This window comes from Giraffa tippelskirchi, chromosome 11, assembly GCF_054371585.1.
Source record: "Giraffa tippelskirchi isolate mGirTip1 chromosome 11, T2T-mGirTip1v1.2.pri, whole genome shotgun sequence".
Classification (NCBI taxonomy): Eukaryota; Metazoa; Chordata; class Mammalia; order Artiodactyla; family Giraffidae; genus Giraffa; species Giraffa tippelskirchi.
In genome coordinates this window covers 96669636-96741724 of record NC_137285.1, presented here as the reverse complement: position 1 = coordinate 96741724, position 72089 = coordinate 96669636, and the positions used below count along the sequence as shown (strand labels likewise).

Sequence of the window (72089 nt, the reverse complement as noted above, 5' to 3'; positions counted from 1 at the left end):
TGAGCAATCAAACTTGGGTCACTTCAGTGACTTGCCCAAGCACTCCTGTAAGAAACCCAGAGTGAAAACAAGATGTTGCACCAGGCTTGAGCCTCGTGTTGAAAACTTCATCCAGATCCCCCTGGATCCTCTGGAAGAAGCTCTGGGCCAGTGGTCCAATTTGCAACCTTGAGTCCTTCCTTTGGCATCTTAATCACTGTGCTTTTCCAAATGAAATGCCTCTTCTCTGGTAATACTGACTGGATGTTTGCATAGTGTATCTTTGAGAACAATCTCAGGCCCAAACCCTGTCATTTTATGAGAAGTTGGTTAATTATAAGGCACCACCGGCCTGCAGCATGGAGCAGATAGGGTAGCCTGACTATTTTCAGGGGTTGTAAAAATTCTCTGGATGGCTATTGCCAAAAAAAATTTCTAAAATGAACTGCAAGGTGGTTCTAACAGAGACATTTTTGGGGAGGGGAAGTCCAGCTTTATGGAGTCACTAAGAATAGTGCAGGTTGACCTGGGGTTTTGATTCTGATCAATTCAGTCTGAAATCAGCTTTATTCTCAAAAACCTGGTCGATCAGGCTGCAGCCCTGAAGTCCCAGTCATGTGAACTCAAGGCACTTTTGGTGAGAGGGTGGAGGTAGTTCTGGTAGATTTAGGCTTCTTTTCTGAGTTTCAATAAGTGGAATGACCCCTTAGGTGGCAGACCCATGGATCAAACATAAATTTTATTTTCCTCCAGCAAACAAACAATTCACAATGACTGGAGGAGATGCTGTGCTTTTTGTGGATGCAGCCTTAGCACTGTTTTCTCCACCTGGGCCCTACCACGGTCAGCAGCAGCACACGGCAGCCGAGCGGGGAGCTGGGAGGAAGAGGAGCCACAGGATGGACTGCACTTAGCAGGAGGTGACTCTGAGACCTCTGCTGGATCTGAACTCGCTCAGCTCCCAGCTTGGAGAGCAAGGGGCAGACAATCCCCACTCCGCATGAGGAGGTGAGGTTGGTAAAAGAGGCAGCTAATTGTTGTGTGAGTTAGGCTGAGAGCGGGAGGCACAGTGGTTTGATTGGCAGGTTTCGAGACAGGAACTTGGGAGCTGGCTGACCTCTTAGCCTCAGGCCTCTGGCCCCTAGGTGGGTACCGTTCTCCCCCCCACACACTTCATAGAATGTAAGTGAAGGGAACCAGAGGACCAGGAGTACTCCTCAAAGTGTTCCTTGAAGCAAAGGTAGCCCAGTTTTGCCCTTCCCAGTCCCTCAAGCTGCCGAACCCATCAGTCTCTCTTTGAGTGTCTACCTCTCCTTCCTGGCTTAGGCGGTGGGTTGTCCCTTTTCCAAGAGGAGTCAGGAGGCATCCCACAGGGGATGTTCTAATATCCTCGCTCTTGTCTCTTTTTTAATGGGCACTTGAGGTGTGCTTGGAATAGGGTCCTTGCCTTCTCTTCCTCTCCTCCCCTCACTCTCATCGGTTGCTCTCTTTCTCCTCTTCCTTTAACCTCTGTCCCTTTTCCTCTTTATTCTCTTTCCCCAGCTCTTTCTCCTTCCTTGTTTTGATGTGTTGATTTTGCTTCCTACCCCTGAGAATCTTGCCTCCTTAACAGAACTAGGGGCTCCCTGAGGCCAAGGACCACGACTTGAACTTGCATCCCATCCAGCATATGGAGAGACCCTCTCGAACCATTTGTCAGCGTGGTTCTCAGTGAGGCTGTGTTCTTCCCGGCCTGTGACTCCACTTCAGAGGACTTCCTTCCCTCTCCAAGCCCTCCTGGACTGCTTTCCTGGGCTGTGGCTCCTGTTGGGCAGCTTCAGTAGCTGACGGGGGCTTGTCTCTGCCTTGGATGGCCTGTCCTGTCCTCAGCCCCGTCTCCATCGCCAGCTGCTTGTCTCCACTGCACAGACCCCTTTCAGCAGCTGAGGAGGTCTTGGACAGCGACTGGGCAAGGCTGAAGTTCCCCATTCTCTGCCATTTCTTTATCCCTCTGCTGACAACAAGAATTCTCAGTGACTGGAAACACTAAAAAAGATCTGACCCAGCCTGTCTGAAAAAATAACGCAAACAAAATAAAAACTGAATTTGTTGAACTCTACTTGTAAGATATTGTAGACAAACATATATCATTATCCAACTTTAAGAGTGAGATCTTGGCTTCTCATGGCTGGAGACTGATGGAGACTGAGACCAAAATGCAGAAGATGTGTTACAGTGGCAGTCAGGAAGTCTCCATGGATGGTTTAATTGAAACCCTAAGGTAAATAGCTCATTGCAAGGCATCTGGTTAGCTGTTTCATGTGCATTTTCACTGAGTCCTCCAGCAATCCTAGGAGGCAAATGAGTGTTAATTTTTTTGCCCATTTTATACACAAACTACTGACGTTTAGAAAAAGTTAAGCAGTTTAGCCAAAGTAATGTGTCTAGAGATTTAAATCTGGGGTGACTCGGGTTGGTGCTTACGTTCATAGCCACTATATCGTACTACCTCCAAAAGCAAGTACAGTTTCAAGTTTGGAAAGCTTTCAGGAATCAGGCCCTGGTGTGAGGCAATCCAATCCATAATGAGCTCTCAGATTAATAAATCATGACGTTTGCCTCTGTATGTGTTTATATGTTTGGGTCTATTAGACTAGCCCTAAAAAGTATACTGTTTTTACTTTTAGACACTATTACTACGGTTTGTGTAGCTGCCACAGATGAATAAACATCTCAGTCCCTTGCTACTCAGAGTGTGGTTGAAAGACCAGAATTGCCAGCCTCAGCTGGGAGCCTGCTAGAAATGCAGGGTCTCAGACCCCATGCCAGACCTACCCAAGCACAATCTCCACTCTAAGGAGAGCCCCCAGGGACCCATGTGCACATGGGGTGAGCTGGGCTCCCAGCTTTGCCCTATGGTGGGTTACCTACACAGTTGAAGGCAGAGCTAATTGATTTATGGTTCAGTCCACCCAGTTTTCGAAAGGAACACAACATTTTATTATTTAAAAAATATTTAACCACTTCTGATGAAACTGATAACCCTGACTAGCTCATAAAAACTAACCATTTAAAAACATTTCTGTTAAACAGTGAAGTTTACCTGAATCCAAATACCTGGGCATACCTCAAGTACCTCGTTCACTGAACATCACCTGCTCTCATTCTAACAACGTCTGAGTCACTCCACAGGATGAAGTCCTTGAAAGTGGCTCAACGAAACATTTAGTGACCTGTGCCCACTATTAGAGAAAAGAATAAGGATAATTACCACTCACTGAGTACTTTCTACTGGGGGTCAACAGTGCGTTATTTGTAATCCTATTATTTTTTAGGGATGGCATGGGACATCAACTTTTGCATCTCTTCTGGTTTATTTTGTAGAAGAGAATTTCATATAATATTGTGAGGTTTTTATTGACAGGGACTATCTTAGTCATCTTTCTACCTGCAGAGGGCCTGGTACAGCATTTTATATAGAGTAGTTGCACAGTAAGCATTTTTTAAAACAAAGGACAGTCCAGCAACTCCAAGCTCCTCCTAAGGATGTTTCTTAAGGAGGCCTTTTGATTTTTCTTTAAGACATTAAAAATAATAGTTCCGTGGCATCACTTGAAACAGAGCTCTACTGGAGCGGTTTCCTCGCAGAGACCATGACGATAGCTGATCAAATTCTCTTTGTTCCCTTTCTGGTCTGCATCAAGTTTTAACCACAGGTTTTCAATTCAGCCTTTTATTTTTGTCAGTCAGGGATGCCTTCATTCTGCTGATGCTGTTGTCCATGGATGATGAGTGGGTCAGTGGTATGAACCTCAGGAGAACTCTGTTCTAGAACTCTGTTTTAGGGTCTTTCCTAGGGCGAGGGGGTCATAGACTATGGGCTTAGACAGATTTAGGTTTGAATTATGTTCCTCTAACTTACTGACCTGGTATCTGACTCAATCTTTCTGAACTTTAGTTTTCTCATCTATAAAATGGGATACTAATACTTAACTTATTGGCTGGTTTGGGGGACCAAATGAGATGGTGGCAGGTAGGTGGCCTAGCAGGCACAAAATAACTGGGGAGCTCCATCTGCGTAGTGACCAGCTGAAATCAGCTAGGCCATGGTTTTCTCCTAAAGAGCAGAGAGAACAGAAAAACCAGATAGTTAGCGAGGTCTTTCCCAAAGGAATGGGTATGACTCTTCTCAGACCCTGGCAGCAGCAACAAAGCTCTCACAATCCCCATTCTCTCCAAGAGAATGGATGGCCTCTTATCTCAGAGTCTTAGAGAATTTGGAAAGATCTTGGATGACCAGAGGGTCATGCAATGTGACCCGACTTTCTGAGCCATTTTTTTTTTTTAAATTGAAGTATAATTGACCTATTAGGCTGTTAGTCCCAGGTGCACAAATAGTGATTCTATATTTCTGTACATTACACGATGATCACCACAGGAAGTCTAGTCACCATACAAAGTTATTGCAATGTTATTTACTATATTTCTCACATTGTACATTGTATCCCGGTGACGGATATGAGCTCCTTGTGATCAACTAAAAAAAAAAAAAAAGCATTCCACAAGTTGTTCCCAGGACAAAACCAGTTTTGAGGAGTTTTTCTGAATGAGTAGGTTTTACTCCATTGGTTTGTGTGCTTTGGTCACTAAAGCCCAGAGAGGTTAAGGCACTTGTCCAATATCACAGAGCAAATGGGCAGTAGAACCAGGAATCAAGCCCAGGTCGGTCTGCTCCAGAGATCGTAAGTCTGGGCTGTGTGGCGTGGTGTCTGGGAAGCTGGATTCCCACTCCCCTCGTCCTGCTGCAGGAAGGGGACAGACAGATGCCAATGCTCCTCTCTTCCCTTGCACAGGTGGGAGGGAACACGGAGGCTCGAGCTCCGCATGGGCATGGCTACTCAAATCGGGAGGCTCAGCTCTGTCCTCCCCAGGTGGCCTCCTCCAGGCAATCAGCCAGCCCCCCCACACCCTGGCCCCCCTGCTTGGAACAGGGAGGGAATGGGATTGGGGGGGAGGTTGGGGGAGGGTTCCTTCTCCAGCCATTCCCATCTCATGGAGAGGAAGCCTCAGGGAAGGACAGCCAAGTCCATTGTAGCTTTGATCCTTCCTGCAAAACACTGGGAACACAGAGAAAACTTCAGCCTTTTCATTTTCTTACTCACAAAGCTCGGCAAGTGAGTGCTTAAAAACTTGTGGAGGAGAACTTTAGAGAAGCCACAGGGAGGACACCCCCCCATCCCCCCCATCTGAGTCTAGATCTGTTTGCTAAGCCCACGGCAGAGACAAGCGGCTCAGACGAGCCTGGCTCCTCAGACCCAGCTCAGACTGGCTGCAGCCGATGTGAGCTGAGCTGGAGGGAGGAGATCGGGGTCAGGAGCCCCACGGTTCTCACCTGCCACACCCTTCTGCAGGTCCTCACCCCACTGCACTGCCCTGGGCCCGGACTCCGGTGAAAGGTTAGAAGGATGTGCTTGCTGTGTCTTTCTGTTTCAGGTCCGGGGTGGCAGGCAGAGGGGTTTACTCAGGCTGGGGAGGTGGTCAGGCACCTCTCACTCGATGGGGCCACCTGCTGTGCCCTCCCCTTGCTGGGCTGTTGGAGCCGCAGTGTAGGAGCAGGCTACCGCAGAAGGAAGAAACATTCCTGTGGCTTCCTCAGGCCCAGATGCACATGAAATAGAGACCCAGAACCCCACAGAGAGTAGGTGGGTGTTCCCACTGCCTGGTTCAGTGCCTCAGTGGAGATGCAAGAAAGGTTTCCCAGACAGAGCATGGCAGGAGGTCGTCTCAACAAGTCTGATTGCGTGTCCCAGCCACCCAAAGTCTTTTTGCAACATGAAGCAAGGAGCCACGCAGAGAGAAGTTCAAAGGATATGAGTGTCCACATGATGTCAGGCCCAGATTCCTTCCTGGTTGAAATTCTCTGATAATAATAATGAGAGTGGGAGATGTTTACTGTTGGCCAGGGTCTGTGCTTTTTATGAAACTTTAAAAAGTGCTTTTCAATAACCTTAGGAGTTTTGAAGGGCTACCAAAGGCTGGATTTTCTATTTGTCCCTTAAGGGGAACTAGACAATTAGGCCCACATCCCTTCTACCTCTTGCTCCCCCACCCCTCCTGCCCCCAGTCATATCTTCCTCAGTAGCTCACCATTGACCTGTAACGGTTTTTTGTGCAATAAAGAACTTTTCTGCCAAAAGATAGTCCTGTCCTGGGACAAGTCCCTTTGCTACTCTGGACTCAGTTTCCTCGCCTGTGGAATAAGGGTTCATTGGACAAAACCACTGGTTCTCAACACTGACTCTGCGTTAGTATCTTCTGGGGGGAGTCCTGAAAACATACGAATGCTTACTTCATAGATACCCATACACCCATGACACATAAATGCACACATGTATAAAGGGTGAAAGCTGCATAAGATTTGTAGTCTAGTTAACAGCATTGTACCAATATCACCTGCCTGATTTTGCTATGGTACTGTAGTTAAAAGATGTCAGTCACCATTGAGAGAAGCTGGGTGAAGGGTGCATAAGACAAGTAGTTAGTACTATTTTTGCAACTTCTTGTACTTTTAAAATACAGAGTTGAAAAAATTCCTAATGCCCAAATTCCACCCCAGAGATTGTGATTCATTTGTCCAGCGCTTGGATGTCAGTGCTTTTTAAAACCTCCTTGGTGACTGTAATATGCAGCCACAGGGTTCAGAGCTCCTGAAATAGATGATATCTGGAATCCTTTCCAGCCCTAAAATATTATCAGCCAAATTAATCTCAACCCTTCCTCAAACTATTTAAATGTTCAACATGTAGGGGTCATTTTTGTTTTTAAGTTTATTACTCACTGCATAAAGATGTTCTTTTATTTGTCCTAAAGTTACCCCTTGTCTGAGTGACATAAGCTTTCATTTTCAAGCACTGTCGTCCTCTGGCTGGATCTCGGAACTGCTGCTTCTAATTGATGTCCTTTCCCTGGGTTTCTTGCCTCTACCATGGTTGACATTCATGGGCGGCAGTTCATTTCTTATTCACCCTAGAGCAGAAGCCCCTGATTAGATGTGGCCAGCTCCACACAGGTCTCAGCAGATAGGGGTGAATTAGGCAGGCTTCCATTTAAATTCTCTTTACTTTATTCTCTGTACTTCCATCCAAACCTCTATGGGGAACCAGACTTTCCTGAACCACTGAGGTTAATCAATAGGAATTATAACGTGGGAAACAAAATATTCAAACCTAATGCTGAATGGGACTGTGCTTGGCATTTAAAAAAAAAAAAAGCATCTCAACGTTACATCTCTCACAGGGAGTCCATTTGAGGATTTTCCCCTGTTCTAATGCTAAATCCCCTGTCCTCTGATGAACAGTCTTTTCAGAGAAAACCCCTTTTTTGCACAACTGCAGCGAAATTGTTATCTTGCCCATCTTTGGGGAAAGTGTCATCCACGTACGAATTGATCTCTTTCAGTTATCAGGGCAATCCTAGGACTTGAGTAACCCCCAGCAGAGCTCTTCTCAAAACTTGGCTTATTCAACCTTGAGTTACACAGTGTGGGAGGGATGTGGGCTTCGCTAGGACAGACCTATGTGGGCTTTGACAGGTCTAGTCCTGACAGGCTAAAGGCGAATGTCTCCTCTTTGCTCCTGATCACCTAGGTGGAAATGAACAGATGTCTCTCTCTCTCACACACACATACACATATTTTCCTGGGACCAAGTGCACGTTCTCTATCCATATTAAGCAAGAGAAACTGTTTTCTGAGCGGACACAGATTCCTGCCCTCAATGAGTTTAGAAGTTTATTATTGTGCGGACCTGTCGCCTCTCAGATTTGTTCATCTTCCAGCTCCTATAATCTTGCCCAGAGGCCTACCGGAGCGTAAGAAATGGGTTACTTTCCCTGCCTTTTAAAGCCCAGAGCCGCCTAGCCCTGAATACCCCTCACCCCTGTGTTGCTGCCCTAAAATCTAGTCATTAGGGCTTTGTGATACCCCACCCCTGACCAACTCTTGTTTCTTCTGCAGGGCATCTCTATTCTTCATCCGTATGAAGAAGGGAGGAAGTGTGAAGGTTAATTTTCTTGAGCAGCCATGCCATCATTGTGCAGGCATCACAGAGGGTTTGAGGATTTAGAAATCATTGTAAGTCCATGTTCATTTTAATCTATAATATTCATAGTTTTCATTGGTTTTGATTCTAATTTATTTTAGCCTTCATCTTTCTAGAATGAATAATCATTTAAAAAACCATTTTCTGCTGAAAAGAGACACTGCACAGCCCCTCTCCTTAGCCCTGCCAGGCTCCATCATTCCTGTTACCCTTATCTGTACCTTCCTCTCTGATGTCCACTTGCAGTCTTCCTCCAGCTGCCAAATGTCACTGCTCTGGGCCACTGATTGAGGTAATTGTTTCCAAATGTTTACTACTTTAAACTTTGTCTTATCTTATCTCTCTCAGGCATCAAGGTTTGACCCTAATAGAAATTTCCTAAGAATTTGAAAATCACTCCATGCCCATCCTCCCAGTTTTAAATTTTAAAAATCACACCCTCATTTTTTGTGTTTTTAAATTTAATCTGAATTTTTTATTAGAGGATAACTGCTTTACAATGTTGTGGTGGTCTCTGCTGTACATCAATGGAAATCAGTCATCATCATATTTACATGCCCTTCCCTCTCGAGCCTTCCCCACGATTCTGCCCCTCTAGATCATTACAGAGTACCAAGCTGGGCTCCCTGTGTTACACAGCAGTTTCCCACTAGCTATCTATTTTACACATGATAGTGTATATATGTCAATGCGACTGTCTCAATTTGTCCCACCCTCTCCTTCCCTCGCTGTGTCCACTAGTCCATTCTCTATGTCTCTCTTTTAAATTTTTGACTGGATTTTGAAGGCATGTAATCAGTCTTGCACACAATAAGCACTTAATCAATATTTTGTTTTATTAATCTCCCTAATGGTTCTGAATGGACTTCCCTGGTGGCTCAGACAGTAAAGCATCTGCCTACAATGTGGGAGACCTGGGTTCAATCTGGGTTGGGAAGATCTCCTGGAGAAGGAAATGGCAACCCACTCCAGTATTCTTGCCTGGAGGATCCCATGGACGGAAGAACCTGGTGGGCTACAGTCCATGGGGTCGCAAAGAGTTGGACATGACTGAGTGACTTCATTTTCACTTTCAGTGGTTCTGAATAACAAAATTATTCATTCATTTGAACTTATATTTGTAACCTTATTAAATGTCTCTGTGGTATGAGGAACTGGCTACAAATATTCGTGTCCAGATACACATGCAACTTTTAGGGCAAAAGATCAAATTCCAAATAGATTATTCCTCCAGGTCTAATGCATGGAATGTGTGCTGCGACTATTAGAAGTTCTGACTGTGGCATCAGATAAACAGAATTGGAGGACTCTGTCCTGATTTATAGGTTGTGTGACCATGGGCAAGTTATTTCATCTCTCAAAACAGCAATTTTATCATTGAGAAAAATGAGACCATTATAGTATCTATCTTGTGTGGTTGTTTGAAGATTAAATGAGATAGGGCCCACTGCGTTGGCCCACAGAAAGAACTCAGTCCATATACGCTATTACTATAGATTCTGAGTTCTTCTAAGTTACAAGGGCACAATCCAGACATGGAACATCAGTGTTTTTCCATTTTATTTTTAATTGGAGGATAATTGCTTTACAACACTGTATTGGTTTTTGCCATACATCCATATCAGTGATTTTTAAGTGTAGACAGAGGACCACCTATATCAGAATCAACTTAGGACTCACTGACCATCCCTTCTCACACTGAGGTGCTGTTGTTGTTCTGTCACTCAGTCCTGCCCAAACCTTTCCAACACCACGGACTGTAGCACGCCAAACTTCCCTGTCCTTCACCACCTCCTTGAGTTTGCTCAAATTTATTTCCATCAAGTCAGTGATGCCATCCAACCATCTCATCCTCTGTCATCCCCTTTTCCTCTTGCCCTCAATCTTTTTCAGCATCAGGGTCTTTTCCAAAGAGTCGGTTCTTCACATCAGGTGACCAAAGTATTGGAGCTTTAGCTTCAACATCAGTCCTTCCATTGAATATTCAGAGTTGATTTCCTTTAGGACTGACTGGTTTGATCTCCTTGCTGTCTCCAGGGATTCTCAACAGTTTTTTTCCAGCACCACAGTTTGAGAGCATCAATTCTTCAGTGCTCAGCCTTCTTTATTGTCCGACTCTCACAACTGTATGTGAGTGACTATTGGAAAAATCATAGCTTTGACCACATGGACCTTTGTTGGCAAAGTGATGTCTCTGTTTTTTAATACATTGTCTAGGTGTGTCATAGCAAGGAGCATGCATCTTTTAATTTCATGGCTGCAATCACATCCACAGTGATTTTGGAGCCCCCCAAAATAAACTCTGTCACTGTTTCCATTTTTTCCCCATCTATTTGCCATGAAGTGATGGGGACGCATGCCATGATCTTTGTTTTTTGAATGTTGAATTTCAAGCCAGCTTTTTCACTCTCTTCTTTCACCTTCATCAAGAGGCTCTTTAGTTCCTCTTTGCTTTCTGCCATAAGGGTGGTGTCATCTGTTTACCTGAGGTTATTGATATTTCTCCTGGCAATCTTGATTCCAGCTTGTGCTTCATCCAGCCCAGCATTTTACATGATGTACTCTGCATATAAGTTGAACAAACAGGGTGACAAGTTAAACAAGCCTTGACATACTCCTTTCCCAATTTTGAACCAGTCTGTTGCTCCATGTCTGGTTCTAACTGTTGCTTCTCGACCTGCATACAGGCTTTTCAGGAGACAGGTAAGGTGGTCTGGTACTTCCATTTCTGTAAGAATTTTCCACGGTTTGTTGTGATCCATACAGTCAAAAGCTTTAGCATAGTCAATGAAGCAGAAGTAGATGTTTTTCTGAAATTCTCTTGATTTTTTAATGATCCAACAGATGCTGGCAATTTGACCTCTGGTTCCTCTGCCTTTTCTAAATCTTGCCTGAACATCTAGAAGTTCTCAGTTCATATACTGCTGAAGCCTAGCTTGAAGGATTTTGAACACAATCTTGATAGCATGTGAAGTGAGTGCAACTGTATGGTAATTTGAACATTCATTGATATTGCCTTTCTTTGCGATCGGAATGAAAACTGACCTTTTCCTGGGCACCTGTATTTTACCCAGCTTCCTAGGCATATATTGATGAGAAGCGTCCTGGATTGTCTCAGAGCTGCTATGCGGCTCCTGCATCACTGTGTGAGCTGCAGTGGGGAGGAGGCTGGGTGGACTGTGTCCTTTGACTTGGTAGTGTGCCAGGTGTTCTGTTGCCCCAAATTTCTGCAAAGATCTTAAGGACCAGTTTATGGGCTTTGTGCTCTGTCGTATCTGACTCTTTGCAGCCCCATGGACTGTGTATAGCCCGCCAGGCTCCTCTGCCCATGGGATTTTCCAGGCAAGAATACTGGATTGGGGTGCCATTTCCTACTTCAGGGGATCTTCCCAACCCAGGGATTGAACCTGCATCTCTTGCATCTCCTGCATTGGCAGGCGGATTCTTATCCACTGGCACCACCTGTGAAGCCCATTTTAAAGTTAGAGTTATTCATCATAATACACAGTAGAGATATTAGCTCTTGTCTCACATTTTTTTAAATGGATCTTTTTCCACGCCAGATTTAGGGGAAAATTAAGGGGCATGTGAAGAAAGAACCAGAAACAAGGAAGCAGGAAGTGCTCTCTATTAATGCTGCAAGGTCACCAATTCAGAAGGCACAGGATAGAAGGGGGGAATGAAAAAAAGAATGGCATCCAGGAAAGAGATTTTGGTGCCAACCACTGGACATCTGTGTGTTCTTTGCTTTTGTCCCTCTGGGGCAGCTGCTGGGGGTGGGAACAAGGTGTTCAGGGGCTTTGGGCTGTGTGCACAGACATCTGTTGACAATAGACCAGTTTCAGTTTGGTTTGAAACTATTAAAATTTGATTTTTATTGGTGTCTCAGAAAGGCAGTAATTGTTCTGTTCTCCTGGCACATCTATCCCAGAGGCAGGTTGTAACTTGTCCTATTTGCCCAAGCCTTAGTAGAGTCCCCAGGGAGGGGACAGTCGGATGGTGTCAATTTGAAAGCAAATGTGTCTCCTGATCAAAAGAAACCCGCCAGGGTTTTTTATTAACTCAGAGTAAAACCTCAGGTGGAGGTTTGTCACCTTCTTCCCCTCCGTCTCCCAGCTCTTGTGCTTCGCATCTTCCTTTCCTGTGGACAGTCCGACACAGCGGGAAAGCTCTGACTATTTGTAAGCAGCTGGGAACACAGTTTTGTGTCAACAGGGAGGTTGGGGTTTAATGGAGAATGATTCCTCAGGTTCCTGAACAGTCTTTCACAAATGGCAACTCAAACTTGACACCAGTTGAGAGTAGGGAGCACCACTTGGTGTTTTTCAGACCCAAGCACAGCCACTTATTGGCTGGGTGACAGTGGGCAGGTGACTTAACTTCTCTGAACCTTAGACTTCTCATTTTGCTATCAATGTTATTGTGAAGATTAAGTGAGACGATGTGTGAGAAGATCAATAGACACGTTTGGCACATAGGAAGGGCTCAGAAAACGATAGCTGTGGCCAGTACCAATGGTACCAGTATTGCTGCCATTGCGCTGAATCTCAGGACGTGGAAAATGCCCCCAGACCTCACTGTTGAGATGAAGTCCTATGCCTTTGTGCTGTCAACAAACAGGATCCAACAGTATAGTTTAGGACAGATAGCTTTAGTAGCTCCTCTTCACCTTGAAAGACAGTTGGCCTTGTTGAAACAGATTAATCAGAGGAAGTTCAATTGTAAATAACATGGTCAATCCTATAAATCAATCTATAAATAAGTGATGCATATTTAAAGACCTAAAGCAGAAATTCAGAAATAGAAGGTAACAAAGAATTCTAACCGTTGTGGTACATCAACTGCATGGCAGCTCTTAGGAGAAAGATTAAGTATTTGCCCTCAAAGTTTACAAAACAGGATTTTGGATATGGGAAGAATTATCTACAGTTTAACTGTGCTGTAGGAAAGATGTGCTTTTGGGGCATCTTAACCTTCCATTGACCACTGATAGACATGAGAAACTAATGATTCATACACGTCTTTCTCTGATGTTGCCCCAAGACATATACCCTTGTCCAGCAGTGGAGGCTGAATGTCCTTCTTCAGCCATCACAGCTCCATGTCTACCTTCCATGCCCATGGGAGCCAAGGCACCTCACCACATTAAAATAATTTTCAATCTGTGAACAAGTGGGATTAAATACCAGAGTAATTTTTGATTTCCAGAATAAGTTGATGTCATTCAAATCAACTGGGGAATGACTAGGGGAAAATGTAAAAAATAAGCCAACTTTTACTAATACAAAATTATTTATTAGTTAAAAAATTATCATTTGTTCGTTACACAAAGGAAGTAAAACAATCGAATGTTCCCTACAACAATTTTAACTGTGAGCATATAAAGAAGGAGTGGCATTATGACTGAGCCTAAGGACTCCATCTTGATGCCTAAATTAGTGTCAGAAAACCAAAAATGGTGACATGTAAACTGCACCTGTGATATTTTGTTAGCAGGTTGTATATTTTGAGTTGTCATCTAGAGGTGGTAAAAAAGACAAAAAAAATATATGTATACATGCTATGTTCCAAATAGGCGTCATTTCTATTAACTGTAGCAGATGTCCCAGTTTGTTTCCCTCTTATAGAAATCACTGCTTGCTGCTGCGGAGGGAGCGAAGTTCACATAGTCTGTGCTGGGGTAGGAAAAGCAGTCTGAGGCTCTGAAGGCGTCCAAGCGTTCGGCCTCACAGGAGGCACAGCAGCAGATGGAGGCGGGGGAGAAGCTGTCATACTGAGTGTGCGCGGGCGGGTGGGCATAGGTGTAATCTCCCGAAGGGTGGCCGCAGTTCCTGGTGTCCAGCTGGGGGAGAGCGGTGTGACTCTCCGGGGCATATGAAGGCAGCTGAGCAGGACAGTAATTGTAGTCTAAGGAGCCAGAGAGAGTGGAGGAATCCGAAGGCGATTCTGGCGTCTAGAGAGATGAAAACCAAGGACCAAAAAGCATGATAAATTAGACAGGATTAAAAGAACTGAATAGAGCAGATTTATTAACTCAGAGTAAAAAAACATTAGGGGTGAAAAAAAAAGCACAACAAAAGCATCCGACCCAACCCAAATCTGCAGAAGTAATTTTATTTGCTGGCTGTGTGATTTCATGACACCACATTCTCTATTTACCTATTGCTTCCCCAACAATAAATTGCCCTGCTTCACTGGCTTCCTTTGTTATAAGCATACTTTACAGGATGCTTTGTTCTTGAAACCACAAAATCTCATTGTGCCTGGTCACCTGCTCATCAAATCTTGCTGTGTGCCTCGATGCAAGCGGCAGGTGGCAGCCTGGATGTTTCCCCACACCCCTGACTGTGGAGAACGAGGTAAACAACACAGGTAGAGCTGGCATCCTCACGGAGCCAGTGTCTGGGAGGCTGCAAGACTCCAAACTACTGTTACAGGCGCTCAAGTCTTGTCCTCTGCGGAGAAAGGTACTTTCTGCTCCCTCTTAAGCGGGTCTACGATTGTTACTGAGAAAGCCTAATTTGGAAGCTGGAAGAGAAGTGGATGTTTGGGGGGCCCTGTGTGTATATCCTGTAGAGTTAATTTCTTATCCCCTTAAAACTCACTTAGATACCTACATGGACTTTTGACAAACCAAAAGCAAGAAAGAATTTACATTTAAAAAAAACACTATTTTTAAGGTTTTTAAGAGTATCTAAAAGACATCTTCAACAATTGGTAACTACCAATGGAAGCCTCATTCCATTTAAACTGATAACACATTTTCAATAATTTAAGGTCCAATAAGAACAGAAAATGTAAATGTTTTCATCTATTAGGGCTTCATTTTTTACCAACCATCTCAGACCAAAATGGGCTCTTGTGCCTGTACCAGACCAATAGGACCAGTTAGGAGAGCCAATTAAGTGTCAAAATAAAACAGAAATAGCCCCTTATCAGATGACAGTTTGCCTTGTTGACACAGCCTTAATTCCATTTTCTAGAACTCAAAAATCCAAGGGCCATTTAAATCAGTGATTGCCAACGAAGAGAAGTCTGAATTTTACAGTTTAAAAACATTAAATGAATATTGCCTGGAAACCTCTTTTTATGGCCACACACCAGTGTACTTGGGCATAGCTGACTAGGGATATCATGATTACATGTGTTTCCAGAGGTTTTTGCCCTTCAATGTGTGGCTATTTCTACCTCCATTGGGTTTTACATCGCCCTTTGCTTGCTTCCTGGATGATTTCCTTGTTGATAGTGTTTGTATGATTTCTCACGAGATGATACAAACTCCTCTGCCCCATAGTAGGCAATAACAGGTTTTGTAAAACAGAGATAAATTACCAGGCTCTGGTTAAAGCAGAAAGGGGCAGCTTGGAAGCTGTCTGGGAAATAGTGTGGAGTACTTTGCATGGAACTGAGCGAAGGATCCGGGTGTGTCTCTGGCTGAAGGTAGGAATCAAATATCTGGTCCAGAAAGCCTGGGTTTTCTTCACAAGAAACACAACTGGAAAATTCTTGGGGTTGGAAATAATTGGGTGTGGAAGGAATTGGTTCAGGCTCAAAATACAGTCCTAGAAGAAAAAGGAACAGGAGAGGTTTTGGTTTAAAAACTGCACTTACATATTTGAATGGAGTTCTATTCTATATTCTGAATGTTTACTATATCTAGGGGGAAAAGGGGAAAGTTTGAGAAAAGTAAATAGGCAGGCAATTTGGATTTTTTTAAGTTGCCTTAGTTAATTCAAGCCCAGTGAAATGAATCTGATTAATAACTTGAAGATTGACTGTAAGTGTGACCTAGGCAAAAGAAAACAATGGAGATCCAATTTCTGTCCAACCGTCATAGCCAAGCTCAAACTTTCACTGTCCACTTTCTTAAGACTATAAGCACCAACACCCACCCTCTATCTGGAGTCCACATGAACCTCATCTCTCAAAAGTAAACTGTAGAGTCGCTTGAGGCTTTAAGAAAACTGATGCCATGGGAAATAATCCTCTTGATCTAGGGTTAATTGCTTTCTAAAAGTTTTCACACCTAGGAACGTATATTTTGAGGAGTATTATAAATAGCAACACAAATCTAAAAGGGAGAAACCAGGAATATAGAATACAAGCTGCTATTATTTGTTTTATATTACAAAAAGCAAAAATGTTTCCTTAGTGAACACATTATGTTACGCGTGATCAAGGAATTAACGTAAGTGCTTAAATACCAAACAAGAATAGTTCTGAAAACATGACTCCTTTTCCATTTTGGTATTAATAGGCCCCAATTCTAATTATTATCCTGAAATGCTCAAAGAAGATAGGCTTAGGAGTTTTTGAAGTCTCAATGCTCCTTTAAGGTGAAGTTAAAGTGGCACATTCAGTGGGGAGTTCCCATAGCACAGGTTTCCTTATAGATGACCTCCTTCAACTCTGAGCTGCGAGTGGCATAGGTAGGAGTGTTTATGTAATAGCGTTATTCGTGCTGGGCTGAGAAAACACAGTTGTTTGAACTGCTTTCTGGGAAGAGAGAAAAGAAGGGGAGGGAAGCCCCTGTCGGCTAGAAACTAAGTGAGACGAGCAAAGGCATTGTTCTAGGACCTCGGGATGTTCTGTTTTCCATCTAATAGTGCACTTACAAGATAACAGGTTTCAGAAAGCAATTCTGATCTTTTAATCAAGATTAGTCACTTGGAAATGAGGACCTGGAACTAATGTGAGGAACAAGCTCTTGGGACAGAGTAGATAGCAGAGATTAGACAGTTCAGAAATGAGGACAAAATGTTTCACCTGTTTCCTTGCTGGGCTTATATTTGGAGTCACCATGCCTTTTTTTCACCTTCTGATTGGTTGGATTCCAATTAAATGGCGGTGCCTATCTTAACCCCTGAATCAAGTACTAAAAGCCTTTCGAGATGGACTTTTGCAAGTGTTTTTGAGGGAATTGTAAGGCTGGCTGTACTGACCTGCAGAAGATGGTGGGACTGGGTCTGAAAGGTGGACACTGTTGCCTCCGGACTGCTGCTAAAGCAAGATGACCACAGAACAAAGTGAAATACGAGTTCTTTAAAGGGAAAGCTAAAACATTTTCACATGAACTATGTTGCCTTCTACTTTAAGGTAAGCCAGATCTTTTCTTCTAAAAAAACTTGCTGTTGTGAAATACAACCGATGTTATATCTTATTCAGATTCAAGTCTTATTTTTGCTTGGGGATTTTTTCTAATGTCTCCCACTTAAATTTTTATTAATTTTGATAAACATTAATTTAAATTATTTTTATATTACATAAATGAACAGTTCAAGAAAACTTAGTAGAGAGTCTATTAAACTATTTAATTTAAAATTAATAAGGACTAACATTTGTTTAATCCCAACTAGCTATAACTCAGTCAATCATTTTCCTCAAAATTTTCTTATACTATCTGTTGGCTTAATCCTGGATAGCTAAAAATAGTCACATGTTCTTCCTAGCTATGATATGTTATAACAAAATATTTTCTTCAAGTTGTAGTCAGTAACCTGGAGCTTATCTACAACTACATTGTAGTTAATGGTTGGGAAATATTTTACTTCTTTGGACTTTTTATGCTAGTTTCTATAAAAGTTGCTTTTTTCACTACAATAAATACCTGAATTTTACAAGTCTGTTCCTTTTAACTATTCAAAGTAAAGCAGCCTGTATCCTCTGGTTAAATTAATAACTGTACTAATCGAGTAATTTAGGACTTTTTTGTTTTAGGTTTCAGGTGGTGGCTTTAAAGTTTAAAGGGACCAGCCTTGCTCCGAGAGTCTGTGCTAGGAAGCAGAGCTCCGCACACCTGTCTCCTGTCTCTCGGGGTACACTCACAGCTGTACACTGAGCCCCTGGGAGCCTGCACAGTCAGTCGCTGCTGAAATAGGAGGTGGTGTTAATTTTGAAAACGATCCATGCTGTAATGTCATGAACCAGGAAGCTGGAATCCTTCACCAGCTCTTTATGCAAATATTTGGCTGCAGCTTGAGCTCAAGCACTTGGAAGGAGTGGGTTTTAAAAACTCAGCTTCATTGTAGAGCTCTCATTAACCCCATTCCTCCCCCGGAATGGTCCCTTTGTAGGCCTCCGGAGGTTATCTCCCTCAGGTATGTTTACAATATCCTACGTGATATTATCTCGCTAGTCATGGGTTCACTTTCTACTCTGCTCCCAAGAATACAAAGAAAGTCTTCTCTCTCTGGATTTCAAACAGCATAAAAATCCACAATCTATGATTTATAAAAACACATCATCTGTTTAAGAAAATTAATAGTAGAAAAGGGTAAATTATGTTTTTTGGTAAGTACTAATTCAAGTTTCTCTTTATCCTGTAGGTGAAAGAGTTATGTGTGTGCGTGTGCATGTATGTGTGTAGGGCTGTTTGTAAACTGATTCTGCTGAAGTAAGTTTTCGAAACTGACAAATCTGACATGGATGTGTGTCTCCTGGCACTACTGGATACCTTAACATTTGTCTCAATCTATAACTTCCATCCAGGATTGCCTTCTTAAAATTTCAAATTGTGGATACTACTCTGTCTTTATAACAAAATATGATAAATTTCTTCCTGCTTTACATATTTGATAAAAAATCAACTCTTTCCTTGGCTTAATGCTTCCCAAAGGTCTCCTTCAACCACTGAACAAACTGGAGATGATCTCTGTTAAACCAGAAGCAGGCATACGTACACTATCTCCTGCTACCTGCTAGCCACGTCTACTGACTATACCTCCTAGGCTTCCTAGAATCCCAGATTCTTCTGCTGGTTCCTAGTGAGGAATTTTACATCTGACTCTCAGAGTTAAATCATCTCTGTGTTACTCCTCCATGCCTGCGAGGACCTGGGTGGATATCATCTTCCAGAAAGCAAAGTTGGGGCCAGCTTTGCCCTGCATGTTCCTGCAAGGCACTGGTTTAGAAGTACTGCTTGATTATTTTTCAGAGAGGAATTCAGAAAAATTTAGATAAGTCAAACTGCTCTAGGGAATAGATACTGGTCAGATACACAAATGAAATGTTTCAGCCTTGCTTTCATTCCAGCAGCTAGCTAACAGGGAAACAGGGGCCAAACCAACCCAGAAGAAGACAAGAATAATACAGTAGCCATTTGCAAGTGGGGCTTCTCCAGGTTGCAGCTGGAGCAGAACTGCACAAGGTACCAAAGCCCCTTAATGAAAGACGACATTTTGTTAGGAACATCCTGATGATTTTTTGTTTTTTGCACGAGTAGTATATCCCAGTTCCTTTGTTCCTGCTTTTATTACTTTTAAAATAATCTCTGAAATAAAGGAGTTGGTAGTTAAGGCTACCAGACTCCTGCTCAGTACAGCTGGATCTGCAGGAAGATGAATTTAGGGAGCCAATAGGTGGGAAGGTTGTTTTTTTTAAAGAATAAGAAGGTCTTGGTCCCACTTTTTGCTCTACCATTAGCAACTGTAAGGCTTTGAACTTTAGCTGTAATAGAGGCATACAGATCCCTGATCCACTCACCTCTCTTGGTTATTATAAGAACTAACAGAAATAGTGAGTGTGCAAAAATGCTTTAAAAGAACCACAGGAAAGCCCTCTACAAATGGAAGAAAGTTTTATGGCATGAGCTGAAGTTCTACATATGGAGGCACTGACTTTGCATGCATGCTCACTGGCTCAGAAGTGTCCGACTCTTTGCAACCCCATGGATTGTAGCCCGCAGGCTCCTCTGTCCATGGGATTATCCAGGCAAGAATACTGGAGTGGGTTGCCATTTCCTCCTCCAGGGCATCTTCTCAATCCAGGGATTGAACCTACATCTCCTGTGTCTCTTCCATTGGCAGGTGGATTCTTTTACCACTGAGCTACCCAGGAAGCCCACCGACTTGACATCTAGCAAATATAAAATTTGTGCTGCCCATGCCATATCACAGCAACCTCTAAACTCCCACTAGAACTCTAAACTCTGAGCAAAGGGTGTGAGTGAACACTAGTGAATATCTGGCTTTTAACTTCTGATTCTAATTTTACTTTAGTTACTTTTCACAAATAATAATAATGATAGCTAACATGTATTGAGCACTTTCTAAGTGGAAAGTGGTCTCTAAGTGTTTATGTGCAATACTCATTTACTCCTCACAAAATCCCATTATCTCCAGCTTAAAGATGAGGAAACGGAGACATGAGAGACTGAGTAACTTGCTCAAGCCTTCACACAATAGAGGAACTGAGGTCTGAACCCAGTTCACTGGTTCTAGAACCTGTGTTCACCACTGCTATGGCATCTGCATCTTCCCCAAAAGGCCCGTTTTATGAAACCAGGCATTGCACACAAACAGCACTGGACCCAAAAACTGTTGTGGGACAGATGCCAATAAGCTGAAGACAGGACCAGTCTTACCACTGGCAATATGGGCCCATCCTTTGTATCTGAATTTACACCCAAACCAACCCAAAGGCAACTGTGTGATCAAGGGCTCTAAGCGATGAACTGCCCTCTCTTGGGGGAAACCACCCTAGTTTATCTGGTTCTGCTGCTGAGCATTCTTGCTAGTATCTTCTGCTTTAGGATGCACATAAAGTGGCAGGTACCCTTATGACCTCCCAGGTCTATCTCATAATCCGGAATTGCTTAAGGCTTCATCACATATAAGGAGGTGGTTCTATATTCCAAGCTATCTCCTCTGAGGCTACACAGCCCCTTTCAGCTGGGTAATTTCAGTGCTTGGGATCCAAAAGAATGAGGACAGAGGGTGGATGGGGGGGCGTTCCACGGAGAATCGCCCCATGAAGGGCTCCCTAAAAGGACATTTCTGGGAGAGATTTCCTTTGCCTATTTGAGGGCACATACACTACCTTCCTACAGAATAAGAACCTACTTACCTACTGGCTGCTTCTTTCCCTGCATTGGACCAACACGCTTGTCTATGATCAGTGAGGGCTGGACTCCCAAAAGTCCTGAGTCACATAACATGTCTGTTCTCTGTAGTGAACTGGGATGAAGGTGGGCACAGATGTTATAAAATCAGCTAAAGAAGGCCAGGTCTGGGGATGGTGATGGTCCCAGGGAGGCCTCCTACACCTTCCCAGACACAGGGCAGAAGGAAACTGAACACCATTTGGGAACAAGTGAGGGTTTATGCTTACGGTTCCCCCTGAGGCTGCCTGGTGTGCCCTCCTCTGCTGCAGTAGCTCCTTCACCGTGATCTTCACCCGGACACCTTGATACACCTTAGGTTTTTCTGGGGAAAGGCAGCTGAGTCAGTGGTCAAGTGTAAGGTCTGCAGTGTCAGGCAGGGGTGTAGGGTTTTTATAAACTAGGCATCTAATGCCAGATGTCCAGGTCTGGATAACGCGAAGAGAATGCTAAACGGCAGATGGGAAAGAAACTCAAATTTCTCAAACTTGAAAGGATGAAGAGATTACCATGGGCAGGTTTCAGGGCCCAGTGGAAACAGAACCTAGGGAAATCTGTGGGCCCACCCACCCCAGGCTGGGCACAGGTTTTTCTGCTCAGGAATGTGGAGACCAGTCTAGGGAAGCTCTCCTCCTTGGCTCAGTTAGGGAAACCGAGGGTTCTGGTCTGGAAGACAGACCTGGGGAGGGGCTGGATGCTTCAGCACTGACCTAGCCCACCCCACTCCCACTCCAGTGGAAGTTCCGAGTCCCTTCCTTTCCCACGGGACCAGTCGTGGCTTCTGGGGAGCCTCTGATCTCAGTGTGCCCCTGGTCTGGAAGCCAGCCCTGGGGCAAGTAGCGGGCGGGTGGGGTTTGGCCGACCCTGGCCCTTGGATCGGGGAGGGGCTCACTAGGCTGAGCCCAGTAAAGGGACCAGGCCTGAGAACTGCCCCCCTCCCTCCCGTCTTTTCCTCCTGCCTCCTCTCTCTGTGCCCCCTTTCTGCGCCTTCGCCTCTTTCCCGCCTCCCTCCTTAGGCCCCGCTCCTGCTAGCCCCTTTTCCCGTCTCTCCCCACCCCCTCCCTTTCTGGGGCTGGCATTTCCCGGCGGCTCCCGAAGACTCCAAGTCGAGTCCGCGCAGCGCGAGCCCTGCGGAGGCGTGCGGGGCGGCCCAGGACCGCGCGCAATCGGCAGGGAAGCCGCCCTCCAGAAGGGGCCGCCCCGGGCTGCCCGGCTCCCGGGAGAGGCCGAGAGCCCGAGGGTTCGGCGGGGAGGGCATCTGGCGCGCCGGGAGCTCCGGGCAGCCGCGGCCCCGAGTGGCGGGTCGGGGGGCGCGGAGCCGCGGTGAGTAGGTCGCGCCGGGCGAGCGTTCGCGAGCGGAGGTGGCCGCGGGAGTCCGGGCGCGACTCCGGCCCTGACCTCGACCCCGGAGTGCTTGAGCGCGGGAAAGCCGCGCGGGGAGGGGGCGGGCCGCGCGATCGGCCGGGGCGCCCGCGACCACGTCGGGCCGCCAGCGCCTCGCCTGGTCACTGCGGAGACCGCCGCAGGGCTGGTGGGAGCCCCCGGGGCCCGGTCCCGGGAGCTAGACGTCTCCCCCCGGGAAAGGAGGTCGCGCAGTTCGTCGCCCAGACCCAGGGGATCCCGCATCTGGCCCGCGGGGCCTGGGCGCCGCACCCTCGCCGCGATCCACCGTCTCCCAGAGACTTCCTCGCCGGGTCCGCGGCCCCACGGGCAGCGAGTGCGGCCCAGGGTCCGCGCAGGAACCGCCACGGCCCGGCTCTGGGCGGCCGGCGCGCGTCCCCGGCTCATCGCGAGCCTCTAGCTCCCCCCGCCGCCGCTGCTGCGCGCGCAGAGTCCGCGCCGCCGAGAAGTCCCAGGGTCACATCTGTGGCCAAGTGAGAGGGCCGGTGGTGGACCGCGGGACGGGGACCGCCGCGGCGGCCAACTGGGTCTCTGGGCCTCTGCCCTGGGGACCAGGCACCGAGTGGGAGCGGCCACAGCGTGGCTCGTGCCCTCTCCGGATCGCCGGCTCCTACTTGCATGCCTTGACTTTGTGCCTCTCTGTTCCATGCAGGAAAAGTCGTGGAAATATACCCGGATCAAAACGCCCCTCGCCCTCGTGACCCTACCCCAGAAGAAGCAGCCGAGTTACCCGACATCGTGGTCAGCAGAAGCTGAGGTGTTGGCTGGATGCTGCAGCTGCAGGGACTCAGCGTGGAGGAGGGCTCCTGTGCAAGGGGAGAAGCAGAGATGCAACATTTTTAAAGTTTCACAAAGCATCCAGCTGCACCCAGGTTCCTGGAGCAGGAGACAAACAGAATTAATGTTTTATACCTTCGGGTATAGGTTTGAGTTTTTTCCCCCTCATGCCAAGTATTTAAAACCTCTAGAAACCCATGATTTGACAATCAATGATTGCGCGATACTTTCAATTTGAATATTCAAAGGCTTAACAAAATGGACTATCTTCTGCAGAAATCCTGCACACAGGCACCCCAGGGAGAGTCCACAGAAACAGGGAGTGAGACCCCTTTGGGTCCTGACCCTTGCTTTTACTGTATTTTGAGCATTTTGCCCACCTTCCCACAGAGAGAGCAGGAATCCTCAAAGATGCTCTGTGTTTCTGCCTCAAAGGCAGCTCTGGGATCCATGAGTGACCCAGGCTGCCCTTCATGTCCACCTGAGCCAGACTGACTGGGCTGACTGGTTTCCATCTCCTCAGTCTCTGTTTTAAGGGAAAATCTCAGGTTTTGGGGAGTGAACATGGCAGCCAGTAGGTAAGGCTTGGCAAGGAGTCACTCCGGGCCCAGGTTGCAGGCTGGAGGCCTGCAGAAGCCTTCGCTCTGCACCTCATCTCCTTCTGGCCCCGCCTGGCCACGTGCCGGCTTCCCTCCCCCTTTCCCCCGCTCTGTGTCTGTGCCCCAGACACTGGGGTTTCAGTGCAGAATGCCTGCACATTAAGACCCTTTGCTCCTCCCCACGGAGCTGGGGATGCCTCTGGGGCCTCACCCTCTGGAGAGTTTCTGAGTCTGGTGGTTTTTCACTATGAAGTTCCCTTTTTTTTTTTCTCCTTTTTTTCCCTCTAGAGCCACCCCTGCCTTTTGGATACAGGCACGTGTATTGAGAAAGGATGATAAGCTTGGCTTCTGCTCACTTTAGCTGAAAGGATATGGATTTGGGTTCAGGCCTTCACACTTTGGGTGAGAGGTGGGAGGGCTTTGAGGTCAGCTGCCCCCTCGGTCCCGGGCTAATCCCTTCACAGATGACCTGAGATTGTGCTGAGCTATGTTCTCCAACCCCCTGCTGTACCTCTTCTGTGTGATTTGGAAGCTCGAGAAGATGCGAGTGGTCCAGAGAGGGAGTGGGTGCCAGGCCAGATCCTCTCCTAGCCCCCAAGGGAAGGCAGAGTGGGGTTCCCTTTCCAGGTAAGCCAAGACGTTTCCATGTTGCCAGGACAGGCAACGATTATAGGCCCCTGTTTTTTGTTCTCTGAAATGCGAACAGTGGATTTGAGCAGAAAAAATACCCAGATGCTCTGGGATGTGTTGGTTGCAGGGTGGAGCGCACAGAGGTGGAGAGAGGAGTCATCTGAGAGTGACACGACAGCAAGAGTGTGAGGGATGAGTTGCCTGACAAGTGGAGCCATGTCTCTGGGGGAGGAGATCAGGGCTGGGACCCTTGAGGAGGCACCTGGCAGTGGATTTGTCTCCAGTCCATCCGAATCTGTCGGCTCTGGAGCCTCTTTCTCCAAAGGCACTGAACCTCTGTTTTGAGTTTTCCTAATGGACCTCAGGACCAGCTTGGTGAGGAAGGGAAGGCCACTGGGAGTTTAGAGAGCCCCTGTTTCCTTTCTCCATGCCCTGTTGTGCGTGGGCACAGCCCTTCTCAGGAAACAGTGAGTCAAACAGTGTAGAATTAGGGACAGTCTCTTGTCCTCTTAGCTTATTCCATGAATTCTTTTCTCTTTTGCCCTCCTTTTTGTTTTACACTTATTATTATTATTATTATTTTTTTGGTTTGCTTTAAAAAAATCTTCTCTTGAACCTTTCTGTTTTTTTTTTTTTTTCCGGGTTTCTTTTTTCCGTCTCTCTTTTTGTCATCACTTTCCTCCATTCCTTATCTGTGTTGCTGTTTTTCTCCTGGGCTTTGTGTGTGTGTCTGTTTTCCCATGTTCTGGGGCGCTGTCTCAGTTTTTCAGGCTTAGGCTCCTTCCTAATTTCTCCTTTCATGTGGAGATGGACGGGGATGGCAGGAGGCCATAGGGGGCCCTTAGCGACATCATTGAAACTGATGCTGGTGATTGGTTGCCCTTTGGAGAAGGCAGGCGGGGCTGGGTGAGAGGTGAGCTGTGTGGAGGCCACAGGCTCTGTAGGGACAGCAGAGACCTCTCTGTCCCTTCCTCCCGAAGCCTCTGCCCAAACCAGAGCAGCAATTCTGGGGGCTTCTGCGTTGGCCCCTAGCTGAAGTGATGGATGTTCCAGTGCTGTGGCTAGCCAGCAACTTTGGAAAACTGGATTTCCTTAGGCTGGAGCCCCGATTTGAGAAACAAGCCCCCCGCCCCCTGCCCCCAGTTTGTAGCCTAACATTGAGTTTGGTTTCCACTGTTTCTATAATCGCAAAAGCCTAGCACAGCTACTTAAGAGCCAGATGCCACACCTGTAGGGGTGAGGGAGCGTTCTTTCTAACTTGCGCCTGTAAATTCTCCTTGTGGGGCCCTGTGAGTCATGTGGCCTGGAGCAGTGAGCTCGGCTCTGAGACCCCGTAGCCTTGGATGTTCCTCATAGACTTTTAGAGTTTGCCCTTCATTGAGTATTTGTTGCATGTCAGGCCCTGAATGGTAGAACCTCCCCAGATTCCAGACGAGGAAACAGGGTCAGAGGGATGAGCAACATGATCAAGATCACTGAGCAGGTGCATGGCAGGATTAGGAATCAAAGTTTCATAAATCCCTTACTCTTAACTATTATTATTATCTTCCTGATCTTTTATAGCAGATGCTTTCAAACTTTTTAGACTTCAACCCACAACTAAGAAACTTATCTTACATGTTCACATACTATAACAGTATTTATATGTTTATAGAATAAATTTTCGTGGAACAATATACACCTATGCATGTAAGATGTTCTGAAATTTTCTGTTCCATCTTTTCCATCTCATGTTATTTAGAAAAAAATCTATGTTGATTGGGAGTCACTGAGATAATTTAATGATCCACAGATGCGTTGTGACTGAAACTGTAAAATCCTGGCTGTGTGACATGCAGACCCACTTGTCAGAGCTGTGCTTGGACAGCAGAGCTGTTGTGTGTGGACAGTGTGTGTGCTGTCTGCTGTGCTGTTGGCGTGTGTGGGGAGGCTGGGGCAGTGCAGATACTGATTGGAGAGTGGTCTGTAAACACTGGGGTCGCAGGAACCCCGAGAAGAGGCTGCCTGGAGGGGAGGAGGAGCTGCTAATTAGGCTAATGACAGCTTGTGTGCCTCAGACTGGGAACTCTTCTTTCTTGCTGGGGGCATGTGCTGTGCTTAGTCATTCTGTCGTGTCCTCCTGTGTGTGACCCCATGGACTGTAGCCCTCCAGGCTCCTCTGTCCGTGGGGATTCTCCAGATGAGAATACCGGAGTGGGTTGCCATGCGCTTCCTCCAGGGGATCTTCCCAACCCAGGGATCGAACCTAGGTCTTCCGCACTGCAGGTGGATTCTTTACCATCTGAGCCACTAGGGAAGCCCAAGAATACTGGAGTGGGTAGCCTATCCCTGCTCTAGGGGAACTTATGGACCCAGGAATCGAACTGGGGTCTCCTGCATTGCAGGTGGATTCTTTACCCACTGAGCTACCCTCATGGTTACCTGCAAAGTGTCTGCCCTGAGGTCCTGATCATCCCTTTGGAGATTTTAATAAAAGACTGAAAAATAAAATGTTGTGGACTTTAACAGGTTCTCTTGCCTCAAAATGTAACACAGGGTCCTGATGTTTGGATGTTTAAAGGGATCTATGAGGGACTGGGACAGACTTGGAGTGTTTTTCAAACATCCCTGCTGGTGGTTGTCTGGCCACGGCTCCCTCTACCCTTGGGCTGAGTTGTAGGCCTGTAGATGAGTCTTGAGGAAATGGGAGCTCACTGCATGTCAGTCAGTCTGTTCCACTGCTTTAAATATAATGATCACTGGCTGAGCCAAAATCCAATGTGTTGTATTAGTTGAGCACCATCTATGTGCTTGGCCTGGTATCAAGCACCAGGACTACAAAGACAGATAGTCCTGCTTTCTGCCATCAACTGCTTGGTGAGTAATGTGGATTACCTGTTCTTCCACTTCCACATTGCTGCTCCTTCATTATGGGTCTGTCCAGTACATTCATTGGTTCATTCATTCATTCATTCAACGAGTATATAATGATGACCTGCTTTGACCAGGCCCAGAGCTAAGCCTGAAGAAGTTATCACACTTTCTTCCACTCGTACTGCAAACCTTCTCTTTTTGAGGTTCACCACCCAGAGTTTCTCTAGCTCTGCATGTATTACAGTGTTTCAGATCTCTGAGCCATTGATCTTAGAAAGTCTTAGTTGGTCCTTGATCATCTTGAAGTCCTGTGGCGCCAGCATAACGGGAATAGAATACATTTCTTTTTAAAGTTTTAAGCTGCATATTTTAACTGTAAAGTTTTGGCTGGCTTTTGTATGCAAATGACACTGCAAAGCATTATATTTTTCCCCCAAAGTAGGAGATTTTATTAAATCAGACACATTTGACACATGGATATGGAAAGATTTTCAGTATAAGAAAAAGAAGGAGTTTATTCCCTCTAAATTTGACTATGGCTCTAAATTCTCTTTATTAATGCAAAGTTCTTTTGTCATTCTCACTGAGGGACACTATTACTAAACCTTGTGGGTAATATCAAGTTCCAAAAATATGGAGGAAACAAGTACTTACTGGGACCAGTGTAACTGCTTGGTCCATATGAAAATGACCAGGAAGACTATTATATGAAGGTTATTTAAGGATTTGTGGTAAGTCAAACTCTTTCTGTAAAACATATTGAAAGTTTTTACTCTAAGAGACTGCCATGGGGAATGAGCATTTGATAGTTTATCATTTCGGAAGATACCATCAGATTCTTCTTGAAAAGTTCATCTTTTACTTAAAACATTTTTATTATGCAACATTTAAGAGATACAAAAGCATTAAGATTACCATGATAAAAGCCTATGAATGTATTATCAAGGTTAAGAAATACTATCAAGGCTAAGAAAGAAGTAATCTCTCATTTGTGGTTAATTTTTTGGATTTTTCCACCTAAGATATTTGGTTAAGAGAAGCTATCAATTTTCCTAATGTGAAGAGCTAATTCTTAGATATTATTTGTTTTGTCCACATTTTTTCCTTTCAGAATTTGGACATTTTTTACCTCTTTTCCTTTTGGCTTGTAATATACTGACAATGGCATTGCATATTGCAAATCCACACATCTTATTTATCAGAAATTATGAATAAAGGACACTTTAATATCAAAGATCAAATAAGTCATGGTCTCATCATTTGCAAAAAGATTTTCTTATTATTTATTTAATCTGGTCTTTAGGGATTCTAATTCCCAATATATTTATCATATTTGTTTTAATCACACCAGATATAATACCAAACATCGAGTAACTTTTATTTATAAGAATTCTTACTAATATTTACAGTCTACATAGATCCTAAATGAATTCGTAAAACATTTTCTGTGCTATTTCAAAGGTTCAGTAATTTTCCTTGTTAAAGACATTTAAAAATACAAAATCAATTATCTTAAATATATTACCAGTAAAACTCAATATCCAGTACTGCCTGGATTTGCAAAGAGTATGACTAAGTTAAACACTAAACCTGATGAGGATTTTCTTGTACATCAGAACTGTCATCCGCAGTGTTGGGATCTAAGTTGTTATTCATCTTCGTGGTATCATTTTTGCTCAATTTAACAAAGATTAATGGAACACCCCAAAGCCTGCTGGACACTAAGCCAGGTAGAGGACACAGAATTGAAACAATCAGGAGTCTTTTCCTTGATGAGTCTAGTTAGAGAAGCCTCTTTAGCCAGAGTGTACAATTTTGCACTTAACCCCTCAAGAGTCAGCATTTATTGAGTATGGTATATAAGATGAACAGTGTAATATTGTTTTCAACAGAAGGGCTACCTGATAAAGAACTTAATCACAGAATGTAAAGAATGAGTATAGGGACTTGCTTGGCGGTCCAATGGTTAAGAATTCACTTTGCCATGCAAGGGACATGTGTTTGATCCCTGGCCGGGGAACTAAGATCCCACGTGCTGCTGGGCAACTAAGCCAGGGTGCCACAACTGCTGAGGCCGCATGCCTAGCGCCCGGGCTCTGCAAAAAGAGAAGCCATTGCAATGGGAAGCCTGTGCAATACAACCAGAGTAGCCCCACTTGCTGCACCTGGAGAAAGCCACATGCAGCTAGGAAGACTAATGGAGCCAAAATAAAATGAATGAGTAAATAAAAATTTTTAAAAAAGAGTATAATGTTAGTATTTTTTTTTTTTTTTTGTAGAATGACTGTAATGTAATGTGACTTAAACCTTGGACACCAATTGTTATTTCAATTCTTTAAATATAACTGATGTTTTATTTTTATGAATGTATTATTTAGATTTACATAGTAAAAATGGATCACAGAGATGCTACTAATACCTTTATACACACACACACACACATAGATATATATATACATGCAAATATTTATTTTACAATTGGGGTTAGTAATTCTTTTCCCTTTGTGGAATTTTCTGTACAGTACTCTAGTACTAAAATCTCCCCCTTTTCCACTATAGTGCCATCATATTGTATTAAATATTAACTGAGCTGTAGCAAGTCATAATGCTCATTTACAAGCAGTTATTAAATAAATGAGGTAAAGCTATGGTTTTCTTCTCATTCTTTGGGATTTGTATAATATTATAAGAGAATTACAAACACTTTCAACTACATACTATAATAGCTGTATTTAGGGATTTATAGGCAATTATAGCAATTTATACATTGCCTGTATTTTAATTTTGAATGGGCAAATTTTGCTTTCCATTTTTTGCAGACATTATCCTCTAGGGAGATTTCTTAGCTTGAACTTGATATCACCATCTCTGCTTACTTACTTTGTTTATTTTTAAATTATTATTGGAGTATAATTTATTTACAATGTTGTGTTAGTTTCAGGTGTACAGCAAAGTGAATCAGTTATACATATACATATATGCACTCTCTTTTAAGATTCTTTTCCCAATAGGTCATTACAGAGTATGGAGTAGAGTTTCCTGTGCCGTACAGCAAGTTCCTACTAGTTATTTATTTTATATAGAGTAAGGTGTATATGTCAATCCCTCTCCCACCAATCTCTGCTTATTTCACATCTTAAGGGACCTAAAAGGGATGATGTTTTGAACCTAAGCTCTTAAATTTTCTCTTGCTTCCCCAGGAAAGCTATGAGTCTGAGAAGAGCAGGTTTAATAAGGAGAGGGAAAGGAGAAGGTGTATTTTTTGTTTTTGACATCGTGCATTATTACAGAAAGGTACAGTTAGTCTCCAGCATGCTCTAGGAAACAGAGTACTCGAATGGGAAATGGAATAGGGAAATAGAATTAACTTCCCTGACATAAGTTTATATCTTGGTTTCACTTTTTAACAAGTATTGTAAATTCCCAGAGCAATAAAACAGAATTAAATGAAAATATATGCAGTATAGCAATACACTGTCAAGCTAAACAGAATTCTTAAAAATTATTTACTGTTTGGAATTATTACTACCATTCCCCATTCTACTTGACCTTTTATACTGGAGAACTGAAAAAGACACTAAGCAGCCTATGGGCTGGTGTGTGTCTCCTTTTTTATAAATTAAATTTCCCAAACACTATGAAAGGACTTGGGTGCTCTAAGAAGGGTGTAGACACCACTGGTCACTGAGCTCTACTTGTCTGAGAGCCAGGTTGTGAGAAGAGTTACATGACAGGTGAGCAAACCAACAAGTGAGAAAGCAGCAAACCAAGAGAAATAAGCATGCCTAATATTTAGTGTTACAATCACATCAAAATTAAAGTTATAGGTGCATATATTTATGATTTACACATACATTTATAATTACTGTGTTGTGTGCTACTTAGTAACATGCAGAAGCGGTAGATGACTGTAATTATTATCAATTTTATACAGTCAATCTAGAAAAGTGACTTTAAGACCCTTCCTTGTGAAGACTCCTGCACCTCCAGGGATGGCCAGATTTCCTTCTGATGTGGGGCTTGTCATCCAGATATGGTGAGGCTGGATGACAGATGGCTCTGCCAAGGATGCTGGCAATCAGGACTAAGTGCTCCAGTTTCATCAGACTTCAGAAGGGAAGCTCCCACTCCTGTTGTAGAAGCTGCCCCCTTCCATGGTAGCTCAGAGGGAATACTGAGCCAAGTAAAGATTAGGCTGTGGGAAGGAGTGTGGGAGGAAGGCGCAGGCAGGTGACCTGGGAGAGCACAGTCCAGCAGCTAGGGACCACCAGTGCTCCTTCCATCAACGCCGGTTCCCCTGAGGATGCTCTCCCAGGAGTGGGATGAAGGCTGTGAGTAAAAGAGGCTCCTATTCAAGCATTTCTGTGGGGACGCCACATATCAGGTGTGTGTTTGCTGAACCAGAATATACTCTTGAATGCCCAGAGAAGGAGAAACATCAATTATTCACTTCTAAGTGTGAATTAATATCCGTTTTTGACTTTCTAGACTTCTAAACAGAACATGGAACCCTGTCACAGGGGATGTGATGGAAACTGTTTTGAGTGGCTTTGGGTCCCCAGGAGATGGAGGGAAAAAGCATTGGGTTAGGAGAAACCTGAAGGGTTAGAAAAATGTGATGAAGGGAATAAAGAAAGGAAGGTGGTAAGAAGACAAAAGGAAGATTCTGGGTGTAACCTGTGGAGCTTGACACAGGCTTTGCAAAGTTAAAGTGTATGCAGGGTGTTTATGATGGGCTTGGCCTGCAGACAGGCATGGTACACGGTGGGAATTACTGTGATAGCTTAACTGGCAAAGGAATCCAAACCAATCAGACTTATGAGACAGACTGATGCTTCAAATGTCAGTTTCTTCATTTATACAAAGTAAGACCTATATATAGCTGACCAATGAGCCATCAACAAGGTTTCTCTTCAAATAGGAGGTGTGTGTACACCTGACCGCGTGTCCTTCTTCAGAGCCCCTTTGCTTCCGGTGTTCTGCAGCCTGTTGTCTCTCGCCGACAGTCCAGGCCTGCTGTCTGTGTTTTCCTTATAATGCATGCATTCTTATTTGATTATAGAATGTCCATTTTACTAATCCACTCTGATAACTGTTGGTGTATTCCATCAGAGAAACAATATCTAGCTTAATTGATCAAAGAGGCCATTGGTCAAAGAAAGTTTTTGGCCTTTATTGTTTTTTGGATTAGCCTAATTTTTGGACATCCTGGGCTTTAGTGCAGAGTTAAAACCATGTAGTTATGAAGCCATAGTGTCCTGGCTTCATCCTACTTTAATGACAATAAAGCATTTTTTTTTTATGGTATCATATTTGTTACTTGCAAGTTATTATTTATTATTTGCAAGTAACTGTAAAGAGAGAAATGTATATAATACTTCACACTTTATAAAGTCACGTGGTATAAAGTGCATTTTTTTATGTGCCCTGATCCATTTTATACCCTATGCATTCTCTTTTATTGAGGAACACACACAGTACATAACTAAGAAAAATTAGACAGGATAATCAGTATGATTTATGAGCTGCATAAAGTTTTTAATGTCATTTAAGGAAAACTATCAATGCTAAAATGATACTTCAAAGACAACAGAAGATTCAGAACATAATGGGTTATTAAATTCCCCCCAAAACCTCACTGTCAGGCTGTCTATCTAGAATATGGTCCCTGACACACTGAATTCACATTGTGGTGTGTTTCAGGGGGTTATGGTGGGTGGATCACAAATAAATGCCGTCGTCTATTAAGAAAGGATGGCACAACGGCTGGTCCTGAAAACCCACTTCTGAAAGAACTGCCACACCACAACAGTCTGTGAATACAGAGAACTGACTTAAAGCACAGAAGTCCTCTAGTGCCCTCAGTAAGCTCTGCGGCACTCGTATGCCCCCCATGCCAGGCTCCCGTCTTCTTTGGTCCACGGAGAAGTGTCCTGGAGGGCAGAGGTGTCTGCCCCCTCGTCTGGGGAGAAGGGCCCCACCTTGGGCGGTGGGTCATTGGACATCGTCATGAAAGAGGTGAAAGGGTAGGGGGTCGGGGTAGGGTACCCCTGCGTGTGGTACAGATCCTCCAGAGCGTGCAGTGAGTAGGACTGAACCCCGGTGAGGGGGCCCCCCCAGCCGGCGCTCCTGTGCTGGGAGACACCTCCCGACTCCAGCTGGGAGAGGCAGCCGGTGTTGGGTGCCAAGCTCTGCAGGGCATCGGCCGGCACGGGGTCTGGCTGGCTGAGGCCTTCGGGCACCGTCTGCTCCCATGAGTCCCTCTGAGGAGGATGGAAAGGTCACTGGGGTTAGTCACTGGATGATGGTCTGATGGGGACACATTTCCTTCCTGACACAGGGGCTCGTGTCTTCTGAAGCAGACTTGCTGCCCTCCTGGGCTACCCAACACCTCCTTACAAGCGGCTCTCTCCTTGGCTGTTGGATAGTGAACGTTTTAGTGCCTTTCTCACTTTAGAATTAAGTGTGTGTGTGCGTGTGTGTGTATAGAGTCCTTTCCCCAGAAAACATTAAATGAGTAAATGTGAAAATAATAAAATGAACATTTAGTCAGCATTTCATTCACTCCTGGAAAGAGTAGCCTCTACACAACAGGGTGGGCTTCTAAAGGGGCTGGGAAGGCTACCCTGCCCCCAGGGAGCAAAGACCTGGAGCCCATAGGTTGGGGGCTGGAAAGGTTTAGGTTTGATTCAATGCTAGGCCACTTACTAGCATTCTGACTCTGAGTGCCTTCCTGACTCACTTTGTTCATCTGTAAAATGGGGCTTTAATAACTGCAGCTTTATTAATGGGCCTTTAATACCCTGAATTGTTGCCAGTATTAAATGAACATGTGCACTTAATTCCCACTCTCTCCTGGCCTATTTGGTCTAAAACCCCATGTCCACAGATTCATTCCTCTGTGATCGCGGGCTTTACAGTTTTGTATAGAAAAGGTTATTCGTGTTCTTTCTTATGAACTCATCTCTGGAAGAGACTGTGAGAGAAGGTTCTGAAGGGTAGAAATACCGTGGGGGCAGGAGAAACGAAGGGGAAGGCGAGAGGCGTCCTGATGCACCCGCCCCGGGGACGGCCTCGCTGTGTCTGCGAGTTGAGTCAATGCTCTCTCCTCAAGCGCTGGCAGAACGATGGGGGAACGTCTGGCAAAATCCTTACAGTGTTAACACAATGCCTGTACGTCCCGTCCTATTTAGTCGTCCCGCCCCAGCCCCCGGATAGACAGAGCCTCCTACCGCGTGGCTGGCACGAAGCCCCGAGGAAGGCTCTCTGGGCATGGATTCTGGCATCTCCCGGGGCGAGTAAACCCTTGGCTGCTTGGCGCACGGGCTGCCCAGGGCCGCGGGAACCCAGACCTTGGTGACCCCCTAAACTAAGCCTCTGCGTACTCACCAGCATGAAGTGTGCGGGGTCGCTGGGGAAGGGCGGCGGCAGGAGCGGCGGCAAGGGCGAGGCACTGAACAGGGTGCCGCTGTTGGGGGTCAGGGCGGTGGGGCGGTGGTCCCCGTAGGGCTCCGGGAAGTAGGGGTCCAGCAGGGCCGCGTGGCCCTGCCCTGTTGAGGACTCACAGGCAAAGGGCTTGGCCGCGCTTGACGTGCAGGCATCGTCTGCAAACTGCTTGGTGCTGTGAAAGTCCGGGTCGGAGAGGAAGGATCTCCTGACACCATAGTAACCTGACATCACCGGTGAGCCTGTTGCCAAGGGGAAAACAGACGGGCAAATGTTTCCTTGGAGGAAGTCAACGCATGTCTGTGGTAGCCCGATCTTTCCACGTACGACATCGTGTTTCTAACGCAGGCCTGACGCCAAGGCCAACATTTAAATAGACAGATGGCTTGAAAAGCATTCAGTAGAGCGGCATTACCGCTTTTAACTACTCTGGCTTCCAAAACTGATATGTTTAAGCTTTGAGCTGCCTTTGGTAATAAGCTCACTTTACATGGAGTTATTACTGCCCAGTGTCTCTCACATACACATTTTTTGTACACCTTCTGTATGCGAGGCGCTCTACTAGGAAGGCGCTGGGCTAAACAGGACAGGATAAGAATTTCCCGGCATTTACTGTTATCTAATGAAGCATCTTTTTCACAGCTTCTGAGCCTTGTCCCCATAGATTAGGAGGCTGCTTCTGGGGCATGCTATGTGAGATTCAGTTTCTCTAGATAAGGTGAGACACTGACCTCACCCCGAATCAGAGGCAAGTTGTACTCTTCTTTTAAATTTTGTACACTGACGGTGACTTGCAACTAGCAGGCAACCGAAAACGGTTTGCCTTGCTTTGTTTGCTTCTGGGAAGCCAAGTTAGAGGACCACGAAAAACGTTTTCTGGCTTTGAAGAGTCTAGTGTTATTTGCTGCCCTCTCGTGGCCGATTTGAGTCCCCACTCAGCTTCCCTGGGCCCTGCAAGCTTGAGAAGGGAAAACCTGGCCCAGAAAGCCCGCCTTGATTGAAACCTGGAGAGGCTGAAACTAAGAATCTCCTTTAAGGTAAGGCTAGCGGAATAGTCCCAGAGGAGAAGAGATGTGTTTGCTAAACGTTTTCTGAACCTGTAGCTCAGTTGTATCAGGAAACTCTGTATCATTTAGAACGTGTTCAGGAGCATAGACTCAAGGACTGTAAAACAGATTCCGCCCCCCACCCCCAGCTGGTGTTGGGTGTGATCCAGTTAGCTCAGACCTACTCCCTTAGTCACAAAGGAGTTGAGCTGGGAGGAAGTAGGTGCTTGTCTTTCTCACTTTCCACAACCGCAGTGGACTGCTTCTGAGCTTTGTCGCTGCCCACCCTGCCCACTCTTCCGCAGGGAGAGAAGACAGACTCATCAAGACCCTCCTCCTTGTTACCCTGACTCAGTCCTACACGACTCTCCAGACGTGGCACTTAGACCCCTGCTACCCAAGGCGGCACATTGTATTGTGCCCAGTACTCTCTCACCTGAGCATAGTCCTCTTTCCAGTTGACCTACCAGCCCTACGGGGGCAGAATTTACATTTTATACATTTTCTGTAAACCCAGTAGTATAATACCATGTGCAACAATTCCATGTAAATTTATTCATTCATTCAAAAGAAATAAAACTTCCTCACAGAAACTTAACAGCACAATTCCACTCACTCCATTTCCATCTTAAATACTATAGCCCCCGAATTCTAATCTGCTCATGAATTTGAAAGCTGCAGTTAGAGGTTTCATCATAAGCATACTTCTCTAGAAAAAAAAATCTGTGCCCATGAAAATCAATGTCAACAAATAAGATTTTGTTCATGCCATGAATCTATTCCATTGTAGTGGTTAAGGCTGTGAACAGCAAGGAGACTAAGTAAAAAAGACTACCAGGCTCTCCTGTCTGCATTTCCAATTTCCAAATAAAAAAACAGAGAAAAAATCCTTTGCTGTTTAAACATGTATTTTTTCTCCTTGAAAAGAGGAAGAGCCATTCCAGATGATGAGAGAGCTGCAGAAATTTCCTTCTGTAGAATGGAGCAGATACAACCAAATTCCAATGACAGTAAATATGACTGGGAAACATGGTATAGAGACATTCAGACATGCGGGATCTTCTCCTGCTCTAATCTCTTTCCCTTATCCAGCTCTGAAGATGATCCAAATACTGGGAAAACCTATGCTACTTCTGAGTTTGGAAGTGGAATTCTCCAGGCAAGAATACTGCAGTGAGTTTCGGTTCCCTTCTCCAGGGGATCTTCCCCACCCAGGGTTTGAACCGGGGTCTCCTGCATTGCAGGCATATTCTTTACCATCTGAGCCACCAGGGAAGCTGTAAAACCTGTATGAAGGGCCTAACTGCTATTGCTTTCACCCAATAAGCTTATATTGAACAGAATGCATTCCAAATTCAGGAACGGCTGCGTGAGATCTGCCTTTCCTGACCTTACATTTTGAAAACAAGTATTTTAAAGCAGCAAAATGTTCAAAGTCTTGTAAGGCATCTATGAAAGAATGGAAGCCTAAATGCCTGATTTACTTCAAAAAGGAAGGAATCGACCACCTTGAACTGCAATACTTACCTGGCACTGGCCCAAATGGAGACTGAGCGGAACCGACACTGCCCTGGAAGACAGAGGGACATGCGTGTTTTATTCTTTTAAAAAAAACTTTAATTGGCGGACAATTGCTTTACAATATTGTGATGGTTTTTGCCATGCATGAAAATGAATCGGCCTTAGGCATACATGTGTCGCCTCCCTCTGAGCCTTCCTCCCTCCCCACCCTGTCCCTCCAGGCTGTCTTTACTTGCAAGTTTGAACTTAAAGATTAAGAATATGTTTCACAAGGTTTATTTTCTACCACTAAGAACCTGAGAGTTGACAACAAGTTGAATACAAGTACCAGAAAACAAACTTCTACAAGGGACAGAAAGAAATCAAAGTTTTAGATTCTGGTAAACATGCCCCACATCATACACTACATGAAAGGAAATCATTTACCCTTTTTTTTTTTCTTTACTGTTTGTGTTAATGAAAGTGAAATTCGCTCAGTCGTGTCCGACTCTTTGTGACCCCATGGACTATACAGTCCGTGGAATTCTCCTGACCAGAATACTGGAGTGGGTAGCCTTTCCCTTCTCCAGGGGATCTTCCCAACCCAGGGATTGAACCCAGGTCTCTCGCATTGCAGGTGGATTCTTTACCAGCTGAGCCACAACATCCTTCTTCAAATATGTATCAGTAATTTATATAAATGGACTATGGGCTTCCCAGGTGGCGCTAGTGGTAAAGAACCCTCCTGCCAATGTGAAAGACATGGGAGATGCAGGTTTGGTCCCTGGGTTGGGAAGATCCCCTGGAGGAGGGAGGGGCATGCGTCCCACTCACTCCAGTGCTCTTGCCTAGAGAATCCCATGGACAGAGGAGCCTGGTGGGCTGCAGTCCACAGGGTCGACTGAAGCAACGTAGCAGACATATCACACACACATTTATATGGGTACATACATACATACGGCCCCTTTTTAAGCTGTCTGCCTCCTTGTAGAATGGAAGCTTCACTAAGGATAGAAACCTTGACTGTGACTTGTTCTCCGCATCCAGAACAGGGGGTGATTCATAGTAGACACAATAAAAATATGTGGAATAAAAATAGCAGTTTAATGAGCACAGGAAGTTGAGGATGTTGTCAGTTGAATTATGTCTTCTGGAAAGATATATTGAAGTCACAATTACCAGTACCTGTGAATGTGAACTTATTTGGAAACAGGATCTTTGAAGCAGTAGTTAATTTAAAATGGATTTACTCTGAAGGATTGTGGGCCCTAAATCTAATACGACCGGTGTCCTTCTAAGACGAGGGGAGACAAACACAGACACAGAGGGGAGAAGGCAGTCTGAAGAAAGAGGCAGGAATTTGAGAGCTACAACTTCGAGCTAAGGACCGCAAATGTTTGCCAACAACCTTCAGAAGCCGGGGGTTGGGGGGGTGGCTTCCCCAGTGGCTCAGCAGTAAAGAATCTACCTGCAATGCAGGGGATGCAGGAGACGAGGGTTTGATCCCTGGGTTGGGAAGATCCCCTGGAGGAGGGCATGAAAACCCACTCCAGTATTCTTGCCTGGAGAATTCTGTGGACAGAGGAGCCTGACGGGGTACAGTCCATGGGGTCTCAAAGAGCTGGACATGACTGAAGAAACTAAGCACGCATGCGCCTACACCAGAAGCTAGGCAGAAGCAAAGAAGGGTGTACCTCTAAAGCCTTCAGAGGAACCTGGCCCTCCTGACAACTCAATTTTGGACTTCTAGCTTCTAGATATGTAAGAATATAAATTATTTTTTTAAGCTGCTTAGTTTGTGGTCATTTGTTACTGCAGCCTTAGGACATGCCCTAATACAGGGCATGATTGATGATGAAACAGAATTCACTGCAGTGTGAGAAGTGGCACTGTAGTAGTAAGATGGGGTGAGGTGGCCACTTAAGCTGTATTAGGGATGGGGTGGGGAACACATGGAGAAGGCAATGGCACCCCACTCCAGTACTCTTGCCTGGAAACTCCCATAGATGGAGGAGCCTGGTAGGCTGCAGTCCATGGGGTCGCTACGAGTCGGACACGACTGAGCGACTTCACTTTCACTTTTCACTTTCGTGCATTGGAAAAGGAAATGGCAACCCACTCCAGTGTTCTTGCCTGGAGAATCCCAGGGACGGGGGAGCCTGGTGGGCTGCCGTCTATGGGGTTGCACAGAGTCGGGCACAACTGAAGCGACTTAGCTGCAGCAGCAGGGGAACACATCCTGGAGGAGGAGATGCTCAACCTGACTGCTGAAGGAAGTAAAAGTGAAGAGGTATCAACATCCACTTTTTCGGATTTGAGTTCTTAGTCCTGTCCTGACCCTGTTAATCCTACAGACTCTCAAGAGTTGGAGGGATTTTATAGAGTCTTATTCAACCAGCACTCAATGCTGAAATCCTCTCCAATGTTACTAACTCTGGGTTCATTCAGCCTCTAGTGATGGAGAACTCAGCACCCTCTGAGAAAGCGAATTTCTTCTTTGGCAACCTCTGTTACAAAGTAGGATGAAAATAGTCTTGTTCTTCTTTCTAATCTCCTTGGTCCACACTGAATAAGTTAAACCCTTCTTCCATAAATCGCTCTTAAAATATCTGAAAGTAACCCATCATTTCCCCACTGTCTTAATCAGACTGGGCTGATATAACAAATACCATAGACTTGGTGGCTTAAACAAAAAACATTTCTCCCAGTTATGGAGGCTGGAAGTTTGAGATCAGGATGCCAGCATGGTTGGGTTCTTTGGGGGGTCTTCATCCTGGCTTGCAGATTGCTGTTTTCTTGCAGCGTCTTCACGCGGCACAAAGAGAGATCATCTTTTCCATGTGTCTCTTCTTATAGCAGGACCAGTCCCATTCATGTGGCTTAACCCTCATGACTTCATTACCTCCCCAAAGGCCCCAACTTAAAATATCATCATACTGGGTATCAAGGCTTTAACATATGAATTACGGAAGAAGGGGGTGAGGTATACAAACATTCCATCCATAGGACTAAATTGGAATTCTATCTTCTCTAGGGAAATATCCACCAAGTGGCAAATTTTATTTTCTTGGGCTCCAAAATCACTGAGGATGGTGACTGCAGCCATGAAATTAAAAGACGCTTCCTCCTTGGAAGGAAAGCTATGAAAAATCTAGACAGCATGTTAAAAAGGAAAGACACCACTTTGCCAACAAAGATTTGGATAGCCAAAGCTATGGTTTTTCCAGTAGTCATGTACAAGATGTAAGAGTTGGACCATAAACAATGCTGAGCACCGAAGAATTGTTGCTTTTGAACTCTGGTGCTGGAGAAGACTCTTGAGAGTCCCTTGGACTGCAAGGAGATCCAACCAGCCAATACTAAAAAAAAATCACCCCTGAATGTTTGTTGAAAGCACTGATGCTGAAGCTGAAGCTCCAATACTTTGGCCACCTGATGCAAAGAACTGACTCATTGGAAAAAACCCTGATGCTGGGAAAAATTGAAGGCAGGAGGAGAGGGGGATGACAGAGGATGAGATGGTTGGATGGCTTCACCAACTCAATGGATGTGAGTTTGAGCAAACTCTGGGGGATAGTGGAGGACAGGGAAGCCTGGCATGCTACAGTCCATGGGTTCACAAAGAGTGGGACATGACTGAGCGTCAGACATGGCTTAGTGACTGAACAACAGCCACTCAGAGGTAGAATGGTATTTGAAAGTGAAGACTCTGGAATGAGTGTCTATATTTGAATCCCAGCTATGCCTCTTGTTTGCTGTGTGATCTTAGGCACATGAAGATTAAATATGATCTCATATGTCAAGCACTGAGAATAGTTCCTGGCTTTAAGTAAGGAGGGTATAACTATTAGCTATTATCACTCAGATGCATTTTTATGTTTCTTCAAATCTATGGTTTATTCCTATAAACATGTCACCGTGTTTGTTGTTAAAATTTTTTTAAATTATTTTACTGATGTATAGTTGATTTATAAGGTTGTGTTAGTTTCTGCTGTAGAGCATAATGATTAAGTTATATACATTCTTTTTCATATTCTTTTCCATTATGGTTTATTACAGGGTATTGAATATAGTTCCCTGTGTTATACAGTAGGAGTTTTTTATTTTTACAAAACATCCATTCTACTTATAGTGGTTTGCCTCTGTTAATCCCAAACTTCTTAGTATGTGAACAGTGTGTGTGGGATCCAAGGTGGGTGTAGGTCAGGATGCTGGGATGTCTTGTACAGGAAGGAAAGGAGGTAGTGATTAATTAGAGAAGAGCTTGTGTTCAGGCACATGTTCCCATGTTGCCAGGGCCCATGTTATCTAGCGTTCCCCTCTGCTTTCCAGCTCTTTCTGGCTGGGTCTCTCCTCAAAGGCCCGTGCCAGGGCCCATCCCCTCTGCCTCCTGCCTCAGCCTCCGTCCCTGGGGAAGCAGAGTGTGGCAGGGTGGCAGCCATCCCAGGCGCTGCCTCACCGGATGCCCTGTTGCCTTCTTGCCTCCTTTTCTCTCTGCTTGCTCCCCTTAAACTGCTCTGGACAAGGCTGGGGCCAGGAGGGAGGCTTCCTGTGAGAGGCAGGGTGCATGTCCAGCTTGACAGATAGACGTATGAGCGCCTCTCAGTAATGCCCCGGTTCATCAGCTGGCCTGGCCCTGGCCTCTGCCTGAAGCACAAGCAAAGGTTACTCTGGGCTCCCACAGTCCCCGCAGGGTCTGCCACCACCTGTGCCACCAACAATCCTCTTGCATCACTCTTCCTTCTGCCCAGTTTTACTTATTACTGTGAAATTGCCAGCCCTATACCCCCAATCCAGTTTTAATACCTGAAGAAGTTTCATAATGACTAGGCTAGTTGATTTTATTTGTTATTTGATGAAAAGAAGCCTCTTGTGTTTGTTTCCCCTACATAATTTTGCCCTTTACCTGCTGTGGAAATTAAACACTCTATTTCCATTCTTTATGGTTAGTCATAAAATTTTACCTTGTCTATTTAACAAAGCCTACAAAGAGTATCTTAAGCTTCCCACTGACAGACAAGACCCTTAGGGCATTAACTCTTTTTGCTCCTCTCCTAATTTACATGAGTATGTAATTCCTTGAATTTTAGCTTAAACCTCCACAAATTAAACATCATGATTATTTTCATCATCATTTTGCCAAGTAAATATGTATTAGACTTACTATATGTTTATCATTTTCTTTGCTTATCTGTCCTCCAAACTTTTTTCTAGATTCATTTTCCTCCTGAAAGAACCCTTTAGAAAATTCCTTTCCTGCAGGTGGTGGTGGTGGTGGTTTAGCTGCTAAGTCGTGTCTGACTCTTTGTGACCCTATGGACTGTAGCCCGCCAGGCTCCTCTATTCATGAGATTTCCCAGGCAAGAATACTGGAGTGGGTTGCCATTTCCTTCCCCAGGGGATCTTCCCGAACCAAGGATCGAACCCGTGTCTCTTGCATTGCAGGCGAGTTCTTTACTGACTGAGCCACCTGGGAAGTCGGTATTGGTGGCAACTTCCAGCTTTTATGTAACTGAAAATATAATTCCTTTTGCTTTTGTATTTAAAAGATACTATTTCTGGATTCACAATTATAACTTTATAAGTATTCTTCTCTCAGCACTTTCAAGATTTCACTTCACTGTCTTGTGGCTTCCATGATTGCTGTTGAGAAGTTTGCTATTAACCTTACAGATATTCTATGTAACAATCTTTCTTTCTTTTCTGACTACCCTTTAAAGTATACTCCCTTCGGCTTTAAGATTTTTCAGGTTCACCTCTTTTTATCTTGAGATAGATTTTTAAAATGTATTCTGCTTGTATAAGATGCGCTTCATGTGACTGGGGATGCATGTCTTTTGGAAAAGTTTCAACCGTCTTTTCCTTAAATATTATATTGTCTGTATTATCTGTATTCTTTCCTTCTGAGTCTTTGATGTTTGTTAAATCTTTTACTTTTATCCCCAATAAATTCTCAACTTCTTGTTACTTTCCCTCTATCCATGATTCTATGTTCTATATTTTGGAACAGATTGGTATAGATTTCTTCAGCTCTACATCCAGTTCACTAATTCCTTCTTCAACTGTAGCTAATTTGCTGTTTAACTCATGCATTGATTTTTTTTTTTTTTTGGAACAATGATTAGATATTTTTTTCAGTCCTAGAAATTCTATTTGATCTATTAAAAATATTCGTTGGTCTTTTGTTGAGTGTTAATTATTCATTATGTTTTTTTTTTTAATTTTGTATCTGGTTATGCTAATACCAAAATTCCTGAAAGTCCTGGGAATTTATTGTTTATGCTGACTCTCATTCCTAGTGATTTGTTTCCTTATGCATTTGGTGATCTTTGATTGAAACACATGTCTGGGTTGACCTTAATCTGTGAAAATCTGAGTTCCTAATGTGAAGTTGTGTTTCTCCAGATTTGTCTTTCTATTTCTTGGGAGGCAGCTCCCTTTCAGGCTCCCCAGCCCCAGGCTCAGCTACCCCAATCTCAGCAAAAATAGCTCAAGGAGCAGTCAGTCTTCACATAGAAAGCTAGTTTGGACCCCTGTCCTTAGGGGACTCTGCCTGTCTGGTGTGATCATCTTCTCATCATGCAATGTCTGTATTTCTGCTCAAACATTTCCCCTCCCTTCCACGTCAACCCTCAAATCACCCCACCAAACCCTCTAGTTTTATTGATTTCCCTTACATCCTGCCAGCTCAACAAATCAGCAAAAAAATTTTTTTATGCAGGATCCAGTTTTGTTGTGGGTATAATCTCCCCACCTCCAGACCATTGACTCTGCCTGAAACAAAATCACATCCCTAAGGATTAAAAATAGAAGTAAATGCTGTCCTGTTTTTCACACACCAGATTTAAAATTTTTTTTTTCTATGACTTCCAACATTTTCCAGCAGAGATATACATTATAATAAAATTCATAAGCACATACTTGTAGAAATTTTATAAGCACACTATTAAGCACATGACCAAATATGTTATATTACTATCTCATTTAATTATCACAACCACCCCAGAAGGTAAGTAATATTATTTTCATCCTAATGATGAGGAAATTGCAATAGAGAAAAGCTCAGGTTCCCCTGCAGGTAGGGGTGGTAGGGGTGGTAGTTGTGTGATTTCAGGGCCTGTTTCTGTTCTTTTTTTGAAATTTTTTATTGGAGTGTGGTTGATTTATAACATTGTGTTAGTTTCAGGTGTACAGCAAAGTGAATCAGTTATAGATATACATATATCCACTCTTTTTTAGATTCTTGTCTCATACAGGCCATTATGGAGTATTGAATAGAATTCCCTGTGCTATGCAGTAGGTTCTCATTAGTTACCTATTTTATACATAGTAGTATGTATATGTCAGTCCCAATCTCCCAGTTTATCCCTCCCCCATCCCCTGCGAACCATAAGTTTGTTTTCTACATCTGTGACTCCACTTCTGTTCAAAACTTACTTCATAACTACCACCCCATACTGCCTTCCAAGAGTTTTAATAACTTGAAAATAAAAGTGGGAAAACTTCATAGTTTAAAAATTTAGTATAAAGGAGACTTAGGATATTCAGCATCACTGACTCAATGGACATGAGTCTGAGCAAGCTCTGGGAGTCAGTGATGGACAGGGAAACCTGGTGTACTGCAGTCCATGGGGTCTCAAAGAGTCGGAAACAACTGAGTGACTGAACTGAACTGAACTGAACTGAGGACATTCAGAGAAACCATATAATTAAATAAATGCTCACAAAGAAGATTCAGGGGGATTTATATTTCCCTGTGTCTGTGTGTGTATATATATATATACATACATACATATATATATATATATATATATATATATATATATGCTTCCATATCTATATCTATCTATACATTTTTAGCCTTCAGTGAGTATCCCATTTTGGGGGGAGGAGGTCCAAATTAATTAAGGCATAATTTAAGTACAATACAATTTCCAATCTGTAAGCATATAACTTGATAAATCTTGAGCATTTTAAAAAACTCCTATATGATCCCCCCCATTGTGATATAAAACATTTCCACATAATTAATTATTTATAGCTGTAACCCATGCTTATGGTGACCTGGGAAATAATTAGGTTGGATAAGTCATATAAAAGGCAATGATAGCACACAACTTCAGTTCATCTTACAGAACATAGGAGAGTTCTAAAAGGCCTGTGCTGGGACCGGGAAGGGTTTCATTGGACTGATTGCGGAGCTGGTGTACCAGATTCTTACGTTGAGAAAGACCAGCCTAAGACGAGCCTTCAACATGTGCACTAGTTATCATTGTTCATGTGAAGGGAAAACACATTTCTTTTTACCTTGTTCAATGTATTATATTCATTCAGTTGCATCTCACCATATGAATTCTGTAGAAATAATATTGAAATTAATATTGAAAAGCCCATAACTTTTGACCAAGCGAGATGGTATATAATTTTTATTTTGCATACAGCAAACAACAGGATCCTGCAATGCCAGGTAGCCAAATTTAGAGGTTTACATTTGAATGAAATTTGCCAGTGTGCAACTTCCTGTAGCTAACGCAACAGCCTCACAGCTGCCCCGAAAGCCCCCTCCATGAAAATGAGTTAATTTGAACTAATAGGTCACCATGATAGTAAAGTGATAAGATCAGGAGTTTCCCTTCACTACATTTATTGTCATTTTTATGGCCCTATACTATTTTTAGGTGCCAGCCTGAAAATTGAAAGACCGTGTGAGATGTACTAAAGAAGAGGGTTGCAAGGAGTGTAAGACTTTTCATGATATATTTTAAAAATTCCGACTATATAGTCTGAAAGTGTCTCTTTAAACTTGAAGATGTTTCTACTAATGCTTAAATAAAAATCATAGCCTCTTCTGAATGGCTGGGATTCCTTTTCAAGGAATTCACAGCATATTTAATTTCTTACTGTCATCATATCGATGATTGGGAGAGAGGTGGAGATGATGATATACTGAACATTTTAAAACCATGTTTTAATATCTGAATTGAGAAAAACCATTAGTCACACAATTTTCCTCCAACTTTGAAATGAATGTAAAGTTAATGCCAGGTATAACGTGGTTATTCTTTAAGTAGGTACCTGTGTTAGGATGGAATAACTTCTTCCTCCACAAGAAAATGGGCATAGAGAATTAGATGCCTTAGCTAATGTGACAAGTATATAGTAGAACTAGGGCATTCTGATTGGTTTGAACTCTTATGCAGTGACTAAACTATAACAAACCTGTTCTAATAAGTCTTATTAATTTTGCAAAGTTTGAAAAAGATTTTGATTTATGGACCAGTTATCTGAGTTACCCAGTAATTTAGTCATAAATATTGATAAGAAAAATGCTCCATAATGAATAAGAACTAGAGTTTTAAGCATCTACCATGTGCCAGATGCTTTATGTAATGTTATCTTGTTATAAAGTAGATATTATCATCTCAAGTTTACAAAAGAGGAAACCAAGCATCAGAGAAATTAAGTAATGTGTCCCAAATTATCTATCTTATAATTACAGGACTAGGATTTAAACCCAAACTCTCTGACTCTAAGATTTATTCCCGCTCAAGCTCTCAGTGACATAACCAGTAGGTTCTGTGCACTAGCCCTTCCTTCAAACCAAAGATATCTGCCGGCACCTCTGACATGCTAGGCACAAAGTTGAATGTTTCAGGTGCTAGAAAAGAATGTAACCAAAGGGCTTAGATTAGGATCTATTTAGGGACACAAGCCATCTGCTGTAGGTTAAATATGGCCACAATTACTTTGCAGCTCTTCCCATCAATAAGTGTCATCTATACCTCTACCGTCTTGAATCTGGGAAGGTTTTGTGACTTGTTTTGCCTAGTAGAATGTGGACTAGCATTTTATGAATACCTACTTCATGCCAGATTCTGTGCCAGGCACTTTATATATATTAGTATGTGTTTCATCATTTTTAGTAATTAACATTTGTGTACTTAATGTATTCTGCATAATGCTAAGTGGCTCACATTGTTTCATTAAAGCCTTGCCATTAACCAATGAAATAGATTGCTGTAAGTAATTATCTCCAGATTACAGATCGGAAAACTAATAGGCAGTGTAAAGACTGTCTAGGTCACAGAACGAGTGAGTGATACAGGCTGGGTTCTACTAGACCTGCTCGGGCTGTGCACGCAGAGAGCGGGGGTGGGGGTAAGGATGAGAGTAGCGGTGGTGGTGAGCTGCTGTCTCGAGGGAAGTGACTGGACACATCACACTGTAGGTGATATACGAGTCTTGTTGTGAAGGATGACAGGAAATCAGTGAGCAGGTAGGATAAGGGGTCTCCTTGTTGAGGGGCAAAGCGAAGGCCCAAATATGTGGACAGCATGTCACAGATGTGGAAATATGCAGACAGGGAAGCTGGAGGAAGGAGCAAGTGCCAGGTTATAAAGAGTGTTTTCTGAGCCAAGCTGAAGGAACCTGGACTTTGTCCACTAACAGGAAGTGGTTCTTTAGACGGCTATTAGCAGTGTAGACATATTGAAAGCGGCATTCTAGGAAATGTAATCTGGGGCTGAAAATGATGGTCGGAAATGGTTGGTGTGGTGAGTGTATGGGCTGCTGGAGCTTCACAGATCCGTGATACAGGTCTGATGGGCTCTCCGTGGGGCGGGGGCGGGGAGGCCAGCAGCTGATGTTTATATCCATCTCTATTTGGCTGTGTGTTGGAGCCTGCTAAAGGCTGATATTCGCCCTGTGGGTGCTAAGGGCTGCTGGCCACCTGTCCCAGTTGTACCAACTCCCAGGGCTCTTTCTCTCTTTTCTTCTTTATCGCCAGCCTCCTCGTTGATACCCGTGTGTAAAGAGGGGCCTGGCATGTCTCCCTCATATGGCCCTATTTACAGAGGAAAAAACCCTGTATCCTTAAATGATTTAAGATGTCATTGTATAGGTCCAATCTTAAAGCCTGTAAGAATTTGTGAGGAAGTAATATTGAAACATATATCTTTAAAAACATTTGCCTTGATTCTATAAAGCCTAGATTATAGAGTATTTATCTCACAAAGAAAGAGTTGATTTGGGGCACCTTATCTCCAATATCACCATCTCAGGTGACAGTAGGGACTATGTAATTGATATAAGATGGAGACATGATAGTATGAAGTGCTTTGCCTGATGCCTTCAAACATATAGAGGTAAAATGAAGACTAAAAGAGACCTGTTTAAATTTTCTCTTGGGAGAAGGGAATTCACCACGAGAACACTATGCATTTTTGTAATAGTGCATGTAAATAACATAGATTTTGGTATTGATTAACTTGCTGCAACAACTTCATTTCTTTATAATAAAATGTCATAGAGAGATTCTGGAAGATTGCACATGGCCCTGGGAAGTAGAACAAGTAGGCAGGGAAGGTCAGTAGACTTTAAAAAAAATTATACTGCTTTATTAAGTTTGAAATTTTACCATGTGTTATTTTTGTAATGGAAACTAGTTAATACAAATTAAAAACCAGAATTTAGGTCTTATATCTTTATTGTAGCTTTCAAAAAAAAAAAAAATTAAAAAAAAATCTGTTGTTCCAACTGTCTTACATTTCTGGTCTATGAACTATTTTATGCCCTTTGGAAAGTAACACTGTTATAGAATTCCAAACTTCTGATAGTTTCTTAAAATTTTCCTGTTAAAACTTTCCTGCTTGGCACAAAATTATGTCCAGGCTGCCTCTGTGAGAAAGTTATTTCTGTTGCCTGAGTTACAAAATGAAACACAGTTTTTTTTTCACCCTTGGGTCTTGGCATGCCTTTGGAATGCTATTTGTTTTTATGTATATCAATAGCTAAGTTAGAATGACAGGAGCTACTGGGATGCACATTAATAAATGGTATCCTACACTTTGGCCAGAACAAAATGTGCAGAACTTCAGCTCTGCCAGATGGACTTGCTATGGCTGTTTCACTGAAAAACTTGATTACTTTTGCAAGCTGAGTAAAAGAATTCACCACCAGGAAATATTTTAAATTTCATGACATTAAAAACAACCACTACAGAACCAATAAGACAGCCAAAAAAAAAATTAGGTGCTTGCAAAAAGTTTACCTTTATTAATATTATTAAAAAAAAATTTCTGCAATTGTGAAGGAGCAGGTGGTTGGGTGGGGAACATGGACAGCCCTGGAAATGTGGTTCAGTTCTCCAAACAGGCAGGACTGTGGGCTAATTAAAGCCAGACAATGGGCCATTTTGAAAGCTTTAGATAAAACATACATTCAAATGAATGCCAGGGATATAATATGTACTTCTATATTCAAACATTGGCGTTTTGAGTTTACAAGGCATTCCCTGCCCGGAAAATGTTTCTTTCTTTCTTTTTAAATTCTTTCTGGGCTCAGAAGGGGGTTAGTCGGCAATGTTAACAAGCAATATGCAAAGCACTGTGCTATGAGAGTGAGTGAAAGGTGTAGGGGGGCATTCCCAGAGTGGACACTGATTCCCTTTATCGATAACCATACAAACATTACAAATGAATGGATTCTTCCGTTGGCAATTCAGAAAAAAGTAACAAGGGCAAGTGAGATGTACTTCTTAGGAAGAAACATATTTTTTCCTGAGAATTTAATACTCAAACACAAAAAGAACAGGTACTTCTAAAATATTATTTTTTAAGTAAGAAACATAAAACATTAGCAAAGCAGGAAGATACACACTGGGCCATCTGATGACCATTTGCTGTGCCCAGGCAAGCAGGAAATTCTTACTAAAGCCAGATTATAGGATGGGTTTATGAGAGTTGAAGAGATGAAAACTAATTTTTATGGTAAATTTTTAGAGAGCATAGAAGAGCGTGAAGATTTCTTGTAATAGCAGTGGTCCAAATAATTTGCACTTGTACTAAGTCATTCCGTCATGTCAGACTCTTTGCAATCTCAGGGACTGTAGCCCGCCAGGCACCTCTGTCTGTGGGGATTCTCCAGGCAAGAATACTGGAGTGGGTTGCCATGCCCTCCTCCAGGGGATCTATCCATTCCAGGGATTGAACCCAGGTCTCCTCCATTACGGGTGGGTTCTTAACCATCTGAGCCACCAGGGAAGCCCAATTTGCACTTATATGTCTTCAAAGCTTGACATGCCTCTGACCATGGAATCAACAGAACATGCCTGTTCTCTGTTCTTGAGTTGACAAGTCCAGAGAGGGCTGCAATGGCTGTGATGTCTTCCTTGAATTTATGTGTGGCCGACCACCTATATTTAAAGCATGGAGGAGGGCAGGAGGACATGGCAACCTAATATTCCTGTCTGGAGAACCCCGAGGATAGAGGAGCCTTGAGGGCTGCGGTCCATAGGGTCACACAGACTCAGACAGGACTGAAGCGACTTAGCATGCACACACAAATCAGTTTTTGGGCTTATTTACGTTCTGCCTCTTCCTTTCACTTAGAATTTCATCGTTATTTAATACCACCATTGGACGTGACTGGGTGACTTGACTTTCACTTTTCACTTTCACGCATTGGAGAAGGAATTGGCAACCCACTCCAGTGTTCTTGCCTGGAGAATCCCAGGGACGGAGGAGCCTGGTGGGCTTCCATCTATGGGGTCGCACAGAGTCAGCCAAGACTGAAGTGACTTAGCAGCAGAATATCAAAGAGAAATAGCACAATATATGTAAATTGCCCAAGTTTTAGAAAACTCTGGAAATTATATCTTGATTATATCTATCTGTCTTCAGCATGGAATTCTAAGAACCACCCAGGAAATGAGATTCTTGGTAGTCTGTCTCTATCTTTTACCATATATTCATAAGAAGATTAAGAGCAGAAGGAAATTACCCTCCCTTTTCCTTTCTAGCTATTTTATTTATTCAGCATATGCATATGATTCTTTAGTGTGTACAACTATGAGAGAGTGCTGGAACACCATGTAGGTTGGGAGATCATCTAAGAGGTGGATGACCAGAGCGAACTGGTAAGCTCGGCATTTCCCTGAGCCTGGGGTCTCTTCCAGCCTCCAGAAAGGAGCTGAGACGGTCTCCTCCTCTTTGAGTGGGAGAGTGGTATATTACATCCCGTCCCAGGAGCGAGTCATGCGATACCAGCCTCTCAGGTCAGGTCGGCAACTTTCAGAAAAAAATAAGGCTTCAGCAGAAGGCAGAGCAGGGCAGCAAGCTTCAGGCAAGAAGAGGAGGTCAGAGTGAAATGGGTTGGCTGAGGCAGACCCTAAAGAGCTCAAGAGGAGCAGCAGAGAGGCTTCTGCGAAGTCCGTGTGGTGTGCTTGGACTCTGGCTCCGGAAATGCTTTCCTGTTTTACAGGGAGGGCCAGGTGCCGTGCAGAGCCCAGGAGAACACGGGTCCAGGAGAGGTGGGAGATGGCTGAGAGGAAAGACGCTCTGGTACCAGGTTCTGGGATGGAGCTAGGGATAGGTTCCGGAAGGAAATTAAGTCCAGTTTCTTCCAAGATGTCTGGGTAGCAAAGGAAAGGAAGGTCCTGGCTCTGGTTTGGACTGGGTGTGGCATCATCTGAGCGGTATACTGAATCACTGCAGGGACAGGCAGGGAGACAGACGTGTGGTTGAGAGGGAGTGAAAGACATGATGCAGCAGCGGCCTGGGTTGAGTAGGAAGGGTGAGCTCGGTACTGAGCGGAGGACCCGAAGCAAAGTGGTTATTTATTCCCAAAGCTCGCCCTTCCTTAGACCAGAAATGTAAACTTAAGAAGGCACTATGGTAGGTAAAATAAAGACCGTGAAGTCCAACAAACCTGGTTTCAAATCTATACTCCACTGATTCCTACCCGATTCTTAGTTTCCTCATCAGAAAAAGAGATGTGAGCGTCGCCCTCTTAAGGTTATTGTGCTCCTTGTTGATAAGTGAAATTGACTCTAAAATGAATAAATGAAAATATTTGTGATGTCTTTATTTTAGAGCCTAGCAGAAATGTTAGCTATTATTATTAAGAATTGTTATTTACCCCAAAGAAAATTGAGGGGACAGAAGAGGACTCAGGCCCAGAAGTCACCTCAACTATTCTACCTGTGCCAGTCTTTGACTAGATATTTAAGCTAGTGTAGAATTCTTACACTCCGTCTAATTGTTCTTGTGCCTTATGTGATTTTTCTATTGCCTATTTCCCTTGCAAACTCAATTTGCAACTCTAGCTGAACTAGAAGAAAGGAGAGTTATCTTTCTCAGAATAAAGAAGGGATTACAGTTGGGTGTCGGGTAGACCCATCAGGTCAGCGGGTAGGGTGGAACACGTTCTGGGGTGGGGAAAATCTAGCAAAGCAGGAAGATAAACAGCTGTACCCAGTGGGGAGAAGGGGGACACATCAGAAACACTATGAGTACTGGTCCCCTCCCAACTGTACCATTCATATGATTATATGATCCTTTGTAATTGAGGAAATGTAGACTTAAAAAAGTAACTTGTTAGGTCGGTAAATTGCTAGCGCATCCTGATCAAAATGCCAAGACTTTTATTTCTTTCTTCCTGCCATTTGAAGTCAGTGTTTTCATAAAACAGTCATCCATAGTGGTGGTGGATAAGTATAATACTTGATTTGTTATTCAAGGCTAGTTATGTTTTTGGTTTAGGACTGCAGGATGGGAGCTGTTGACTATCTTAATGAAATGCATCAAGCTGGAGCTTCAATTTAGCCATCTCCTCATGTACAATGGGGGCTTCCCTGGTAGCTCAGCAGATAAAGAATCTGCCTGAAATGCAAGAGACCTGGGTTCTATTCCTGGGTGGGGAAGATCCCCTGGAAAAGGGATAGGCTACTCATTCCAGTATTCTTGGGCTTCCCTGGTTGCTCAGATGGTAAAGAATTCACCTACAATGTGGGAGACTTGGGTTCGATCTCTGGGTTGGGAAGATTCCCTGCAGGAGGACATGTCAACTCACTCCAATATTCTTGCCTGGAGAGTTGCCATGGACAGAGGAGCCTGGTGGGCTACAGTTCATGGGGTTGCAAAGAGTTGGACATGACTAAGTGACCAAACACATGTACAAGGGAGAATTGAGTGGTATAATGCTGGAATTGCTGAGTCAGAATAAAAGTAATGTTGCTGTCTGTTGCTTCCATATTTTGTTGTTTCATCTGCCTCACAGTGAATCAATTTTTCAAATCTACAAAAGTCATCCCATGGCCTTTCTAGTAGCCAACTTATTTATACAATATTAGAGTTTGTAGTAATGATGACAGAAGTATCTATTTCCCAAAGTTGCTGTTCAGAGCTCACTCCCACCTGTGGATATCTTCCTTTGCACAGCACACTAGCACGACAGACAACATTTATCAAATGCTGCCATGCTCCAGGTACTAGTAAAACCATAAAAGCTGCCATTTTCTGAGCACTTACATGCACCATGTTCCAGCCATACCAGAGGCTATGGGCATAGAAGGGAGTGTCTGGGAGACCTCTGCAGGCAAGACTAGAACTTAATTTCGAAAGGTCACAAACCAGGCCACTTCACTTCTCCACCTTTTAGACCAAGAGGGTCCACCCTCTGCATATCACAGAGTCCCTCCTCTTCCTCTGGATGGTCACCCCTCCTCGTGTTCTTTGGAACTCTGCCCCTCCTCACTGCCCATCTGAGTTTTCTTCTTTCCCAGCTTAGCTCAAAGCTTACGTTCCTCCAAGAAGTCTTTCACCTACCCTGACTGTGCCTTGTTCACCCTCTTTTCAACCTCTGTCCTGCTCACTGATGGTCACTGTCATGTGTTTGGTGCTTGAATACCAAAGCTGTCTTTTAATTTTTAATCACTTATTTCATGCGTAATTCCTTCTCTCAGCTGGACTGTACATTTCTTCAGCTCAGTGAATGTCTTATATCACTTGGATACTAATGTTCATTAGATGAAATATTTAATGCTCTAGCATTGATTGAACACATACCATGTGCAAAGCCCTCGACACATATTAAATCTAACACTTATGATAACTTTGGGAGGCAGATATTATTATCTTCCTTTGACACTAAGATTAAAGTACATTTATAGTCATCATACAGTTGGCAAATGGCAGTGCTGGGATTTGCATTCAGGTCATCTGGATCCAGAGTCCAAACTCTTCATCATGCTAAGGTGCCTGTGTCTTAGATGAGAAACCTCTGCTAATCTAAGCACTGAGGGTTCTCAGATGACAGAGTGATCTGAAACTTCAGCTCAAGGATGCTGGAGTTTGAATATGAGCTGGTTCTCAGAGATTGAGCTATATTTCAAACCATAGTGAGATGGGAACATTTGAAATATGAATAGTAAAGAAGTAAGGAGATGGGATAAATTGTTAAAAGTTTGAGTATTAAGATTGAATACTGAAATGGGACCAACCAAACTCTACTTTTATTGACAAGGACCGAGGCCCAGAGAGGAGAGAGGAATTCCTGGAGACCATTGATAGCCAGGAGGGGATTCAAACAGACCGGGGAGGGAGCAATTTCCTTTTTAATGCCAAAGAGAAGTCTCAGATGTGTTTTCCAAAGTTTCAGGGAAATCAAAGAAACTTTGAGATGCCATAACATGCAATTTTTAATTGCCTATTTTCATTTTTTAATACTTCATGAGAAACTCAAATGCAAATCACAGATACGGACATCATGTTTACATTTGGTGGTAACCGAAATGCGCATGTGTCTGGTGCCACAAAACAGCAGCTGAATATAGAACAAAACAAATCTCTAACTAGCAGTCCTGACGGAAAGACAGCTGTTACAGATGGAGCTGGACAATGTACATCTGTTCTACAGTTAGAGGTCACCGACCTCTCAAGGAAGATCAAACACTTTCATATAATCTATGCCATAAACGTATTATATGACTTCCATTCACCTTCTGTTCTTCCAGATTTTTCCATCAGTATGTACTATTGTCTTGCTTCTTTTTGTGTTTACACTGTTTTACTTCCAAAAATAATCAGGAAAGCGTGATTAACCAAGATATCCAGCTGACAGTGCAGCCTGATCCTGTATGTTCTTGATGTAGAGATTTTAGCAGCTAATTTAAGTGTAAGGATTCAGGAAAATATAGAAAAAGAAAATAACTGTAATTATTGATGCTTACTATTTGAAAAGCAGATACTTGAGTTTAATATGAAAAGAATCATGTCAAGTGGAAATAGATTTTGGTCTGTGTATGTATATGATATATAATTCAAGGCTGGTCTAATCCAGATATATTTCTCACTTGGGATATAGCTCCTCAACATTTTTCTCAGTTTGGGTCTTCTAAAAACCATCAGGAGGCATCGTTTGTTTTTCCTCTGGTTTATGTAGAATATTAACTTAAAATCAATTTCATATCTATTTCCTTATTGCTCTTCACTATAGCATTTTGATGAATGAGCAGAACAGGATAACTACTAGGATGTCCATAAACCAATAAAATAGAGTAAACATGAGACCCTGATTACCAAGCCCGTTCTTCACCCCCCCATACTGCACTGTATTCCCCCATTCCACTACTCAGTTTTAACTCCAAGCTGAGCTCCGTTTCCTACTTAGCAACTTTAGAATGTTTTCCCCTCATGCAACTGTTGTATATTCAATAATTTTAAATGACTCTTAATCATAGTTTGAGGAAAAATTGATTAGACCGTTCAATAGCCTGCAAACTGTTCACTGAATTTCCAAACAAAATGAAAAATTGCGGCTACTAAGTTTACTGCCTCTACTTTTTAAAAAATATTTATTTATTTTAGTTTTATTTATTTATTTAAGCCAGGTTTATCTTTTGAATTTAATTAATTTTCAATTGGAGGATAATTATTTGCAATGTTGTGTTGGTTTCTGCATACACCACCATGAATCAACCATAGGTATACATACGTACCCATGCTCTTGAACCTCCCTCCCACCTCCCACCCCATCCTACCCCTCTGGGTTGTCACAGAGCACAGGTTTGAGCTTCTTGCATCATAAAGCAAGTCCCCACTGGCTATCTAATTTAAATATGGTAATATACATGTTTCCATGTTGCTCTCTCAATTCGTCCCCCCCTCTCTTTCCCCTACTGTGTCCAAGTCTGTTCTCTATGTCTGCGTCTCTATTCTGGCCCTGCAAATAGATTCATCAGCGCCATCTTTCTAGATTCCGTATATATGCATTAATACACTATTAATTTGTTTTTCTCTTTCTGAGTTATTTCATTCTGTATAATAGTCTCTAGGTTCATCCACCTCATTTTTATGGCTGAGTAGTATTCCACTGTATATATGTACCACAACTTCTTTATCCATTCATCTATCGATTCTTCTTCTTTTAAATTTTACTATGATAACTGAGAGTTCACTGAAATTTGTTGATATTGTTAAAATTTTTCAATGAATAGTTTTTATGAAATGTCATTGAAATAGTGTAATTGAAAACAGTGCAACATAAACTTACATCAAAATTCTAAATATACATCTTCTGGTGCTATATGCTGATGAGTGGCTCCTATTTTAAGTGTTCTAGTCAAAAATCTAGTAGTGTAGTAAGGAGTAACCCAGAAAAAATTTGAAAAAAAAAGGAAACAATTACTTAAAAACAGATATACATGATAATAGTTATGAAACCACAGGATTATGGCTAAAATGAACAGAAGTGGTTTTAGGTCCAGTCTTTGGTGAAAGTCTCTCTGATGCAAGGGATTTTTTTCCTCTTTGATTCCTACTGCAAAAATGTGAAAACATTTCATGGTATCAAAAACAGATGTTCATGAAGGAAACTGTGGTAAAGATGAGTCAACATAACCCAAGTAAACTTATCCAAGGGCTGTCACAGAGAGCAGAACAGCAATTTGGGCATTAAATAGATGCTTCCTAGAGAGTACTTATCTGAGGGACACAGTTTTCATATCTGTGTATTAGTTTCCTAGGGTTACTGGAACAGATTACCACTACCTGGATGGCTTAAAAACACCAAAATTTATCCTTTCATACTCTGGAGGCCAGAAGTCCAAATCGAGGTATTGGTAGGACTTGCTCCCTACAGGGCCTTGAGGGGAGAGTCCACTCTGGGTCCTCCAGCTTTGGTGTCTGCCTGCCTTCCTTGTCACGTGATCACATGGCCCCAACTCTGCCTCCCTGGTCACGTGGCCCCTTCCTCTCCTGCGTGTCTTCTCTTCTGTGTGTTCCTCGCAAAACTCCCTTTTGTAGAACACATGGGGTTGCATTTAGGGATCACCTCTCTCCGAAGAGGGTAAGTGTCTTCACTCAAGATCCTTTACTTAATCACATATTTTGCCACTTAAGTGAGCATTCACAGGTTCCACAGGATTTGCTGTAGAATCTTTTGGGTCTGTCTTCTGGCCTGCGTGTGTGCTAAGTCACTTCAGTCACGTCTGACTCTTTGCGACCCCATGAACTATAGCTCACCAGGCTCCTCTGTCCATGGGATTCTGCCGGCAAGAATACTGGAGTGGGTTGCAGTGCCCTCCTCCAGGGGATCTTCCCAACTTAGGGATGAAACCCACATTTCTTACGTCTCCTGCATTGGCAAGGGGGTTCTTTACCACTAGTGTCACCTGCAAAGCCCTGTTTTTTGATTTTGAATGATATATACAGTAAAAACAGTATGGAAGGGCCTCCAATCTCCTCGAGTTATCTTTTGACTCATTATTACCCACATTATCAGTAGCAAGTTTTGAACACGTGTAAGGATGACTTTCTTATCTGAACTTATCTAAGATATCAGACTCATTGTCACCTAGTGAACTGGGATGAAAAAGAGGACGGAGCGTCGATATTACTCAAACCATTAGAGCCCCATAGGTGCTGTCAGTAATGTGATTCTCCATGTTTCCTGCTCATTGAGTTGTGTTTACCACAGGGACAGAAAAAGCTAAGAGTTGGTGATTACTTATTATGCTATCTTTCTTGGAATATACAGATATTTAGAAGAGTGGTTGAGATGAAACGTGAGCAAGTAGATGGTAAAATCAATTCATGGAGATACCTAAAGTCCAAAGAGCCACATATTAGAACTGTGTGCATTTAATTATCCACATTTAAAATATTTTTGAAATGAAGGTGAGAGTAAGATACTAGCAGTGAGACACTGAGTAATATACGACAACAGGAAATTAGGGCTGAGTTCATACTGCCTGTGTACCTGATGCCTGAGAAGAATGACCAGAGTTAGAGCTGTTTTTCCCTTTTCAGTCCTTTCTATATGATATATTCTCTTACGCTTTGATTTCCTTTGCATGTGCTGTGGTCTGAATGTTTGTGTCCTTCCCAAAGTCACTTTGAAATCCTAAGGTCCCATATGATTGTATTGTATTAGGAGGTGGGGCCTTCGGGAAGCGACTGGGTCAGGAGGGTGGAGCTCTTATGAATGGGATTAGTGCCCTTATTAAAGGGCTCTAGAGTGCTCCCTGTGCTTTTCCACCAAGTGAGGACACAATAAGAAGTCTGCAACCCAGAAAAGGGAAAGGGCCGTCACCAGAACCTGACCATGCTGCAACCAATACTTGGACCTCCAGCCTCCAGAACTGTGAGAAATGTTTTCTGTTCATAAGCTTGGCTTCCCACGTGGCTCAGTGGTAAAGAATTTACCTGCAATGACGAGACACGGGAGATTTGGGTTCAATCCTTGGGTCAAGAAGATCCCCTGGTGGAGGAAATGACAACCCATTCCAGTGGTCTTGTCTGGAAAATCTTGTGGGCAGAGGAGCCTGGTGGGTCCATGGGGTTCCAAAGAGTCGGATGTAACTGAGTACACCTGCACACACACACACCCCAGCTACCCCATCCCATCTATGGTATTTTGTGATGACAGTCCAAATGGATGAAAACTGCATGAATCAGAGATGATTCTACTCCAGTCCACATTGGTTTTTCCCGTTAAAATTGGTGTGGAATTGATTATCAGAAGACTTGCTACTTGTTAACTGTAACTTGCAAATAGTCCCTTCCCTTCTTTTGTCCTCAACTTTTTCAACTATAAAATGGAAAACCACGTCAATATCAGCCTTGCAGGGCTAGTGTGTCTGTCAAATGAGATAACACACAGGAAGTGCACTTTAAACTGTGCTTATGTAAATAGTGTCCCAGTGTTCATATCACATGGCAATGCTGCCTGATCTTTTGTCTTGAGCATTCAGTGTAGTGCTTGGTTACATGGTCTTATATTTTTTAAATATATGAGTATTTTTCCTTTCCACCAGGTTATTCAATGTTTAATGGCACAGACCACGTATCACATGGTTCCTGTTCCCACTTCTGTATAACATTCACAGTGTCACTGGGCCAGTCGAAATAGCTCAGCAAATTCTTATCTGGGTAGAGATAAGAAACTTGGCTGGGGGGAGGGGGTTTGATAGTTGCTCTTTGCTCTGTGGTGAAGTTCTTATACTGTGATGTGCAAAGAAATCACTCAGGGAGCTTGTTAAAAATGACCATTCCCTGGCCCCAGCCCCGTAATAACGGTATGTTCATAGACATGCGACAGGGACAAGGAGTCTGCATTTTAAAATTACAATATAATATGACTTATTATTATTTATGTTGTTATGTCTTTTAAAAAAGCTAACACATCAAAAAAATAAAGAAAACACACTCAGTCACAGAGCTTAAAAATAAATCATGTTAGGGAATTTTTAAATAAAAATATATTTACCTCCACCATTTGAACAGGAACTTCTTTGTCTTGCTATATAATTCCGTCTGATACAGTGCCTTATCATTGTATGTGTGTATCCATGACGATGTCGAGGAGGGAGTTATACCCTGACTCACACGGGGTAGACACACTATCAGCTCCTTGTCTATAGCATCTTGCTTATTTTACTCTTATCTTCCCAACTGACTGCGCACCTGGAACTTTAGCAAGTTTCACAATCCTAGCGGTAGCAGTGGCCAAGCACTCCACATTGTATCCATGCAGCTGTGGTTCACTCAGAGTAGACTCCGAATTCTCTCTCTCTCAAGGGACTCGATTCATAGGGATGCTTTTAACTCACAACCCAGATGATCCTGAGGAAGTTCTGGAAGAAACCTGGTACTAGGGGAAGGCAAGAAGCCAATTATCCAGATTTCTGCTTATCAACTAAGCTTCATCTTCCATAGAAGATAAGAGGTGGTTCCAAAGAAATGAAGACCCCAAAATAAAAGGGGTTCTTAGATGGCAGAAAATTGAATCTGGAGTCAGTTCACTTGAAACACGTCTCAGAGGTTTGACTCCGCAGCAGTGTTGAAGATGGTGCTGACGTTCGGAGCAGAACACACTGGAAGAACCAGCTTGCACTGTGTCCCAGGCCCTGTGCTTGGTGCTGTATGTGGCCCCCTCCTTTATTTTTGGTCATCTGCTCCCATGTCCTGACCCCAGCAATGCCCTGGGGGATGTCTGATATTCATGTTGTTATATTTCACCCAGTAAGGTGAGTGATTATATACCCAACCTGATAGCCAGCTGCTATTTCCATTCAAGAATCTTTGTTGGAGATTTGGGTGTAACTACTTAAACATTTTAGGTATAAAGAGGAGCTAGTTATGAAGACAAGAGTGACAGACAGCGATTTTAGATTTAAGACAACTCCTACCAGGATTTTAAAATCTGAGTTTGCATGTTACAGAGAATTCGTTTGTTCATAAGTTGCCTCTATTAGATTTAGAATAACATGGGGGTGAAGGTCTGCCTGCAGTGCGGGAGACCTGGATTCGATCCCTGGGTCAGGAAGATCCCTTGGAGAAGGAAATGGCAGCCCACTTCAGTCTTCTTGCCTGTAAAATCCTATGGATGGAGGAACCTGGCAGGCTACAGTCCATGGAGTCGCAGAGTCAGACACGACTGAGTGACTTCCCCTGCTGTGGGTGAAGGTCAGCATTATTTCTACCAAATGAACATTTGCTAGTTCCTGACTGGGGTAAATGGAAATGTCAGGATACATCATCCTTTCATGTCCATGAGCTGAAGTGGGCAGCCTATAAATTCACAGAGCTCTTGGAATCCTTGCTCATAGACTGACAGATATGCCATAAGGTTAATAATAGTAATTATATAGTGTGTGTGCCAGTTAAATGGAGACCCCATGGACTGTAGCCCACCAGGCTCCTCTGTCCATGGAATTCTCCAGACAAGAATACTGGAGTGGGTGGTCATTCCCTTTTCCAGGGGATCTTCCTGATCCAGGGATCGAACCCCAGTCACCTGCATTACAGGCAGATTCTTTACCTTCTGAGCCACCAGGGAAGCCCTGGCTAACACTTGCTATGGAGAGTATCAGACTCAAGAGGTGAGAGACTGGTGTGAAGATAAAAGGAAGGGGAGATAACTAACCTTAATAGAGGACTTAGTTCCCAAAGACTTTAGAAGGTATTCAACTGAGACTTACATTAAATCTTGAGTTACTTGTCTGCCTGGATCGTTTTTCTGCCAGTAGGTCCTTGACTGTGTGCTTCACTCTCACTCCTTGATACACTCGTTTGCTGTAGTCTCCTGGGACTTAAGCAAATGGAATAGTAAGAATCAAATGTAGATGGTATAATCAGGTTAACCTCTCTAGGGATGTATTCAAGGACTAATTTTTGTGATGCTATTTTCTTATTAGAATGGTAGACTTGAATTTGAAGTGGTTTCAACAGAGGTCATTTAGTGCTATTGCCTGGTCTCTGATAGAAACTGATCTAAGCTTTGCTTAAGTGAAAGAAAGACTTCTCCTTCCTTTACACAACAGCTCCTCCAAGTGTCCTCTTTTTTGTATTCTTGATTTGCCAAGATTTACTCCTGAAAGATTATAATTTATGCTCTAATTACAAGATCAAGGATTGGATGCAACTCGAAATAATGCTTAGGATATGATGCAAAAGTTGGATTTGCATGATTCACGTTACAGTGTGACATTCTTGCTGCATCATCTTCCTACCTGATGTGGGTGAACAGATCATTTGAACTGTTTTAAGAAGATAATGTTCTAAAGAAGGAAGTTATTTTTAATCTCTTCACTGCACTAATACTTGATGAATTTTTATTTTTTTAAATTTATTTATTTGTTTAGTTGCAACCAGTCTTAGTTGCAGCCTGTGGGATCTACTTCCCTGAACAGGGATCGAACCTGGGCTCACCTGCATAGGAAGTTTGGAGCTTTAGCCACTGGACAACCAGGGAAGTCCTCTACTTAATGTATTTTTAATTTTTGAAATTAAATACAAGGCTGAGGATAAGGGAAGAGTCACTCCTTTATTTAACAAATTTTTACTGAGCACTTACTATAAGCACTTACTGAAGACATTATAGCGCTTGGTAAGTTACTTGTGTTTTATTTGATTCACTTCACAGATGAAGAAACCGAGTTCTGGGGCTAAGTTACTTGGAAGGCTCATAGCTGCTAGTAAACAACTGAGCTAGGATCCAGGATTAGGTCATATTGTAGCTCTAATTACCAAAAAAATCTTCACTTTTCACTGTGATGAAATGACAGAGAGATAACAGACAATAGACAAAAATATTTCCCCGATGTTCTGAAATTGGCAGCACCGCTTCTATAAGCAGTGACTTCATTGTCACTGAGGATGGTCAGGCAGGGACAGAAACACCTTTTGTCTGGAGTGTTATAGAAAGCATTTAAGCGCTGAATTAGCAGCTGAACTACAGGAATTACAAGATGTTTTCTAACTCTGAACCCCTTGTTCTATAGTAGGTTGGTTGGTTTCAATTAATTTTAGTTGAGGTGTTGCTGGCTTACCAGCACTTTCAGCTGGCACAGAACTCAGCATTAGTCTGTATGGCATAGAACCAAAAAATCTTCTCTAGTCTAGGATTGACTTAGGAGTCAAATTTTATTGCAAAAAGAATTTAAAAAAGGAAAGAAAGAAGAAACCCAAACCAAAATGAGAGGTAGAGTGGAACATTGGGTGAAAGAGGCTGCTGGCCTGGCAATCAGTGCTTGCTGACTTTGTATGAGCCACTGACTTGGGAAAATTACAATTTCTCAGCCCTGTTTTTTTCATCTGTATAATGGGTGTAATAGTCTCTCTAAAACTGAATGCAAAATTTTATAAGATATGCATATGAAAATGTTGCAAAAAGTACAAAAGTAAATACAAAATGCCTGCACACAATGAGGGAGACAAAAAACAAAACAAAAAAAACCCAACTAGGTTCCAGAACAATTTATCATTCAATTCAAATAAAGTTCACATGCAATCTGATTTCGGCAAAATAAAGTTATTCGACTGATCCTGTGGGTCTTATTTTGACAGGATTTGGTCTATATATCTTTTAATTAAAGAGGCTTGGAGTATCTCTTTCAAATCAGCCTCAAATTGAAACCGTAAGGATTTTATGTTTGTTCCAAAGAAATCTAAGTGTTGCTCTTAGAATTGTGTCTGAGGTCTTATTTTGGGGGAAAATTCTAAGGGTACATTTATTCATCAATAATTTATTGAGTATTTTTTATGTGTCAGGCATTGTGTTAGAGCTAGGAATACAAAAGAACATGCTATCTTGTGGGAGGCAAGAAATACTCAGTTACAAGGCAAATGTGCTAAGTACAAGTACAGAAATATGCATGAACAGAATACTCAGAAAAACACAGAGCATGTCAATTCTTCATGAGCATGGGGATGGATTTAGGGAAGGCAAGGTGATAGCAGAGGTAAGAGGTGGGTATGATGATACATGGGCAAGAGCAATCCAGGTATGGAGGGCAGCAGGACAAAGGCCTGGAGGCAAGACCAGAAGGAGGGAGAAAATGAGGTTGGGGAAAGGAAATGAATGGGGCTCAAGTCATGAAGTTTCTTGCGGGTGAAGGAGTTCGGACTTTATCCTGTCGGCAGTGAGCCACTGGAGGCTTCTGAGCATGGGGGTAGTGTGGTTAGATTTGCATTTGAGATAGACTTTTCTAACAGCTGTATGAAGGGCGGATTCAGATTTAAGAATCACAGAGCCACAGGGAGAACAGTCAGCAGGATTCCAGGATAATTCAGCCAAGAGATTGTGGGGTCTGAGTAAGGGTTGATAGGAGGGCAAGGAGAGGACAGCTTTGGAAATTATTATTTAGATGTAGGAGGGAAAGGGGAGGGAACATTCAAGGGTGATTCTCAGGCTTCCACCATGAGATTGGTCTGGGTACACAAGTTTCAGAGCCATCATAATGCCAATAGTAATGAAACAAAGAAAGAGAATACACTTTCTCGGAGTGTTTGCAAGTTAGAACCATACCATTGTGCACAGGCTTCCCAGGTGGCCCTAGTGGTAAAGAACCCAGCTGCCAATGCAGGAGACAATCTCTGGGTGGGGAAGATCCCCTGGAGGAGGGCATGGCAATCCACGCCAATATTCTTGCCTGGAGACTCCCATGGACAGAGGGGCCTGGAGGGCTACAGGTCACAAAGAGTCAGTCACAACTGAAGCAATTTAGCACACGTGCACCATGGTGCACAGAGACCATATGCATCTGGCTTGTTGGGATAAATAGGCCAGGCTACTCCCAATAGCTGAGAGGATCAATATTTTTTTTCTTCTGCTTTAATTTTTATTTTTCTTTTTTAAAAAATTATTTATTTTAATTGGAGGCTAATTACTTTACAATATTGTAGTGATTTTTTGCCATACATTGACATGAATCAGACAACCAGAGGGATGGGATGGGGAGGGAGGTGGAAGTGGGGTTCAGGAGGATCAATATTTTGGGAACTCCTACAATGATGATTCCTGACACACTGGTTGGGAAGCTGTAGACTGAATGATCAAAGAGAGAAGCCTGGGGAATATCCACATTTGAAGAGTTGTCAGGGGAGATGGAGGGAATCCTAGTGAAAAAGAAATGGTTGGAGAAGAACCAGAAAAACAACAACAACAAGAGACTAAGACATCACAGAATTTGAGGGAAGGAATTTTGAGAAAGAAGGAAAAAGAATGAGACAGAAGAATTGTCCAGGAAGATAAGAACCGCAAAACATCCATTGCTTTCACTCCAGTGGTTGGTGTTGACTTAGCAAGAGCAAGTTTGGGAGGGTGAGGTCGCCAGAAGCCAGGTACTAATGTCAAAGGCAGAGGTGGAGACAGGGAGACTACTTCTCAAAGTTTGAAGTAGAAAGAGAAACAAGAGCTTGGATGATCATTGGAGAGAACTATAGGGTCAAGGAGTTGCTTATGTTTTGGTATCCACTTAATGAATGTCTGGATAGGAGATATTTGAGAATATTTGAACAGGAAGAGGGAGGGACTGAAGATTTAGGAAAGAGGGAAGAAATGATGGAAGGAGATCTTAAAGAGGAAGCAAGAAATTGGGGTCAAGGGCGCAAGCTGGCTCTCAACCTTTGAGCCTGGCATAAAGAAGCTCGGGGAGGGGTGGTTGGAGCATGTGGTCAGTGACGAAGATGTCTCCAGTGCCTGTCTAGCAGCCTGGTATGCGAGAGTGATTCAAGCACTAAAACTGAGGACAAAACAGCAGTCAGAGCAAGATAAAAAAGTCCAAGTGAGAGTACACACCAGTGATCCTCAGAGTGTGAACCTGAGGAGCAATAGCACTGGCTAAGAATGGGTTAAAAATGCAGCTTCTCAGGTCCTGCTCCAGATATACTGAATCAGAAAGTGTAGGGCTGGGCCCAGCAAGTGTGTTTTAACCAGCCCTTCGGGTGATTCTGATGTTCTCTGAAGTCCGAGAACCAAAGATATACACACGAGTAGGGATTTTATAAGTTTCCTGTGGAGGCGGGGGCCAGCTCTAATCTAAGCATTCCTAGCTGAGCAAAAGGAGGGAATGTCTGGCTGGTTGATGGAGGTGTGGACTTGGGTCTGAGAAGTTTGGGGTGGATGTTGAAGAGGTCCAAGCTGATCCTTTGTGTGTTTGCAGGCTGTCTTGTTTTTACTTTTTTGGGAAGGGCTTTTTAATTGATGGGTTCAAACTGAATTATTTATTTATGTTTTATGTGTATGCCAAAAAGCCTAGAGGAAATATACTTACTCTGAAGAAGTTTAACAAATAAGCACATGGAGACTAATAGAGGGATAAAATTCATGAGATGACAAACAAACAGATCAAAACTTCTGAAGTTTTGCCATAAAACAATCAGTCTTATGTACCGGTTGGCACTGATTTAAGTGCAAAATATGGGCTATATGCCACAGGGGATGCAAAATAAATTTAGAACTTATAACAGATGTCCTTAAAGACATCTTATTTTAGTGAGAGAAACAGATATTCACTTGTGAGGGATTAGGGGAGGGGGAAGAGTATATTTTGGTTTGTTGATGAAAACTTTGTGGGAAGGGATGGGACTTAGGCTTGATTCAGACTGATGTGGATCGGTTAGGAGGAGGGAGAAAGGTCTTGTATATTAGACTTGGCATGAGCAAAGGCAGAGGCAGGCGGGAAAAAGCAAGGCATGTGGGAAGAAAGGGAACAAACTAAGGTCGCTGGAATTAATAGATTTAAATGCCATCAATATATAGAGGAAGTTCAAATGTGTACCCCTAGCCCAGACCTGTCCTGGACTTTAGACTTCGATGTCCATCTTTTTTCAGATGTATAGGAGACATTTCAAACTCCACATGCCCAACTCTGACTTTGCTCTTCCCTCTATATTTGCTTATCTGAAACCTTCCTGTTTGGGTGGTGGTGGTGGTGGTGCTGGGCTCAGTCATGTCTGACTCTTTGCAGCCCCATGGACTGTAGCCTGTTAGGCTCCTCGGTCCATGGAATTTTCCGAGCAAGAATATTGGAGTGGGTTGCCATTTCCTACTCCAGGGGATCTTTGCAACCCAGGGATCGAAACTGCATCTCTTGCATATCCTGCATTGGCAGGTGGATTCTTCATCACTGGGAAGACCCCTTCCTATCTCAGTTGATGGCAACTTCATGCTTCTGATTGCCCAGAAGCTAAAGAGTCACTCTTGGCTCCTCTCTTTTCTCTCATACTCCACAATCCATCCTTTAGGAGTTCCTGATGGTGCCACCTATGAAACAGAGCAGAATCTGCAGATTTTTCTCCAGCTGCACTGGTAATCTGCTTGTTAGTCACTCAGTTGTGTCTGACTCTTTGCAACCCCATGGACTGTAGCCCACGAGGCTCCTCTGTCCGTGGAATTTTCCAGGCAGGGATACTGGCATGGGTAGCCATTCCCTTCTCCAGGAGATCTTTCCAATCCAGGGATTGAACCCAGGTCTCCTGCATTGCAGGCAGATTCTTTACCATCTGAGCCACAGGGAAGCGCCCCCCACCCCGCTCTGCCCACTACTACCTGCTGCTAATATCCAGGTACCATTGACTGTCATCTCTCATAAAGATACTGCAGTTGCCTTCCAACCCATCTCTTTGTTTCTATTCTTCCTCCATCCCCAGTCTATCTCAACAGAGCAGCCAAAGTGATTCTTTCTAAAAAACAAATTCCAGTTGCCTCAGCTCTCTTCTCAAAACCATACAACGGCTCTCCATTTTACTCAGAGTAAAAGCCAAGGTCCTCACAATAGCCCAACATAAACTTGTGCTCCCACACCTCTGATCTCATCTTGTGATACTATACTGTACTCCAGACAGTTTCTGAAACACATCGACCACATCACTTCTGCCTTAGGACCTTTGCATTAGAGGCTGTCCCCTCTATATGGAATATTCTTTCCTCCATCACCCACATAACTAAATGCCCTTGTCTACCTCAAGATTTGGCTCAAATGTCGTTTTCTCAATGAGAACATATTTAATTTAAAGTTGCAATTACCCCCTTCTACTTTTTCTATGCAGCGCTTGTCACTTTTTAAATATCCTATATACTTTCCTTATTTATTAAGTTTATTGTTAATTGTCTTCCTTTTCCTTGCTAGAGTGTAAGTTCCACAAGGATGGGAACCTTTGCTTGTTTTAACTCATTGGAACATTTTAAGCGCTAATGCCTAGAAGAGTACTTGGCACTTAGTAAAGTGAAAGTCGCTCAGTCACGTCAGACTCTTTGCGACCCCATGGACTATACAGCTCATGAAATTCTCCAGGCTAGAATAATGAAAAGGCAGTTAGTAGCCCTCCAGTAAATATTTGTTGAAAGTATCTTTTTTTTTTTGGTTGAGAATAATGGAAATGTTGAAGGTCTTGAAAATCAGGCTGTAAAAGTCTATTCTTTATGTTGTAGATGGTGAAAACCACTAATCCTTTTGAATAGGGGAGTATTATGACTTTACCATATTTAGGAAGATTTGGAATTCTGGGGAGAAGATTAATCAAAGGGCACACCTCAGGATGGGTTAAGGATGAAGAAGCAGAGAGGATGGAAAATGATAAATCAGTGTCAGGCTAGCCAGAAACTTTGGAAATGAACAGGAAAGGGCAGGTTTAAGGAATCTTAAAGGTCTCTTTCAAAAGAACACACACACACACACAAACACATGTACAGACACATACTACTATGATTAAGAAGAGAACTCAAGAAGCCAGGGAAGAAGATTGGTTCTGACATGGAAAAAAGAGTTCAGTTTTGAATATGCTGACTCTGAGGTTGTGGTGGCTTAATCAAGTGAAATTCTCCTATGGATAGATGAGAACTTTGACCAGGGTTAGAACTGTACATCTAAGAAACCTCTCTAAAACTATGCTAACTAGAACTATGGAAATAAAGTACTCCAAGAAGACTTTTTACCAAAGGAGTAGAAATCCAAGCCCTGAGCCTTGGGAGAAGGTGATAGTTCCGATGCCCAGGGAAAGGCAGGGGATAGGGAAGGTCAAGGCAGACATGGGTGGAGGACAGGGCAGAGATGTAGGTATGTGATGCTGTGGCGTGGTAGCAACAGGGACATGATAGAAAGAGGGAGTGTAGAGAAAGAATAATCAGTGGTGTCAAATATCTGGCACCTAGTAGGTGCTTAATAACTACTTGTGGAGTAAATGAAATGTCTTAGAGAATCTGAGGAAAATGGGGGCAGAGAAAGAAGGCTGGAGATCTTTAGAATGTGGGAGAGATCAGTTTCATCTGAAGCATGGGTGGTAAGAAAATGACAATGGGGATAAACCAGGCCCTGAGGTGAATACAAAAAAGGTTAATTAAAATACATTTTAATTAAAACATGGACCCTCGTAACAATTCTTTAAACTATTACCCAGATTATTCTTCCTGTTTTGGGAAATTCTGAAAGCTCCTTAACTTACCCTATCCTCCTTTTTAAGAGGAATGATATTTAGAGTTTAAAAATATTGCCAGTATCCTACTTCCAAATGTTTTCCCCCTTGTACACTGTGTCTATTTAAAGAATGCACACCTGCATAAACCAGGAGATGCTGAAGAGTTTTTATTCAAATACTCTAGATACAAACTTGCATTCAGATCAGTTGTTGAGAAAACAAAGACGTGTTTCCGGAGAGAAAGCACAAGCAAATTTATTAATAAGAATCCATGTATCCTTTCGAATTTTGGGAAAAAATTTATACTTAGCAAATTGTCTCAGTCGTGCCTTCTCTTCATTCCTGTTCACTTTGAAGAACTTGGCCCACAGTAGATTTAATGATGTTATTGCTTTAATATTGTTTCTGAAAATTTAAATTTTTTCTGTCAAATCAAACTCATACATTCTGCAACTGTTTATTAAAAATGTAGGATATTCCTCAATTGTTTTTAGTTATGAAATATAAAATACATTTATGACATTTGAAGCACTTTATTTTACTACTTTTGTTGACAGTCTCTGGAATACATTTTCTTGCTTTTAAATTCTTTAGAGTCTCTAAGCAGGTGTGTGTTACATAAGGTAAGGGAAAAAAAAGAGAGTTTGAAACAAAAAGAGGATAAAACAAAAAAACATCCCATAACTTTAGAAAACAATTCACATTTTGAGTTACAACATTAGACAATGGTAAAGTTAAGATAATAGATGATGTCTCTCTGAATTGTAGCTCCTGATGGTATGAAATACAGGTACACTCTCACTTAAGTAGAACAGAATAAACATCCTGAATGAGGGATTACTGGTGAACAGCATTCACGGTGGTTCCATTTCTCTGCTTGTCAGAGAAGTGCCAAGAGTGAGGTCCTGGACAGGCCAGTGGCAATACAGTGTGTTGGCCCACAGTCTGGCTCAGGTGCCAGTTCTGGGGCTGTGGGTACCCCTCTCCCACCAACCTCAGCCTGTCTTGCTCAGGACAAGAGCCCTCTCCCCAAGAGGAGGCAGATCCCCGTGTAGGAATACAGTGCTACTTCCATGCCCACTCGAGGCTCAACGTCTGTGGTTCTGCTTCTGGTCTGGGGAAATGATATCATACTAGTTTATTGTGGGAAACCTCCAGGAGAACACAAGGAAAAACAAGTTCAGCAACTAATTGGGAAATGTTCAGTATATCAATTTATATATACTGCTTATGAAATTCTACTCTGAAATAAAGATTAAAACTTTTAAAGAAGTGGTGCTAAATTAGTTAACATGTGAGGATTTTGTAGAAGTTTGGTTTACCCATTACCCTAGGCACCCACGAACCCCTCCCAGTAGTCACCCCTTGGCACTTTTTAAGCCTCAGAACTGGATCCAAAAACTTAAAACTTCCGTTTATAACCAGTTCTGTACTGCAGAAGACAGATGCTCTTATGGCTTTTTAAAAATCTTTTGGGATCAGTCTTTGAGGAGCTGTGGAATTTTAAAAAATATTAATTTTTCTTTCAAGTACTTTACAAAGTGTTTAAAGAATATTTCTTCTATTATCATTTATTAACATTTAAAATGCTAACTTTTAAATCTCAAGTTTGTGTCAGAAAGCATTTACTCTATGTTGACACTAATATCTATATCCTCAGAGTGAACAAACTGGGAAAGATCTCTATACAGCTTGAATTTGTGTAATAACAGCTCTTCCTTACCATGTGAATGTGGAAAGTCCTTCACCCTTAATCTTAAAAGCAAAATGCATGAATAAAAGATATTTCAAGCTCTCTATAAAAGTGGATTCTTCTCCTGCACTTTTCTTACAGTTGAAAACTTGCTAGAAATTGTTACATCTGATATACTACAAATATAACTAAATCTGATATACATCTGGAAAAGAATGATTTAATATCCAGGTTCTTATTTTATAAAAATAATGTTCAGTAGAATTGATCTTTCAGAAAACATACCCTCATGTACTTGATACAGCAAAATAAATCCAACAATTAGTAATTAAATGTGAACAGAATTGTGAAAATATTATCAAGAGTTCTAAGTTGTTGGTCTCTGGTCTGTGCTTTGATAGCTTTTCATGTTTGAGCTAGAGTTAGGGATATTTCTTCTTGTCCTTTGCTTTCTGTCATAGCTTTGTGATGTCAAAAATAAATACTAGGATTCTCAAAATTTTTTTAAAAAGTTAAAAAAAATCGATATTGACTCACCACTTTCCATTCTGGATGGTTCTGGTAAATTTCCTTCTTAATGGCAATGTAGGATTTCAGGTGAATGGTGGATTTTCCTTGATAAGGGAGCCAGTCTCCTGGTAAGGTCAGCCTGATTCTGATGGAAAAGGCTTCTGTACATGGTAATGATGCTTCTGAAATGACTTGCTTTAGATTTGATTAAATGCAAATCCTTTGGTGTCTGTTTCTTTACAATTTGCATCCCCAGTGTAGATTATATATGAAGGTACTTTTTCCCTCCCCAAGTAGATTTTTATTCAGTAACAATGAGTTTCCATTAGGAACAAACTCTCTTAAACATTTATTATGGAAACAAGGAATCTATTATTTGTTTTATGAATAGCAGTGGAATTTTCTATCCTTTTTACATAGAGTTTGGTTTTGAAAAATACTATGTATGAAAAAACATATTTCCCAGTAGGAAATATAGGTATTATACTGTTAATTCTATAATTATGAATACATAATTTTTATAAGCTAGGTATCTTTTAGATATAGATAGAATTCAGAAAGGAAGTTGTTTTTCTTTAGGAATAAAAAGAAAAATGAATGTCACTTTAATACAATGGGATAACCTTTTTATTACATATGAAGCATAAATATATTATCTATATTAGAGGTTTCTGAAACCTGGCAGTACTACAGAATCACTAGTGGAGCTTGTTAAAAATACTTT

At 42.9% G+C, this 72089-nt stretch overlaps 2 protein-coding genes across 2 annotated transcripts; both read right to left on the bottom strand.

The window, feature by feature from the left end:
• Positions 1–13330: 13330 nt before the first annotated feature.
• Positions 13331–22983, bottom strand: POU2AF3 (POU class 2 homeobox associating factor 3). The gene is given in 6 exon segments (XM_081538048.1): positions 13331–14010; positions 15390–15619; positions 17000–17057; positions 21165–21259; positions 22588–22783; positions 22786–22983. Coding segments are annotated over 6 exon segments (1143 nt in total). The 3' UTR covers positions 13331–13644.
• Positions 22984–33055: 10072 nt separating this feature from the next.
• Positions 33056–71402, bottom strand: POU2AF2 (POU class 2 homeobox associating factor 2). The gene is made up of 5 exons (XM_081539070.1): positions 71393–71402; positions 61446–61555; positions 37214–37256; positions 34584–34882; positions 33056–33457 (listed from the first exon to the last, which is right to left on the bottom strand). The coding sequence occupies exons 1-5, from the start codon at positions 71400–71402 to the stop codon at positions 33056–33058; spliced, it is 864 nt and encodes a 287-aa protein (XP_081395196.1).
• Between the last annotated feature and the right edge of the window lie 687 nt (positions 71403–72089).

Bases quoted from the DNA above. Each gene is read 5' to 3' on its own strand.
- POU2AF2 (XM_081539070.1), bottom strand. The intron at 37,257-61,445 runs GTAAGTCTCAGT...TCTGTCTTCCAG, and splicing joins CAAGTAACTCAAGATTTAAT to GGCAGTGTCGGTTCCGCTCA. The intron at 33,458-34,583 runs GTGAGTACGCAG...CATCCTCCTCAG, and splicing joins ACCCCGCACACTTCATGCTG to AGGGACTCATGGGAGCAGAC.